Here is a 72089-nt window from a genome sequence, read left to right on the forward strand (position 1 = left end):
ATTACTTTTATTATGGTTTGGTATTCACTTACATTTAGTAACTGCTAATAAAATTTGACCAACTTATTAAAAGCAATGCTTAGCTTTAACCTCCATTGTTGATCAGCCTTACACATCACATGAACACCCACCTTTGGTGAGTTCTTGCACACTGGTTTCCCCACAACTTGTTGAGCTATGATCATGTGTGAGCTCACCCTTGCTGTCTCACACCCCCCACAGGAGAAGAACAGGTGGTTCAAGAGGAGCCACACAACGAGGAGTTTGATTTGATCTAGGTGGCGTCTCCCAGTTGGCTTTATGGCGCCAAGGATGATCCTTAGTTCGTTTTGTATTTACCTTTTATTTTGTAAGACTTCCGCTATGTAATAAATACTCTAATTATATTGTGACATTTATCTCTATACACTCTGTTATTATACATGTTGTCTATTTGGCGCATGTATGAGATGCACCCGGCTTTGTCCCTTAAATCCGAGTGTGACAGCCCATTTGCCCTTTTTGTCGTCGAGGAGCCTTTTCTTGATAGCGCTGAAGATCTTGTCGTTGGCGCGTTCGACGACACCGTTGGATTGTGGGTGGTATACGGAGGCGAACACTGACTTGGTGCCGATGGAACTGCAGAATTCCCGAAAATCCTGGTTGTCAAACTATTTACCGTTCTTGACTGTTAGCTCGGATGGGACTCCGAACCGGCAGACGATGTTTTGCCAGAAGAATTTTTGCGCGGTCTTTGTTGTTATCGTGGAGACTGCTCTGCCCTCGATCCATTTGGTAAAATATTCGACGACGACCAAGGTGAATTTTAGGATCCCTTGTGCCGTAGGCAGTGGCCCGACGATGTCCAACCCCCATCGCTGAAGTGGCCATGTGTGTGCGATGAGCTTGGTAAATTACGAAGTGGCGCCTGAGCGAGGAGTGAATTTTTAGCATGCTTCACATGACCTGGTGACTCGGTTGGCCGTGCATATTATCGCGAGCCAATAAAATCCCTGACGAATCACCTTGGCTACGAGGGCCCTGGGTCCTGAGTGTGACCCGCAGGTTCCGCCGTGGACTTCGCGGAGGATCTCTAGGCCTTCGATTTCGGTTATGCATTTCATCATAGGCTGGCTGATACCCTTTTTGTAAAGCTGGCCCTCAACCATTGTGAAGTCCCTGCTCCTGTGTTTCAGCCTTTTGGCCTCGTTGCGATCGGATGGATGGTAATGGCCCTCGAGGTATAGTGTTATTGGGGCCCGCCAATCTTCGGCCATTATGTGGTTGACGATTCGGTGGCTATCGGCATCTTGCGTTATCTGCAAGCCTTCGGGATTATGGACGGCTGGTGTGCCGATGACATGGTAGAACACGTCGAAGGGCAGTGCCTCTCCCTTGGCTGCTGCTTTGGCCAATGCATCAGCCTCTTCGTTCTTGTTTCGCTCGACGTGCTGTAGGGTGAAACCCTTGAATTGTTTTTTGAGGCCGTGAACAGCGGTGAGGTATTGCATCAGCACAAGCTCCTTTGCTGAGTACTCCTTTTCGATCTGACCAGCGACGACCTTGGAATCTGTTCTGATGATGCTTGTGGTAACGCCGAGGGCCCGTAGTTTGCGAAGACCCGGGATGACGGCTTCGTATTCTGCTATGTTGTTGGTGCACCTATCGGACTCTAGATCATAGCTGAGGCGCGCGGCGTATCTGTATTTGACCCCGGCGGGTGATGTGATAATCGTCGCGTCGCCTACCCCCGCATGGCACCATGCGCCATCGCAGTGGATAGTCCAAATTGTTTCTGAGTGTTCTTGCTACGGCCCCACGATAACTGTCCAGTCGACGATGAAGTCTACCAAAACTTGCGACTTGATCGTTGTTCTGGACTCAAAAACGATGTTGTACCCGGATAGTTCTGCTGCCCATTTTGCAATTCTAGCGGATGCCTCCGGGTTCCTGAATAATTCTCCCAGACCCCTGTCCAAAGTGACTCGTACTTTGGACGCCTCGAAGTAGTGTCGTAGCTTGCGCGAAGCCATGACCACTGCATATGAAATTTTCTCGAGCTCGGTCATGTTGCACTTGGAAGTTGTGAGGACTTCGGAGACGTAGTACACCGAGCATTGCTGGTTTTTGCCATCTCTGTCCTGCTCTTGGACTAATGCTACGCTGACTGCCCAGTGTTAGGCCGCGATGTAGAGAAGCAGTGTAAGCGAAGGGTCATGAATTGTCAGGGTTGCTAAGTCAGATAGGTGTCGTTTGAGTGACTCGAAGGTCGCTGCCTGCTCTGGGCCCCAAACGAAGTCTTTCGCCCCACGCAACGTTTTGAGGAAGGGCAGGCTTCGCTCGGCGGACTTGGAGATGAATATGTTCAGGGCCACCAATCTTCCTGTCAGTCACTGGACGTCTTTGGTGGACTGTGGAGGTGCCATGTTGATAATTGCTTGGATCTTGGTTGGGTTGGCTTCGATTCCTCGGTGCGATACCAAGTAACCAAGTATTTTCCCCTGGCGTACCCCGAAGACACACTTCTCTGGGTTGAGCCGGAGTCTCGCGTCGCGCATGTTGGCGAATGTCTCTGCGAAGTCGGTGAGGTGGTCCTCTTTGCTTTTGCTTGCGACGACAATGTCGTCTACATAAGTGAAGATGTTGCGGCCTACTTGGTTTTCAACGGTCTTCTTAGTGAGGTGAGAGAAGGTTGAGCCGGCGTTCTTGAGTCCCTCAGGCATCCGTACGAAACAGTACGTGCCGAAGGGTGTGATGAAGCTTGTACGTGCCTTGTCCTCCTCTTTCATGTAAATCTGGTGGTAGCCCAAGAAGCAATCTAGGAGGGACATGACTTCGCAGCCTACTGCGCTGTCGACAATTTTGTCGATTTGTGGCAGAGGGAAATTGTCCTTGGGGCATGCCTTATTAAGGCTCGTGAAGTCGATGCACATGCGTCATTTGCCGCTCTTCTTCTGTACCATGACAACGTTGGCGAGCCATGTCGGATAAGCGATTGGTTCGATGAATCTGGCTTCCAACAGGCGGTGCACTTCTGCCTTGGCTTCCTCCGTTTTCTCGTCGGACATTTTACACAGCCGCTGCTTTTTTGGGCGCACCGAGGAGTCGATGCCCAGACTGTGTTGGATGATGGAGCGGCTGACCCCGACTAGATCGAGGGTGGACCAGACGAAGACATTCTTGTCACGGGAGAGACAGGAAAGGAGTTTTTCCTCATCTCGCGATGTCAGGTCTTCACTGATTATGACTGTTTGCTTCAAGGTTGCTGGGTCGAGGGGTATTGCCTTCGTCCTGTCGTTACTTTGGAGCTGGGCATTGACTTTTTCGTCTTCGACTGGGCGCTTACTCTCGAAGCCTTCACGCTCTGACGTGAGGCAGTGTACGCTTCGTTGCCCTAGCACAAAGTCTCTTTCGATATTGTGCGCTGTCTGCTAGTCGCCGTAGACAGTGATCACGCCCTGTGGGCCTAGGATTTCATGCAGAGGTAGAGCCCATGAATGGCCGCCTCAAATTTGTTGATCGAGCCACGCCCCATTATGGCGTTGTATGGGTAGACCATGTCGACAATGTCGAATGTAACCTGCTCACTCCGCGTTTTGGGCGCTACACCAAATGATAGGGGAGCTCTATCTTGCTGACGGGGAAAGTGCCCTTGCCGTCGAATCCGTAGAGGGGATTATCTGTAGGCTTGAGGATGCTGTGGCTGATTCCCATACGATCGAAGGCGTGCAGAAAAATGATGTCAGCCTGACTGCCATTGTCGACCAGCACTTTGTGTAGATCCCAGCCCGCTACCCTGCAGTTGATCACCATGGTGTCTGCGTGTGGAGTGCTACGCAAGTCGACATCCCTGGCGTCGAAGGTGAGCGGTACATGGGACCACTTTGTTTGCACCACTTGGCCGGTGAGAGCGACATGGTTCACACTTTGATAGTGGTCCTTTTTCTACCGCTTTGTGTCGAAGTCCACGCTGGATCCCCTAGTGATCATGTGGATGACTCTGCGATATGGTGGCTAGCGAAGTCTTCTTGTTTGGGTGCTTGCGGTGGGTGGTTGTGTTGTGGAGGATTTGGGTGGTGCGGAGGCGATGGTGGTAGAACCTGCACCTCTTGATGGTGCTGGTAAGCATGATTGGGTTGATGTTGGATTTGCTCATTATGGTAGGGCTGTTGGTGGTGGTAAGTGTGTGCGACGACCCGCTGGTTGTCGGCTGGTTGAGCTCTGGACATTTTGTCCTTGGTTGCCTTAGTCTCCAGACAATCCCTTGTTGGATGTGCGCAGTCTTCGCCGTGAAACAAGCAATAGAATCTTTGCGGCTACTATGTCCGTCCTCGACCTCTTCCTCTTGTGCCGCTGCCGCGGCCTTGAGGGGGGTATTCCTGACGATGGGTGGGCTCTCCGACTGGGTGCTGATTGGCTATGGTGTGTACCTGTAGATGATTGCGATTGTCCCTACCGGAGTCTGACTGCGCCGGTCGGGTCCAAGTTCTGCTAGACTGCGGAGGGTCCTTGGGCTTCCTCTGAGATTCAACCTTGCGTTGATGGAGCTCCTCAGACCTAGCATACTTCTCAAACAGTTGGTATAACTCCTGTAGGTTCTTGGGCGGATCCTTGATGCAATGACTGTACAGGACGCCTGCCCGAAAACCACTAATGGCATAGTGGATCGCTATGTGATCGTCAACTGATGGCAATTGCGATTTGAGCGTCAGGAATTTTCTGTAATATTCGCGAAGGGTTTCCTTTTCCTGCTGCATGCAGAGGGATAACTCGGCTAGGGCGTCTGTGTCGGGTCGGTACCCATAGAAGTTGAGTAGGAATTTGTCGCGAAGCCCTTTCCAGGACTCGATGGACAGTGGCGGTAACCTAGTATACGGAGTCAAGGCCGGGCCTTCAAGTGCGATGATGAAGGACTTAGCCTTAGTGGCATCGTCCCCTCCGGACGATGCAACGGCGACTTGGTAGCTCATGATGTACTGAGCCGGGTCAGTGCTGCCGTTGTATTTGGGGTAGGTACCGGCCTTGAAGTTGGCGGGCCAGGGTGATGCTTGGAGCTGCGAAGCTAGAGGACTTCGCTCGTCGAGATAGTTGATCCCCTAGAAAGCGGCAGCTGGTGGAATGAAGGGTATGCGCTGTGATTGGAATGGGTCTCATGCTTGAGTGTGTTGCTAGAGAGGCACTAGCGGTGCGAGGGGTCCACGTTGCAGGTTGTATAGGCCTTCGCCTTGCATGAGCGTGATCTCTTATTCTAGCTCCCGAGCTCTCTGCTCCTCATCTTGTATCATCTGACGCACTTTGGCTTGCATGGTGACTCGTTGGCGCTTGGCTTCGAGGATTTCTTTCTGCTTCTGCAGCAGGTTGTTTTTTATGCGCAAAGCTCGTAGCTTTAGCTGGTCTTCGGTCGAGATGCCGATGACTTCTCCGTCCTCTATGGTCTCTTTGCCCTCTAGTGGAGCGAAGCCTGGTGGTGGTGCTTGTGGTGCGCCCTCGGAACTGTAGGTGCGCACAGTGCCATCGGGGGTGGGGTGATCCTGGCGTTGTCTCTTGCTGTTGACAGTGTCATCTTCGAAGGCCTCTTAGGGGGTGGTGTTCGCAAGGGCTTTGCCTTTCTTCTCCGCCAGGAGTGCTGCCTTCGCTGTGTCGTTAATGGATGTGGCAGCCTTTGAAGTTGCTCTCTTGGGGGCCATCGCGGGTTGTTTTTTCGTCGCACGAACGGTGGGCGCCAAATGTTGGAACCTGCCCTCCAAGACAAGTTGATCCAATAGGAAATTAGGGAGAGAGTTTGTGATGCTAACACGGGATGTCAAAAGCCACGTTAATCTCCCTGTGCTTGGGCACAGTACGAGGGTATTTATAGGTACTCGAGGGATTGCCTATCCCTATCAAAAACATTTAGACCCTCGAGTACCTGGTTTATTCCCAGAATATTTCAACGAGGGGAGGTTACAGACAGTCATTATGGTATACTTTATTACAGACACGGTATGCCCACACGGGGCCCAGCTTTGTAAGCCAAACCATACATGGGCCTCTCTTCATGGTGAGGGAGTGGGAGGTCCTGTGGTCTTCGGCGGGGCCTTCGTCTTGTCTCGTCGTAGCGAAGGGGGTCAAATAGGCCTTCGTCTGGTCAGCGCCCTGGTCTATCCAGCGGGTCTTGCGGATGCAGTCTTCATCTGTGCAACGCATGGTGAAAGTCGTCGAGCGAAGGGTGGCGTGTTCGCCTTCATCCCAACAATAGTACTATATTAGTATTAGAAAAGCTAATCCAACAAACATAGATTAATCCAATTAGTAACTTAATTATAGAAGTACGTGATATTGTATAATTAATGTTGCTATTGTGTAGTAAATATTACTACAAGGCTAAGGTGTAAGAGTTATGAATTTCTGAAGTTTTAAGTGGTACATACAAAACAAATCAAGCGCTTATATTTAACCATATGTTTCATACTAAAATAAGGTTACTAGATAATAAACAATATTATCATGAATTTATTGCAACTGAAATGGATCAAAAGGAAATTAAAATAAATTAAATATGAATTAAACAAGTCTTTGGATTTATTTTTATACTAAAAATCCCTTTTCTATATTAATTTTTGAATTTCCTAAGGATCCTAGATTGGGCACAAAATTTTCTAAGAGATCAGGGGCCCGACTGCTAAAAACAGGACTCAATTGTTTTATTCTTATAATACTATGGATGGGGGGTTAGTTATTAAATTCCGCGGGGTGTCTTTTGCAAATAAGCCTCGGCGAAGGGGTATCAGTGCATAAGGGCCGCAGGATCAAGATCCGATGCCCACGATTAAATCTCGAACCGATAAGCAACTGAGACCACACGATCCCAATCCTATGTTCAAGATTTTATGAAATGAGACCAAACCTAACCCGTCCGATTAGCAGATCAACGATCAAGATCTCGTCCGAAAGGGTACGCTAGAGATCAAATCAAGATCGTTAAATAACAATCCAACGGTTCCCACGCTCTCTTCCTCACCAGGACACACACCCGGCGGCGCCACGAAATCTGGCGGCCGGACCTCGCCGGTGAACAGCGATTTGGCGCACTGATAGAGTATTCCCCAGCCCAAATCATTCATGCAGACTAGTGCAGAATGTCACACAGACTAGTGCAGAACATGGCAGAGGACAAGGCAAAACTAGAGGAGTACTACTCACCTGCTATGGTGCAGTGGAGAACTCGGCCCACGGTAAACAGTGACAGTGCGGTGTATGGACGACTCCAGTGAGGAACCCCCGTCGTTCCGGTGACCTTCAATGCTCGAGAGGACCATGACCAGGTTCCTGGTGCCCTGACCATCATCCCCCACAAGATTTCGAGGTCGGGGCGGCGGTGTAACACCTCAAGTGTTACCATGACTAGGGCACACCTATGCACTAATGACTATGATCACATGTGGAAGAAACTTAAGGAGCAAAAGTGTAAGGGCCTTGGAAGCTAGGTTTTAACCAAGAGATGTGGATGACCAAAAGCATTACCCAAGTTGTGTGCACTTATCACTTTGGACAAGGGGGGAGTAAACCCTAAACCTCTCTTGAATCCTATCTTCTAAGCACCTTGGTTAAAGGGGAGAGTTTAAGCAAAGGTGCAAGTCATGACCAAACCTTTGGCACAAAGTTAAGTAACTTATTAACCTACAATTATCGAGAGGAAGAATTGCTAAAAGACCCCTTAAGAAACCCCAAATCCAATCCCTAAGTAGAGAGAGAGCTAGAGCTCTCTAATTCTCTCTAAGTCAAAAACTACACCTAAATTAAAGATCCACCGTGTTCACCTTGAAGATGGCACCAAAACCACCTAAGTTCTATACCAAAAATGTGGCATACCACCTAATGCACCCCTTGGAAAAAGTTGACACCGAGCCCTTGACGTTTGACATGCCTTGGCATCGTTTTTGTCGCGAGGTGGGCAGGGAGACATACCTGATTTGGCGTCTAAAGATCTCCCTACCTAGGGCATATCTGCCATGGCGACTCACGGATGAGAGACAACCCTAGGTGCCAGGAAAAGACTCGCGTCGGATTTTTGCCAAGATTCGCACGCTTGCGACTTGGGCGAGCTGTGGAACACGGGCAGAAGAAAACCTCCACGTGTTCGACGCGCTCTGCGCACGCCAGAGCACGCCCGCGCCCGACCCCGCGCCGCGCCGAGCCGCGCCAGTGTCCCCCGTGTGCGCCCGCGCCTATAAAGCCCACTCAGGCGTCGACCATACCCTTCCCCGCATGCTCAACCTCACCGGAGTTCAAACTCACCGGCGTTTGCCCGTGCACGGCGTGTTCGCGGCCACCCGAGCCCCTGCCACCGTAGACCGGCCAACCAAGCCCTTCCCAGCCCCGTCCGACCCTCGGAGAGGACTGAGCACACCTCGGTGAAGCTCCCCGAGCGAGGAATCGAAGTCTACTTCGCCGGAGAGGCTAGTCCACGGTCGCCGAACTCCCTCCGACCGCCGGCGAACGTAGACCGGGTAAGCTACTGTGCCATTTTTCGATTCAATGCACAGATAGCCTCTACATCACCTCGTGAAGCTCACCGTGCCATTGGATTGAACTAGATCGTCGTGTTTTGGCCGGCACACCCGCCGCCGACGAGGACACCCGCCTGCGCACGTGGACCGAGCGATTCCGGCCATCCTCGCCGTCGAGTCGTACATCGTTGTGACCGTCGGAGCCTCCCCGAGCCAACCCTGCCCCTCGCCGGACCTCTCTCGCCGCCGGTAAGCCGCGCCGCCCTTTTCTTTCCCGCGGGTACTGTTTACATTAGGGGAAGGACCTCGGGGAAGAAGAAGGAAAGGTCAGGGGGATTTCTGAACTGTCAGTGACTCAGGGGAATAGTGGCGCAGGGGTAGATTTGAGTGGGTTGATTTGGATTAAACCCAGGGTCCTCGGTGCAAAGTAGTTTTCCAGGAAACCTTTATTTAAATCTGATTTAAATTTTGACAGAACTTGAATAATCCATAACTTCTGTTTTATTCATCCAAATTTAGTCAAACCAATTTTGTCAGACTTTAAATAATGTAAACTACTTAGGAAAAATATAAAACCCTGATGTACTACAGAAAACTTTAGGGCTCTGATTTAATTATTGTTTTGGCCAAAAGCTAAATAATAGGAAGAAAAATAGTTGCACTATTTGACTAGGGTTAGAAAAATTTGGAGAAGTTTATGTCCACCTACTGACCTGTTTAAAAATGCTAAACTTCTCTGTCCACCCCATTAAGTTAGTTTTTGCCATTTATTTTACAATGTGCTTAAGGTTAAGAAAAATAGAAAAGGTGATTTAAATAATGAACCAGGGGGTACTCCTATTTTTGTTAAGGGTACTTAATTAAAGTAGTTCACTAGAAAAATCTATGATACCCTGGTTTAGTATAAAATAAATAGGATACCTTTTATTTTAAGAAAACAAGGAAAACTTAGAAAAACCCTACAAAAATAACCCCAAGGTGAAAACACCCCAGCCCTTGGGATAGTTAATGTTTTGTTATTAAGAACTTAGGAAAATATGAAATCTGTTGTTTGACATTTTTCAAATAACTATGTAGTAGAAAGTGCCTTTTTGGCATTAAACTTTAGAAAATCATAACTAAATAACCACCCCTTAGCTTTCTGTGATCTTTGGCACAGAAGCTTATTATTACTATTAGATACCAACAAAAATAACCTTTAGGACATAACCCACCCCTAATTAAGAGTTGTAGTGCAAAGTGGCCCATTTACACCACTCTTGTTATTTTTTGTCTAGAGCATAGCCTTTTTCAATTGAACCTCAAAGTCCTAGGATAAGCTATATTGACCAAAGGCAAGCCACTGTATTTTTTACAAAATTTTTGGAAAAAGTTAAATCAATGTTGTAGTTAAAACCTACACTAGAATTCATAAATAGAAAATAAAGAAAGAAAAATGAATAATGGGAAATGGTGTCATCCTAAAACCCTTGTAAATTGTTCACTAAATTATAATAAGGAAATACCAATCATATATGCTTATCCTTAACAAAAACCTAAACCTAGAGTGATAAGCCTAAACCACTAAAAGCCCCGTATGACCAAGAAAACCCCAAGTTACCCAGTAACTTAGTTTTTCTTCCTTTAGCATAATGTTATTAAATCCTGCATAATCATGACATACATATTCATTGCCTTTCGATAGACTGTAACCTCGCTGACGGAGAGTACGTCCTCGTGCCGGAGCAAGGAGCTGCTCAGGAGGTAGCCCCGGATCCAGCACCCGAGCCTGCACCAGAGGATCTGCCTCCCACAGCCTTGGAAGGCAAGCCCCGGTTTATGCATAACCTGTTATTTATGCTATTTTAATATACTTAATGATTGTAGGATTGATTGTGCACTTAGGTGTAGGAGTTGTTTGAAACCCTAGTTGCATGATCTCAGGAATCCTGTTGAGATGAATACTAGTATGCTAGGTCGAGTAGATGCTTTATTAATTAGGATCTCGGTAGAAGTCGAGTGATTTATCTAGCACTCGCGCGAGGTCAGGAAATTGGTTGTACCCACTTCCATATAATAATGATGCTAGTCTGGGGACAACAATCCATGGGGATTGGTTGTCTACGAGATGAAATGGGAATAAGGATTAACGTGCGGATACCTGTGTCAAGTGTTTGAATGTACTAAACACATACCGAGAAATATGGTAAATCGGTAAGCCTAGTACTTGAGTGAACCTGCCCGCAGACTTTACCCCTCACGTGACCTGAGACGTGGTCTCCCATTCCGGTTATGGTGGGTACAAGTGCGGTCACTGCACGACGGCAGTCGGGGTCAGTGAGGCATTGTACGCCAAGGCGGTGAGCCCTGATCTGTTGCCAGGGGATCGATGGGGATGGTTGATGTGTGTGGGGACGGAGTGCCTCGCCATGTCGTGTGTTTAGGTTTACCTTGCAAGGATAAAACTCGATTCGAATCGTCTGCTTCTCGCAGCTAATGAGACTGCTTGATCCATTGTACTGCATTGAGTAACAAGTGGAAATATGATGAGTTGATATAAGATGTTGATTGCTAAAAATGTTTGCTACTATGTATGAATAGATAGTACACATTTAGCCTTAAGAGAGTCACACTTAAATTGGCAAAGTTAAAACTTGACTTAGAAACTCAGCTAGTGCTTTTGGCAACCCAACCCCACAGCCAAACAGCTGCATGTCTAGAGGTAGAGGAGTAGACTCCTCACACCGGGTAAGTCTAGCTGAGTATTAGTATACTCAGCCTTTCTTGTGGCATAATTTTTACAGGTTCTCTGGAGGACATGGTTGCTGGAGTGACTTGGCCGTCCATCTTGCCACCGGGTTGGACTGTCGAGTGGGACCCTACCTCGGCTGAGGAGGAGCATGAGGAGTGATGGGACAGGCTTCCCCATCTCTCTGTTTATTTACCGTTAGTTTTATTCCGCTGCACTTCGAACAATGATGACTACTTTTGCAAAACTCCGATGGTGATGTAATAATTTAATACTCTTACATGCATGGTTTTATACTTTATTGTATTTGCTCTATGACTCACCATCGAGTGAGATTGTGGTACTTGATCCTGTCAGTGGCCTTGTCGGACTAGATCCGAGGGATTGACGGGTTATTCTCATTTAAGTGTGGTCTAGCCTCTAAGGCGGGACTTAGACACTTAAGTTGGAATAATTCGGGCAGTTCCGCCACAGGCGGCCCAAAGCGGCGGTCGATCATGGCATGGCGCGGATCGCTGGCGTCCGTATAGCACCGACGACGGACACGGGCGAGCCCAATGGTGTTCTTCGTCCGAGGAGCCCACGTGCGCAAACCCGCTCTCACGGCGACCCTCCCCGTTTGCTCCTAGGTCTCCAAAGGGTGTCGAAGTAGGGAGCGACGATGGCAGCTGCACTCTATTTCACGCGGCGATGGCTTTCTGCGCCATTTGCACGGACGTCGATTGGGATGGTCGAGAGGAAGGTCGCGGCTACCCTTTATACTCCCATTGAAGAATGCCCGAGCGGATGTAAACAGCCCACGATCCACCGCGATTCTGTTGCGCCACGAGCGCGTGGATCTCGGCGAGTCTGTTGCTGCGCGTGAGTCCGTTTCGGCGGAGAAGACATAGTTTACCAGAGGGGCCCACATGTAAGCGACACTAGAAGCCGCGCGCAGAGAAGTGCAGTCACTGCACGCAGGGACCCATCAGTCATTCCTAGAGTCTGTTATTTGTGCGCATGATTTGGCTGACGAGCGGGACCCACATGCAGCCCCACACGGGCAATATCCGCATCACGGTCAGGCTGGGCCACGCGAGCAAGCTTCCTTTTGGGCCGAGCAGAGGGAGAATTGGCCCAAGTACAAAGACGAGTTTCTCCCTTTCTTTTCTATTTTATTTTCAAATTCCAATTTTAAATGTTCAAGCCAAATTCAAATTTTTGTTTTGAATTTCAGATTTCCAATATCCAACATAATCCTAATATGAATATAAATACTACTATTTGCAATATTTTTATTTGTCTTCCTTCCTATTATTCAATTATGGGAGAAATAATGAATTTATTATCATTTCCTCTCTTTTTACTCATTTTATATTTTATATTTTCATTTATAATTTGAGATCAAATTTATGTGTTCAATAAAGTACCTCACAACAAAGTCATCAGCAAGAGATGCACTTTTCTTTATTTATTTATTAGTTACTTAACTAATTTAGTACCATTAATTGATTATGAAAAGAAAGAAACCAAATGAATTTCCAAGGGTTTCAACAATTCTCAAAACACTATCATAAATATAATTATTTATTTATTTATTTATTTTCCTTCTACTAAATTTGGGCTTTACATGCGCAAATAGGAGATATTTAATTTTCTCTTTTCCCATTCCTCGAATGTTGTGATTTCTTTGTTTTTGTGGAAACTTTATTCAGGACATGACATGTCGTCAAGATCACATCACCCCACCATTTCTTAGGTAGTCCCGAAGTTTCTAACATGGCGTTAACCAAATCAGTTAAAGTACGGTTATTTCTTTCAGCAACCCTATTGGATTGTGGTGAGTATGGCAGTGTCCTCTCATTAATAATACTATGTTCCACACAAAAATCTAAAAAAACACCTGAAAAATATTCTCCACCGCGATCAGACCTTAACCGTTCAATTTTCCTCTCGAGTTGATTTTCAGCTTCAGCTTTGTAGGTCTTAAAATAATACAAAGCTTCGTCTTTTGATTTTAAGAGATATACATAAAAAAATCTAGTAGAATCATCGATAAAAGTAATAAAATATTGTTTGCCTCCTTTAGTTAATATTCCGTTCATCTCACATAAATGGAAATGTATTAAGTCTAGTGGTGCCAAGTTCCTCGCCTTCGCAGCCTTATGAGGCTTACGAGGTTGCTTAGATGGCACGCACACCTGACACTTATAGCTTTTACTAAATCAAATTTCGGAATTAAATTTAAATTTGCTAATTGCGACACAACCAAAATTGATGTGACAAAGTTGTGAATGCTAAATATACGACTCGTTCGAAATCACATTGTTCACAGACTTATTACACATATCATGCAAAGATAAGCGGAACAAGCCTCCAGTGTCATAGCCTTTTCCAACAAATGTCCCATACTTTGATAGTATACATTTATTAGATTCGAACACAAGTTATAGCCATCTCGACATAAAAGTGAGACACTAACAAGATTCTTTTTGATGGAGGGGACATGCTGCACGTTCTTCAATAGCACCGTCTTTCCTGAAGTAAACTTCATAATGACTGTACCAACATAAAGAACACGTGCATGTGATCCGTTCCCCGTCAGCAAGGCTCCAGTCCCTTTGCACTGATAAGAAGAAAACAAAGAAATATCAGCACACACATGAATGTTAGCACCAGTGTCAGCCCACAACTCAAGGGATTGATACACTGAAAGAACAGTAGGTAAAAGATTACCATACCCCAATGTTCCTTCTGTGGTCTCGCTAACAAACATGTTTATTGTTTTCTTCTCTTGAGCCAGTTTTTTCTCTTGCTTAAATTTGCGGTCTAGACAAACGCTTGCCCAGTGATCAGTACTCCCGCAAACAAAGCAACCAGCTCCTTTGTTCTTCTTTTTAAACGAGGCTGCCTACTTGGGATTCGTGGCATTATGTTGCTTGTTCTTCCTTTTATTATTAAGTGACACATTGGAGTTCTTTTGTACCATATTGGAACTAGAAGTCTCAGCTCCTTTTCCATGAGTATCTTTTGCTCTCGCCCTCTCCTCCACATCAAGAGAACCAATAAGATTAGCCAAGCTAAACTATTGTCTCTTATGTTTTAGAGTGGTAGTAAAATCCGTCCAAGAAGGTGGCAGCTTAGCGATAATACCACCAGCCACAAACTTGTCAGGCAAAACACATGAGAACTATTCGAGTTCCTTAGCCAGTGCCTATATTTCATGAGCTTGTTCAACTACAGTACGGTTTTCCATCATCTTGTAGTCAAACAGCTGCTCCATGATGTACAACTCACTACCAGCATCAGAAACACCAAGCTTCTCATCTAATGCATCCCATAACTCTTTGTAGATGTGCACGTTAGATAAAAATCAACATACTTGTTAGCAAAAGCGCCATCCACGACGCCTCAAAACAGGTTATCGGCAACGTCGAACATTCTCTCCTCTTCAGGAGGGAACTATTCGGGTTTCCCCTATGCGGCGTGATAGCAGTCCATTGTAGTCAACAACAGTATCATCTCACTACGCCATCTGTTGTAAAATGTCCCATCAAAAGGTGCACTTGGTTTTAACGCAGCATCAAAACCATTAACAGAAAATGTCTAATATCAGGGTTTTGGATTGTTAGAGAAATAGACATTTTTAGTTTTAATTTAATCCAGAAAACCAGCGTGATGTATGTGACGATATGTATGTGCATGTGTGTATCACTACTCACATAAGCAGTAAACAACAGTAAAATATGCACACTTATTTAGAACAAAATGTACCCTGCGGAGGAACGATGCTCAAGACATTAGTGGCTCTATTCACACGAGACATCTTATATGTATGTTCGATGTAGTCGTACGCAGTCGATGCAGGCAGATGTACGCAGTGCAGTTCCTCGAACGGCGCCGACGACGAGGAACCTGATCAGCGTTGGTCGAGCGGACGAAGCGAGCAGTCGCAAATACGCTCCCCAAAAACCTAATCGCTCGCACACCCATGCAAGTGTAGCTCTGCGGACAGCGGTTTCGGAGGCCTGCTCTCCCACACTCTCTATGCTCACAGAAGGTGGGACGGGAATGTCTGTGTGCAACGCGTCTGAGAGTGTCCGTACGTGTTGTAACCAGGAGCAGCGTCACCTCCTCCGTATATATACACGGGGAGAGGGAGGCGAACGGACAGTAACGATCGCCAACAAAGCTACCGTTATAGCTAGCTAGAAACTGACGCCATCAGTGACATCCGTTACTAGCTGACAACCATTACAACCCGTCCGTTACTAGTCATAACATAGGAAACGACCAGTTACGGACGACAGTAATGGACGGTCATCACTCCAGACAAAATGTGCAACCGTTAAGAAGGAATATTCGAACCAAGGTCCGATCTATCACAGCCACGGCCCGACCAACAGCGCGCGTGACAGTCCTTCATCTTTTTCTCAACTTCTTAATACATGCACCAATGGTCCACCTATTTAAGTTGATTGATTTGTCGCTTGAACTTCCGGTATTATACTAAAGTACTAGTACACCGTAGTATTAAAGTGGACTTTATGATTGACTATTATTGAATATTAATTTAGGATAGACCCACATTAATTCAACACTTAATCCTCTTTTTGTCAAAACAATATGTTCCTAGTACTCGAGATGGGTCAACATATAGCAGCGAGACCCATAGCATACACTGGGTTACCATTCGGTAACTTGAATTTAATCCAATCCAGTATTGGTCAAAAGATCTAGGTCAAGAGTTAGCCCCTATCGCGAAGGCAATCAAACTCCAATCAAATTTGGCAGTAGTACAACTAAAAAGAGATTATTCACACTTTCCTATTTTGTGCAAAAAGCACAAGCAACATTTGCTTTCCAGCTTCTCGTTTGATTCTCGTTTGATTGTCAAGATGGCTTCCTGAAGGGTAAGCCACATAAAAATTTTGACCTTCAAGGGAATCTTAGCTTTCCAGATATTCTTGAAGCTTAATCCAAACTCATTCCTACATAGGTGTTTATAAGTTGATCTCATAGAGAAAACCACAGTTTGCTCCCAGTCCCATCTTGCTTTATCCTGAGTTTCAGTGATGCATTTCACAATATATTTTGCAACCTCCTCAGATGAGTTTGTAATTCCTCACACGAGCAACATTGTGTTGCACTGCTGCATCTAATTAGACTACTGACCAAGTCTGCATGGATTAAGTGCAACAGAGGACCCTGCAATGTGCCTTGGAGTTTTTAATATCCATTCCATATGTAGCCTAGCAAAACAGGCTACATATTGGTTCTGTGGAACTTAATTTCAAGCCACACATTATGTTTGTGGCATCTTTCACATCAGGAATAAAAAAGGTTTAAGGAAGCTCCATATGGCAAAACGTTGAGAAAGGGTACTTGGTGTTGAAGAAATTTAGCATGACATATCAATAATATTGATGCATTGGACTGCAGCAGACTCTCTGATTCTTGTTTCTTGACACTACTTGCTATTAATACTAACAGATTCCATACTGTTATGTATAGTATTTATTAAATTGGGCCCTTCTCTATGCATAAGAGAATGTGATGTTCTTTACTGTCAAGAGATTAAAGAGGAGTTACTATGATATTGCTATCAATCTAGGATCATGCCTCAAGTTCTAAAAATGGGTCAGCTAAGTCAATCCCTACTACTCCTTAAGAGCCTATTGTAGGCGTCCACAACGGTATATGGCGCACGGTTCTGCCTCGGCGATCAACGCCTGTGCGACCCCCGCCATCCTCCCCACCGCCCGCGTGACCCCCGCCATCCTCCCCACCGCCCGCGACCCCCGCCATCCTCCCCACCGCCCGCCCTTGCCCCCCGCCATCCTCGGATCCACCGCGCCCCCGCCCTGGCACCTCCGGCCTCCACCAGCGCAGTCGCGCCCCTGCGCCCCCAAATCTCACATCCCCACCCTCCTCCCCACGCCGTCAATGGCGCGCGACCCTCCTCCCCACGCCGTCGATGGCGCACACAGATCTAGGTGGCCGAGGATCCACCCCACCCTCCTCCCCCACCTTCTAGGCCCCTGCTGTGCCCTCACATGCGGGTATGTCCCGCATCGCGAGATTCCGGTCTCCATCGGCGCGATCCAGTCCCCCACCCATCCGCGCGATCCCCTCTCGTGTTGCGGCGCGGATCTCCTCCTCGGCGCGCAGATCAGCGCGATCCACTCCCATGTCGCGGTGTCCTCCTCGGCCTCTCCCCCGTGACCGATCTCTCTATGGAATACCGGGGTCGCCTCTCCCCCGCCGATCCAAAAACTCGGCGCGATCTCTCTATGGATTGAGCCAATGTCTCCTAAAGGATCTACAGCGGCGGCGAGGTAAGCTCTTTTGGTCTTTTTTTTCTGCAGCGCTGGCGAGATAAGCTCTCGGGTTGGCACAGCCGTACAGGTCCGTTTCTTGGTTGGATTTCCACCCCCTTTCTGCTAAATCGTGACTTAATTAGGTTTGGGAGATTTTCTCAAATCCGACAGGCTATTGGTCTCGGATTCATATATACAGTCTCCTAATTAAGCGAGGAGGACAAGAACTTTAGATACTTTTCATAAACCCTCATGCTCATTCACTACTACTCCTTAAGAGCCTATTGTAGGCGTCCACAACGGTATATGGCGCACGGTTCTGCCTCGGCGATCAACGCCTGTGCGACCCCCGCCATCCTCCCCACCGCCCGCATGACCCCCGCCATCGTCCCCACCGCCCGCGACCCCCGCCATCCTCCCCACCGCCCGCCCTTGCCCCCCGCCATCCTCGGATCCACCGCGCCCCCGCCCTGGCACCTCCGGCCTCCACCAGCGCAGTCGCGCCCCTGCGCCCCCAAATCTCACATCCCCACCCTCCTCCCCACGCCGTCAATGGCGCGCGACCCTCCTCCCCGCGCCGTCGATGGCGCACGCAGATCTAGGTGGCCGAGGATCCACCCCACCCTCCTCCCCCCACCTTCTAGGCCCCTGCTGTGCCCTCACATGCGGGTATGTCCCGCATCGCGAGATTCTGGTCTCCATCGGCGCGATCCAGTCCCCCACCCATCCGCGCGATCCCCTCTCGTGTTGCGGCGCGGATCTCCTCCTCGGCGCGCAGATCAGCGCGATCCACTCCCATGTCGCGGTGTCCTCCTCGGCCTCTCCCCCGTGACCGATCTCTCTATGGAATACCGGGGTCGCCTCTCCCCCGCCGATCCAAAAACTCGGCGCGATCTCTCTATGGATTGAGCCAATGTCTCCTAAAGGATCTACAGCGGCGGCGAGGTAAGCTCTTTTGGTCTTTTTTTTCTGCAGCGCTGGCTAGATAAGCTCTCGGGTTGGCACAACCGTACAGGTCCGTTTCTTGGTTGGATTTCCACCCCCTTTCTGCTAAATCGTGACTTAATTAGGTTTGGGAGATTTTCTCAAATCCGACAGGCTATTGGTCTCGGATTCATATATACAGTCTCCTAATTAAGCGAGGAGGACAAGAACTTTAGATACTTTTCATAAACCCTCATGCTCATTCAGATTGTTATGTTTGTCTGTACTGCACCATTCTTTTGTGTTGTTTGTACAACCCTATTTTACATTTTTCTTAACGGGGGTATATGTGAATATGGCATCTGATCTTTGTTGCTTGTGTGAGTAGTGCGTAGGGATTTGTTAGAGATGGCCAGATGGGAAACGAGTCAGAGAACGTGCTCTCAAGAAGAACGATGAAAGTTCAAAGTTGATCCTCTTGAAGGACTGAGGAAATATAAGGGAGGGTACAACATCACTGACAAGCACTACTAGAGTGTAAACTCCCTACATTATCTGAATTGTTAACATACTTTTTTCTCTGAACTCTGAACTGTAAAAATATCCATATGTTAGCGGTCTTCTTGAAGAAGAATGACATGTCCCAGTTTGCAAGCCTACATAGGTTTCCTTCAAGGCCTACTTCTTGTTTACCTTTCATGCATGTTACTTTCCAAAGTATCCTCCAGCATATCCATATAGTAATAGTATTGCCATATTCCCAAGCAATATGAAGTTGCACATGTTCTTTTTCTTGCAGAGGTCGTGTTGGCATCCCTTGAGTACGAGAAGACTACCTGCAAGCCAATGTCGTGTTAGCAACACAGGGAAGACAAATATGTTTCATACTCCATATGGTATTATGGGATGTCAGTATCTGCTATTTTGTTTGGAATGTCTTTTTGTGATATTTCAGTCTGTGGTCCAGACACCTTTACTTTTTGGAATGTCTTTTTGTGATATTTTAGTCTGTGGTCCAGACACCTTTGACATCGATTCAAGATGCTACTGGAGTGTTATTCGTGTGAGTGTTATTTAGTACATGATCCAACTGGTAACAAACTTCATGATACTAGCATATCACATAATAGATGAGATTACTAGAAATAGCCCATGTTATTGAATATAGAAATTTCAGTTCTGTTGTTTTTACACAAATTTGTTTGTGATGTTTCAAACCGCTAACGCATTTTTTAAAAAAAGTTGTGCAATGAGCATATCACATAATAAATGAGATTCTTAGGAATAAACCAATTTGCTAATGAGTAAAATTTTGGCTTTGCTTTTAAAAAAATATGGGTTCAAGTTGTTCCTGACAGATGCCACTGCACAAATGGACGTTGTAGTGATCACACTGTCACGAGAGCTGAGCAAACTACAACCTGCAAGAGCTACACATGGTAGCCTATACTCCTGCCATGCTATAATTTTCTTATTTTTCTTTTGTTAATGAGTGCAGTTTCTCTGGCTAATGGTAATAATAATCTGTTCTACAGGCATGCTTGACCACATCATGGTGGAGAATGCAAGTGTTAAAGTTGCATTGAATCGCATTGCCGTTGTTTCTATCCTGGATGCACATACCCTGTCAGTGATGTCTTATGAAGCTTGGAGGCTCATACATCCGTTTCTGTTGGCTCTCTCTAGCTATATGCATAGTGGAGCTGCTAATCTCTACTACTAATTATGTCACTACTGTAGGCGTCCACACCTCCATGGTGCACGTTATGTCGCGCCCCCGCATCCGCCTGCGGTCGCACGCCGCCCCGCATCCCGCCGGCAGCAACCATCTTTGCTGACTGATGGCTGCAAATATTTCTTCACGGTAGCTCTCTGCTCAGCAACCATCTCCCAGCAGAGCCGCCACGCCATCTCCCTGACCATCACCAGCTGTTCCCTCTCGGCATTTGCAAGGTATAAATTTTGCTAACCACATTGGCATCAGTCAACGAACTCTTTTCTGTTTAAGTAGCATCGATTTTGTTTCTTAAAAGGGTGCTAAGTTAGGCACATTTGGAGTATTCAATCACATTGCAATGATTGACTTGGTAGAAAGATTTTCATGCTGTCTTTGATAAAATGAAATGTTGAAAGTCTTTGTTGGGCAGTAGTCGGGAGAAGTTCCAAGGATCGCGATAATGTTGTGTCACACTTCCAATTCTGTAGTTGTCTGTAACCCTTGGTATCATGTTTGCCTATTTGCTCGACTTGTTTGTTCCTTGGAGGCTTCTTGCAGTAATAGGTAAAGTGGCTATACCCTGATACACTAATGGGACTGTTGTTGTTCTTACTGTTAGTTTGCACTTCAATTCTGATATTTCAGGTCGCATGATCAGAAACAGAAAATGCTTTGAGCAATATATTGAATAATTGAAATAAGGCAGACAAATATTTTTGTTCTGACCCTATTTGAAATAAGTTCTATCCTAAAGTGTGTGATGCCATACTTGCAGGAACCTTGCTCTGCATAGTGTTGATATCTGGCCTTTTCTTCATTCCGGAATCTCCAAGATGGCTGGTATATACATGCACAAGTGGGATAATGAACTTTGCATCACTGTGCCAAACTGAAATTTCCAATGGATGTTTCTTTCCCTTATATTTCTAGGCAAAGATGAATATAATGGATGATTGCGAGACTTCTCTACAAGTTCTGAGAGGATTCGATGCTGACATCACTTCAGAATTGAATGATATAAAGGTTAGCACTTCCCTTTGTTCTTAGACTGACTGAATATGATTTATGTGAGCAATCTTCCCTTTGGGTATCTTTATTTCTTTAACATTGAACACATGTTTATATGTAATTCATTTTTATGAAATCAGTGGGATTAACTCTTTAGGTTTGGTCCCCATTATGCAGAGAGCAGTAATGTTAGCAAACAAAAGGACTACAATTCGTTTCCAAGAGTTGAACCAAAAGAAATATCGAACGCCCCTAATTGTAACATTGTCCAAGAAGCAAGGCTGGCGAGGACCGCGTCTATATCTGTATTTTGTTTATTAGGTAAGTTTAACTAATGCTGTTTTTAAATGCATTTATGAGATATGACGCTAATTGTTTAAATAATGACATCATGTACAAACCGGTGAAGCTTATACACAACACTGCAACATGGTTGTATTAATTTGGACAATGTTCCTATTCATGCTTTTTCCTATGTGTAAGTGTCTTTATGAAAATAATGTAAGAAAATATGTTGCAAGTTGTACTGTGTAAATTCTTCCTCGCTCAGTCATGTCGTCCCCGTGCAGCCTCCCTCGCCGGCCGCCACCACCTGATTTTTGTTTCTTCCTCCCTCATCGTACCATATCCTCCAGTGGCGATGAGCTCCACCTGCTGCTGCTTATAATGTATGGTGCTTGTGAGACCTATCATGGTTGCTTGCTTTGCTTTGTTTAGAGATGCTCTCGTCGTGGCTGCCAGTTGCTCTGGAATTCAGACAACCTATGTTTGGTCCCTGCAATATAGTTTCTTCTTGAATTCAGGTAGGTGGAGATGGTCGAGAAATTGAGACACATGGTTTTGCTGTCCTGGGTAACTTCTGCGGCAAGTGCATTCGATGGTACAAAAGACATAATGGAAGCTCTTAGAAACAAACTTAGGTTTCTAACCAATGAGCTTGAGTTCAATAGCATATTATTATGTTCTCTAAAATCATGTTAAGCTTTACTTTATTTATTTTGCTACATTTTTATTTGGTTTTATTTTATGGTATTTGGCTAGGTGCTTGGTAATACTGATTTTGAAGGCTGATTTGTTTGTCTGTTTAGAAAAAACATAACAGAGTGGATAAGGAAAAAACATAACACTGGGAGCAACATATGGTATGACTTCATTATTTCTGCTTTACAGCTATCACTTTCTAGGATTATCGGATTGGATTGCTACACTGGGAGCAACATATGGTATGACTTCATTATTTCTCTGACTACCTGATTATGTTTAGTGGGAAAGAATGTCTTTAATTATCCAGTAAGCGGCACTTGGTTTGACGCCAAATTCTATTGGTTCCTTCTTCTCTGCATGCACGAACAGTGAAGCATGTCAAATTGTAAGATGTTTCAGAAGCAAGCAACTCAATGTTAAATGATTAGCTCAGCTAAAGTGTTTGCCTTGTGTGCAAGGAGGTGCTATTTTTAGTGACAGTCGACGGCAAGCTCGAGATGGAGACGCTGCTCAAGGCGTCGGCCTACATCCTCGGCGCCACGAGTTCGAGCATCGTGTACAAGGTCATGCTCGCCGATGGCACCGCGCTAGCGGTCCGGCGCATCGGCGAGAGCGGTGGCACCGAAAAGCTCAAGGACTTCGAGGCGCAGGTGTGCGCCGTTGCCCGGTTCTGCCACCCCAACATCCTCCGGCTGCGCGGCTTCTACTGGGGCGCCGACGAGAAGCTTCTCATCCATGACTACGCCCCCAATGGCAGCATTGCCAACATCGCATTCAGCAGTAAGCCATTCGTCGCCCACCTCGGCCACACACTGCTTTACCACATTCAGCACTAACTTTCATTCAGCACTAACTTTCATTCAGATACTAAAATTGCATCGAAAAGTTGCTTGATTTGACATCGACATCTTAACAGAATTAGTTATGCACCTCGAACTTTATAATCATTTGCGAAGTTGGAGTCTTTGGCTTCAACCTTCAACGGCCTGATGAGTCCTATGAAAAGATGGCACTTTACTGATTGTACATGCTGCAGCTTAAATGTGCATTAGTAGTACTGATTCATTTGATCTCTCTTAATCGTACAGGTCATATGTACTGATAGTGCAAAAAGATACTGAAAGAAGCTGTCATTGGCAGATTCAGTAGTTGCAAATCGTAATGCTCGCTCTGTCCAGAAAAACGGAATTCTAACAGAGTGTTATGTTTTAGTATCTTATACTTCTTCCCTCCTAATTTAAAATTCATTTTATACTTTCACTAGATTCATACAATAATTTTGATGCACATGTTTTGTATATGTGTCTATATTCATCACCATTCATTTAAATATAGACACATGTGGAATAATGGGTCACCAATGCACAAGTTTGCTGGTTGACGTCCTGTCCAAATCTACAGCATGGACTCCTTCCAGACCGCCAACAACCTCGTCCGCACCCAGGCATCAGCAAGACAACACAACAGTTGAATGGAATCTATGCACTCTTTGCAGTATTGAGGCTTGCTGTTGTTGATACAAAAGCAGGTTTTTCACTATTTCTTGTATCCACGTGCCTTTTTGTATGCTTGCTAGCACATTTTGCCTTAAATATGGTTTGATGAATATGCAGATGGTGCCATTCTGAAGGAGAAACTGTGGACATTGATTGCTCAAAATGAACCCTCGTTAATCTCTTTATAGTTGGTAATTCTGTTGTTCTGAATTTTCCACTAAGAATACTTTGTTATCCCACAAAAATAACACGAAAGTGCATGTATGGATGTACTTCAGCATCTCAGCACCTTTTTATTTATTATTTAGAGATCCTGATGAGCTACTTATGGAATATACATTTATGTAAATTGTGTTTGGAGAAATAATTCTTAGTGGTTACAAGAACTCTAAAGGGTGTAGTGTAATCATTCGTATTAAATCTTATAACTTTTAAGATCTTTGATGATACCTCAAAACTAAATCTCTTTGTATTAATGCTTTTGTAACACTGTTTTCTCCCGACAACTTCTCAAACTAGCAGATGACGATTGCTTAGCCATGCTGGATCTTCTTCAATCACTGCTTATAGATCATTACTTTAGGTCTAGCTCAAGCATATGAATTGGATTTTGTGTGTCAGACCGGCACCTTTCTTTTTTGCTCTCAACTTATTTTTTTCTCGAAAATGCGCAGGAGAACTGCGCCTCATTATATTAATAAGAAAAAGAAACCAAGGTCTAAAGGAAGACCTAATACAAAAGACCCCTTACGAGGCCAGAAACATGCATATAGGAAGAAATCCATCTAGGAAAACAAAGAAAAAAACCCACACACTGCCAGGGAAGTCCCTATGGCTCAGCTAAGGGGGCTGCCAGGTAAGAAATGCCTTTTGCCCCCGCTATTTCCCATCGATGCATCTCCTCAAGCAGGTATTTCTTATTCTAAATTGTTGAGTTGGAGAATATTTTCCAATCCAGTCATTGCTGCAGTTACATATATTTGGCTTGAATGCTCTAAATTGTTGACCTTGTTTTTCTTATTCTAAATTCTTTTAAAATATTGATGCACACAGTTAGCTTCTTACTACTGAAGAAATACTTATATGTCTATACTCTATAGCATGTATTGATTCATTGTCCTTTTGTACAACTGCTAATATATCTACTTTGCCATCCAAGCTCGGAGGTGAGAAGGTAGTTTATGATGCTACCAAGAAAATCTTCTCAAGCTCCAGTGGTCCAGCCGAAGATATTCTATTCTTATTCACAGATTGGTTGTCACTACTGGGAGAGATTGTCAATATTGAAACAATGGTACACACCTAATTCTTTGTATTCCTCTTGCAATCATCTACTTTCCTCTGGATTTGCTTGGGACTCATGTTGGGTACTTGTGTTTTAACTATAGCCTACCACAACTTGCTTGAGACTAAATTGCTTCGTTGTTGCTCAGTTGCTGTTGAATCCTCTGCTACTCTAAGCTTCTTTGATGTTGGGTGTAATGTTGTAACTGGCTATCGTTGTTGGCCGAACATTTGGCTAGCGTGGATGATATATATTGCAATGTGAATCCAATAAGCAGGAGAGTGATCAATGTATGTAATCGTTGTACACTAACATTTGTCGAATATTTTGTATATCGTTTCAAGGCATCTAAATATTTTCTAAAGATTTGTATAAGTTTGTAGTTTTTGTGATATATAGAAGTCCGTATAGTACAGTGTAGTGTCGAAATAGCTAGATTAAAATAACAATTTATATATGTCTGAATCATAAATGGATTACGAAACGTTTTCTTACAACACTATAACACACATTTGTACATACGTTATTTTGATATTATATGTTTCCGTTGCAACGCACGGGCATTCACCTAGTATGTCTTATAATTTGGAACGGAGGGAATATTCATAAAGCAAAAATCCAGTGATCTAATCTGAGGCCTTAGAACACAATGGAGATCATTATCAACAGAAAGTTTGCTTGATGACTCTTTGACAGCACATCGAACCTATATGATCTACAAGTAGGTTCAGCAATGGCACGGTGGATTAGGTTCAGTACATTGCCCATCTGCCAACCAATGTCTTTTAGATGAAAAAGCAAGGAAAAAACCTACATTGTATTACCTTTGCCCTTTTTCTTTTTTTTCCTTCTTTTTCTTGCTCCGTTGTTTGTCATCTTGATGGACCCTAGCCTTCTGACGATAGATACAAATAACTATGTGAGATACAACTCAATGAACCTTGCACAAAAAATAGATATATGTGATCAGCATTACATGAACGGAGACTAAAGTGCATTGTTAGGAAAGATTCTTTTACCATCCAACACTTTAGTTACAGTGAAATAAAAAATAGATCCTCAACATCTCCATCATAATGTTATTTGGTGGAAAGGTAGCACACATTATTGGTATAAATCGGTAATATCATAAAAAATACTATCTTATTATGTTAATGTTAGTAGTTACTGCATAAAATCGAATGTTACTCGCCAGAGCTGTGTCTAAACCAACCAGTTGTGCTACTGGCCAGTCTGAAAGCCACGGGAGCCGGCGTGAACCTCAAAGCTGCCTCGATGGTGTGTCGGTGTACCTGTTTGACCCCTAGTGGAACCCTAGGGTAGAGGAGCAGGCTATGGATAGAATGCACTAATGCAGCAGATAGGACATAAGAAAGAGGTGAAGGTGAGGATAAGGCTCACTGTGAAGGGCAGCACCGAGTAGGGTATTGATTAGGGCTGGACATTCGGGTTATATGGATTATTCGGTTCGGTCTATTCAGGTTTCAAAAAATTTGGGTTCCAAATAATGAGAACCGAACCCGAACCTAAATTTACAGGAACCGAACCCGAATAGACCAAAAAATTCGGGTTCGGTCAGTTCGGTTCTTCAAAAACCCGAACAAACAAACAGCCCCATTACTCCATGTTATTATAGCAAACAAACTGGTACAAAATCTAAAAACTGCACACACGTCCATACAATGTTCATGACAAATTAACTTAGAAATACCTGAAACAAGTACCCAATAAGCAATGAAGCAAACAACAAAATTTGTGACAAGTCTGCAAATTGGAACAAACAAACTGCAAGTCTGCAATAGAGAAGTAGACAACAACAGGCCATGGCCAAGCCACCGCCAAACAGCAAACAGGTAGGGCTGGCCAACTAGGCACCTTGCCAACCTCATACAGTTACACAACTTGGTCGCTTGGAGTAAACTACAAACTGCAACTTGTGAACAGACACAGCACCAGTCTAAGAGCATTGCACAGAGGCACACAACAAGCAAACTGCACCATCCATCGACCATCACCTTGTAGCACAACACCAGGAAGCTAGAGGCTTGGAGCAGTTGATGGGATGGGGCCTAGGAAGCTGGAGGCTTGGAGCAGTTGATGGGATGGGGCCTGGCGGGTGGCAGCTGGGCGGCAAGTGAGAGCTGGAGGCTTGGAGCAGTTGAGCTGAGCGCACGCTGGAGCCGGAAGCTGTAGTCGGCGGCAGGTGGCGGCGTTCCTACGGCTTGGAGCGGCGGGCTGCGGCTTGGGGGCGGCGGGCGGCTGACTTGGGACTTGGAAGACTTGTTCGACTAGGGTTGTGGTTAGCTCATCGTGAGGGCCTGAGGGACAGGGATACTGGGCTGTGGGCTGCGGCTATCGGCCATTTGGCTTGCGCGCCTGGCGTGGTTTCACTGTATTTCGGTTTTTTTGGGTCTATTCGGGTTAGGCAGGATATAAACCGAACCCTAACCCGATAACCGAATAGATACGATTTGTGGACCGAACCCGAAACCGGAAAACCAAAAACCGACCATTTCGGTCTATTCGAGTTCGGGTTCGGTTCGGGTTCGGTTAACGGGTTCAAAATGCCCAGCCCTAGTATTGATCCTGTAGGAGAGGAAGAAGCGACCGATCAATAGTGCATTCGAGAAGATGGGAGGCAAGGACTAAAAGGAGATGTGTGTCAAAGGGTTACGGATGATGTGGGCCTAGGTAAATAAGGATATAAGGGTGGTTGTTGTTGCTGTTGGTAGTAGTAGAATTGTTTTGGGGTTGGAAGTTATAGCTTGGACGACATAGTTCTATAAGAAATGTGAATGGCTTGATATATTGCATAGGGGTGGTTACATATAAATAGACTTAGGAACCCTAACCCTAATAGGTTGACGACTCAACAGTGGTGTCAGCCTACACACAATACACACTGTCTAACATCCCCTGCAATTGCAACGGGGCACTGCACATGATGAGACTGGAGTAGAAGCCGAAGGCAGGAGCCGACAGGTTGTAATCCCCCCACAGTCACAACGTCGTGAGAGTGCGAATGTTGTTGCTGGAGGTAGAAACCGGTTTGCGCTCAAAGAAGACAATAGCCCTTGGATGCCGAGGTAGTTGAAGTCGAGGTGGTCGTGGTTGGGACACACACAACGACAGCCTATCCTTTGGGAGGGGTCGACGTTCGAGCATCAACGATCGACGGGGCGACACAAAAGGGACAGCAGCAGCAGAACGTGGACCTTCTTGCTTCTTTCCATGTCCGGGTGGTCGAGGATCCCCACCATGGAGGCCGCACGACAGCGCACGTGTCTGCCGGTCAGGGTGGCCGCGCCCGCGATAGAATAGAAGTGGTATTTGTGGGTCCGGCCGGGAAAGCCATGGTAGTGACAGATCCCGCCATGAAGACGATGATCCGACCAAAGGGACGGCGGATCTAGTCGAGAAGGTCGCGGTAGCGATGGATACGACCGAGAAAGACGTGGCAGCGACGAATCCTGTTGTGGAGGCGACAAAGAAGGGTGGGCGACGGGTTGGGTCCAGCCGGGTAGGGGCCTGCGTCTGGCCTGGCAGGGGATGGTTGATGCTGATGACAGGAGAAGCGTGAAGGTAGGAGGCACTGCTGGGGCGTTAGCGCCGGTAGTTAGGAGGTGGCTAGCGCGATGATGAGGGACTGCACTAGCGGAGATGCTGGCGCAGAGGAGAGGCGCGCCCGCGAGGCCGAGAGGCATGCTGGGAGGGGCGCAGAGCTGGGGAGGCATCCATGAGAAGGTGCATCGCCCTGGGAGAGCAGGGAGATGGAGTTGCTGCTCCCTGCGCCTACTATCGTGGGAGAGGAGAGGAGGGAGAAGAGGAAGAACGACTGGGACGGGGGGCACCCTTGGATGAAAGGTTGAGCGTCCCAAGGGCAGCGACGACTAGAGGTGGGAGGCGACGCCGGGAGGCGGCCGTGGGGTGGGAGAGAAAACCCTAACCCTAACCTAGCCTGACACCATATAAGAAATGTGAATGGCTTGATATATTACATAGCCGCAGTGGCGGAGGACGCAGAGAATTTGAGGTATGGCAGATTTTGTACATAACTATATGTACAAATATATATATATATATATATATGTTCTAGTTCAAAAAAACAATTTAAAATAAAACAGTAATTTAAAGTATTTAACAGCAAAACAAATGTAAATAAGGGCATTGCAATAAAGTATTTAAAATAAAACAAGAGTAACTAAGAGATATACCTAGTTACGCCTAGGAGACTGAGGCAATTGCATTTGTCTATCTTTCTTCTTTTGAAAAGCCTTTTTAATTTTTTGAAGATCAAGTCCTTTGAATATGTCCCTCTCAATATAGCAAACCATTAAATCATTTAACCAACCATCAGACATCTTATTGAGCAACTCAGTCTTGATAACCTTCATCGCTGAGAAGGCCCTTTCAACCGTTGCCGTAGCCACCGGTAATAGCAATGCCAACTCAATAAGACGAAAGACCAATGGGAAAACAATATGTCTTTCAAGTCTAACCATTATTTTGGATAGACTTGCAAGATCATAACAAACTTTGAACTCCTCAAGTCTTCGCACATGAATAATGAAAGTGCGTAACTGATCCTTTATTATCTTGCGATCATCAAAAGAGAAGTCGTCACAATAGATATAATGAGCATGCGGGTTCTCATCTCGAATTATTTTTTGAAGACCATTAAATTCTCCTCTCATGTTAGAAGCACCATCGTACCCTTGCCCTCGAAGATTTGTGTTAGGGTTCGACTGGCACTCGTATTGATTGGTAGTAATGTAGCGGAATTACAGCAGAATTAACAGAGAGTAGCAGGAAGGGGAAGAAGGAGTTCTAAGGAACTACAATAGGAGAATCAGCTCTCTCTGTCATTTCCTGCCCTTCCCACGCGACGCTAGTGGAAGAAGTATCCTCTCCGAACGCTAGTCATGCCACCCACTCAGGCCCATGGACCCTTGTGCTCTTGACGCGTTGTCTCATACTGCGCCTCGGCCCAATCGCAGGATCAACAGGCGGCCCACTGCTTGTGTTTCCCTGATGCTGCTTCTGCAAGACGGCTGGTATATCGCTCTCTGTTGTAGCACTGCTGACAATTTGCAACACATAAACCATGGTCGCTTAATGCCTCAACCAGTGCTCTCTTCAATGCTTCCGATGTTGTGTCCTTGACATGTTTGAGACCTAGAAATTTTTCAATTACCTCACCTTTAGTATTCACAAATCTCACAACCAAGGCCATTTGTTCTTTAATTGATATATCACGAGATTCATCAACAAGAATAGTGAATAGACAATCCCCCATTTCTTCCTTTATTGCCTTTGTGATTGCTTCTGCACAACAACTTGCAAGTTCTTTCTGAATTGTTCCAGAGGTCATTTTAGCATTTTTGGTACATAACTCATCAAAAACACGCTTCACTTCATCATTCCTTTGCTTGTACCAATCAAGCAATTCTAAAAAATTGCCTCTATTCAAGGAAGTACTAGATTCATCATGCCCCCGAAATGGTTCCCCTTGCAATACAAGATAACTTACAATACCTAAAGAAGTTTCCAATCGGGTTTCATATTTGATCAATGCATCTTTGCTATAACTTGAAACCTTATGTTTTATGCTTGACCTTTGGTTATCAAAATCATGAAATGATGTTGATGCAACATTGTTTATGCTACTAGGCCCACCAACATGTTTTGGAAGTGCAAGATAAGCATTTTTCCATTGTGAGAACCCAGCTATTGTAAAGGCATCATAACCAAAATTGGCATCCATTCGATCATTCTTAAAAAGGTAGCAATAGAAGCAATATGCTTTATTCTTCTCCACACTATATTCCAACCAACTATATTGACTAAACCACTTTTTCTGAAAGCTCCTTTTATCACTTGATGGAGGAAATCTATGACCAGTTGGTTGGGTTGGACCTTTAGCTATAAAAGCTCTCCTAACTTCATATCTAATATTTGCATAAAATCTTTCAATTGGAATACGAAGTCCTGGATCAGAAATAATGTGATCTGGGTTGAAGTCAGTTATACCTTCTTGAACTTGTTCTTCTTCTTCATCATGTTCTACAGATGGCGAGACATTTTCTTCTAAAGGCACATCTACAATAGCAACTACGCCGCTGCCATGAGTACTTAGACTTGAGCCAGTGGAACCTTGGCTAAAATAGCTCTTCAAATCTGTAAAAAAAATCAATCATACATGTTTAGTACTTTACTAGCTTAACAAAGTAGCTTAAATATTTCTTCACAAATTACATAATATACCTTTTTTGTGAAGCCTTATTCTTTCCCTTCTTATTTCCAGCCATTGCTCAAATAATTAAATGACCAGATTAAATCTAGGCAACAGAAATACTTAATCAGTTCACTTCATACATTTGTAATTTATATTTTGACTACATCTAAGCTGAACAAAGGGGGTTCAGGGTTGTGCTTACCCAGTTATCCACAGCTGACAGCAGGCGGTCAGCAGCGTCTTCAGTCTCGAGCGGCACTGCGGTCTGACAGACTCGAGCGGCAGTGCGGCACTGCGGTCTGCGGCAAGCCAGCCGTGTGCAGGGGCGACGGGACGGGCGACTGGGCGCGCGAGGACGATCTGCTGTCTGCAGGCTGCAGCGGGCCAGCGGCTGGTTGAGGACGGACGGTGGCTTCCGGCTTCTTGCCGCAGACCAGCGAGCGAGCAGGAGCAGACCAGCGAGCGAGCATGAGCAGGGAAGAGCGGCTGCGTGTTACCGTGTAAAGCGGCGGCCGGTGCCAGAGAGTTGGTATTGCTAATTGGGCTGGGGCGTTGGGCCAAGGCATGGCTTGGGCCATACCTTGCCACATAGAGTCCTCCGCCGAGTGGTTATATATAAATAGACTCACGAACTCTAACTGAACCAACAGTCTAACAGTGATATCAGCTCACACACACAGTACACATTGTCTAACACCATGAACCATGAAAGGCTTTTTGAAGTGTGCTGCCTAGCCAGGAGAGCATCTGATGGTATTAGAGGATAGCTGCCTTGTATTTCAGTTTACTTATTGTAGGCATAGGTAGGGCTGGAAGAAAACGAAATCGAGACATGCGAGTGAGTTTAAATCTTTACTACATATTAAGGCTGTAAGGGGTAGGCTGCCTCCCCTGGTTCTGCCTTCGGTGAATCTAAGTCGTTCTTTGCCTTCGGTGAATCTAAGCCATTCTTTCACGCACGATCCAACCGCACTCCGCCCCTGACCCCAACCCGCTCGTTCCCCTCCCCTCCTCTCTTTCTCCCTCGCGCTTGACTCCCCCGCCGCCTCTTCCCGTCCCCACCCCCACCCTGACGCCGACCGCACTCCACTCCCCGTCCACCATCCCAGCACGATGGCTGGGAGGACCGCGCCCACCTCCCTCCCCTCCTTCTCCCTCATGCCCGACGACGAGTCCCTGCTCGGCTGCTCCCCTCCCCTCTCGATTCTTCCGGCCGCATGGCGGTGGCGGTTGTTGACCCACGTGGCACGGCGGCGGTGTGGTGCGTGTGCAGGGGCTCGGCCAGCGGCGGCGAACGCGACGACCCCGACCCCCACCACCGGGTGCGCGGCGTCCAGCGTGAGCGTGACGGTGTCACAGTCCAACACGGGCGACAGGGCCGGGTACGACCCGGTGTTCAAGGTGATGGTGCGGAACGCTTGCCGCTGCGCCGTCCGCGCTGTGCGCCTCCGCTTCGAGGGCTTCGCCAGCTCGGTGCCCGTGGACCCGCGCTGATCTACTCAGCTCCGTCCGAGATGATAGCCCAGGGTTCGTTTCTTTCTTCCTACGAACTCTTCCACACCCGTGCGCCCTCATGGAGCCCTGGCAGAGCCCGCTCGTGATGCCCATCCCGCCGAGGACGAGGACGACGCCGAGGCGGGCCCGTTCGCGCAGCGCCGCCTTCCCCCGACAGCCTCGGTGCGCCCCGCCCGCACGGCGTCCCCGGCCGCAGGAGCGCTCCACCGCCTCACGCCCGCCAGGGAGCGGATCAAGAGCTCGCCGGCACCTACCGGCGCTGCTGTGTCGGCGCCTAAGCCTTCCAACTTCCAATCCCATGCTGGGGAGTACACACCAGAGCGCCTCCGGGAGCTCCAGAAGAATGCGCGCCCGCTCCCTGGGAGCCTCTTGCGTGCCCAACCACGGACTCCTGCGACTGAGCCCCGGTCGCAGAAGTTGTCTGGTACCCCTGCAAGTTCCACTCCAGCTACCACCACCGCAGCTGCAACAGAAATGGTGCTTGTTCTTAAAGGTCTGGTGAAACCTATGTCTGAGGCCAGCATTGGGCTAAGGATACCGAAGCACGACAAGGAGGAAGATAAATCTGAAGAAGAGGGGAAAGGAGATGAAGAGGATGAAGGACCAGTGATACCTGACTGTGCAACTATTGAAGCCATCAGGGCGAAGCGATAGCAGCCAAGGCATGCGGCGCCAGATTATATCTCTCTTGATGTTGGTGGTGTGCTGAGCAGCCAGAATGCTGCTGGTGAGTCGAGTGATGAGGATGACAATGAGATAACGGATCAGATTGCAATGTACACTGACAAGCCAAGTGATGGACCGAGGAGCACAAAAGGTGTATTCAGTGGGATAAGTAACAGGGGTCCTGCCACCAGTTTGGGGGCTTTCAGTGATGGCAGCAGGAAGGTTGTGGATGATAGAGATGATGATGATGACGAAGAAGAAGAGAGGAAATGGGAGGAAGAGCAGTTCAGGAAGGGGATTGGTAGGAGGATGGACGATGCTTCTACTCAGAGGTCAGCAAATGGGGTACCAGCTGCTATGCAGGTCCAGCCACAACCATTTGGATACCCAGTGAGTTCCCATTACCAGCCCTCCCTTAGCGGTGTTGTGCCAACGGCATCAGTTTTTGCATCTGGAACTGCAGAGTTCTTGTCCATCGCTCAGCAAGCGGATGTTGCAAATAAAGCCTTGCAAGACAACATCCAAAAACTTAGGGAGACTCACAAGACAATAGTCAGTGCTTTAGTTAAGACCGACACACATCTTAATGAAGCTCTTTCAGAGATATCAAGCCTCGAGAGTGGTTTGCATGATTCTGAAAAGAGGTTTGTTTATATGCAGGAGCTACGTGATTATATTTCTGTGATGTGTGACTTCTTGAATGACAAGGCATTTTTAATGGAGTTAGAGGAAAACATACAACAATTGCATGAAAAACGAGCTTTGGCTATTTCTGAGAGGCGTGCGGCTGACCTAGCTGATGAATCAGGTGTAATCGAAGCTGCTGTAAGTGCTGCAGTATCTATCCTTAGCAAAGGATCAAGCTCAACTTGCCTATCTGCTGCATCAAATGCTGCCCAAGCAGCAGCTGCTGCTGCTAGGGGAAGTTCCAACCTCCAACCTGAGTTGGATGAGTTTGGCAGAGATATCAACATGCAGAAGCGTATGGATCTTAAGCGCAGGGAAGAGGGCAGAAGACAAAGGAAAACTCAGTCAGAGACCAAGAGATTGGCATCTGCAGCGAAGAATAAGGACATCAAGAAGATCGAAGGAGAGCTAAGCACTGATGAAAGCGACAGTGAGAGCACTGCTTATGTTTCTAGCCGGGATGAGTTTCTTAAGGCTGCTGACCATGTGTTCATTGATGCTAAAGAGGAATACTCGAGCCTTAGGATTGTCAAGAACAAGTTTGAAGGTTGGAAAGCTCAGTACCCTTCTGCATACCGAGATGCCCATGTAGCTCTGAGTGCACCATCTGTGTTCAGCCCTTATGTGAGACTAGAGCTCTTGAAGTGGGATCCCCTCCACGAAACGACCGATTTCTTTGACATGGATTGGCACAAGGTTCTCTTTGACTATGGCGTGCAAGATGACGAGAGCCCCTCAGGTTCGAATGATATTAGTTATTTAAGTTTTGTTAGTATGTACTATAGTCTCATCCTTGTTAGGTGCCTTTTGTGTCTGCATCTGGGTTTTTTATTGCGACACTGAACAATAAACCAAATGCATTCATTTGTTTCTTCTCTAATGTGTCTGCAATTCTGCATCTATGGTTTTAGTCACTTCCATAGACTGTAGTGAATGTTCTAGATCGCCTAAAGCCCTAGATGATTTTTAACTCCAAATGAATGTTTGTCGTTTTGTCTAAGCACTTGTCCCAGTTCGCTAAAGCCCCAGATGACTTTTAAATCTAGATGATTTGTTGTTATTTTGTCTCATCTCTAGATCTACAGTCTATTATGCAAAAAAGATGAATCTACGTACAAGCTAGAAGAGGTAATAAAACAGCAACACCCTCTGTTCATCTCACATACCAACCAAAAGAATTTTGGTAAGCCCAACTAACGTGAAAAAATGGCTTCACAACTTCATCGTGAACATGCATTTTTCTTGACAAGAATTTATGTTTTGCCAAATGCTACCAGCTCGGATGGTATTCTTGTTTACTCCTAACACACTTTATTCTTCATGATTTTTTGGTGCTATATTATATATGAAATCAGAACTTTTTAAATTCAAAGCAGTTTGTGTGGTTGTTAGTCTTGCCTGTAAGTTGTAACTCCTGTGAACACAGAAATACTCAAGAATTTGTGATGTTTTCACTGCCCCTTTTGATAATCAAGTCATGGATTAGTTTAGCACATCACTTATTTTTTCTGCTTTGTTTGAAATTGTTTGGGTTCTTCCTCCCCAACTTTTCAGAATTACCTATTTCTATTGTATGTTTGATAATTTGCACTTCCACTCCATCCACAATTTTGGTTAATTCAGTTAATATGAGTTTATAACTGGGAATGTCATTCAGTAGTATAATTTACAAAATGAAGAACTATTTATCAAGATGAGCGGTAACATGTGTAATTGAAGGTCAAATGCTCTGCAACACAAATGCCTGGGGAGCTGCTGGTTGGTTCCAGGGCACAATAAATGTAGTTAGAAAATTTATCTAGGTACTTGAGGTAACAATCATGTGTAGTGGCAAGTTTTCTAGAAAATTTATTTAGTGCAGGTTTTCATAATTTCTTACCTTTATATCTACATTTTAGATTTCCTCCCTTTTGACACTATTTATTATTGTTGTTGTCTTTCCCAATGAAAAGGAAATAATGTTGCGGCCATGGGCCTGTGTTGTTCCACCTCTCATTTCTCTGGAACAAGTGAGAAAGATTATAGAGGAATGCATGAAGAATGCAAAGAAAAAATGTTATAGGTTTGTGTTGTTCCACCTCTCGTTTACCTGAAACAAGTGAGAAGGATTATAGAGGATTGGATGAAGAATGTAAAGCAAAAATGCTACAGGCCTGTGTTGTTCCACCTCTTGTTTTCCCTGTTCTTCTTTTTCCAGTCTTTAAGGTTTACCTAATGTCCTCTACATAGAACTAGAGACGGTTGTTTTCCCTTTTTTTGCTACCGACTTAGAAGAGATCCAGATGCTCTGTTATTCACAGAGGTAACTGCATGCCTGAGTAACTAATATTGGCTTTTATTTATCATTTTGTACCACACTTCGTTAGCTATTTCTGGTTTCATTTTAGCCGGTGATATGGGGTAATAAGATGATCAGAACCCTCCCTCTGTTTTCCATTATAATACTTTCATATAATGCATAGTACTACTTGTTTTCTTTGACCTTCATTTGATTACTATCCATTGTGTTATACAGCTACTTCTAAATTGTATGCAAAATTACAAGTTATGACCGTTCATTCGAAGATAATCAGTACTTTTCAATTTTGATGTATCCAGCACAAGCCTACTTGACGACGACGGGCGGCGGGCCATGGATATGTACGAGAAGCTAGAAAAAGTTGGGTGTATGTCTAATGTTAATTTTAGTTTGAACCTTACAAATTGTTGGAACCTAGAGGACTGTATTTTGTGTCATATTTAAGTCGTTTTCATGTCGCCGTGTCAGCACATTCTCATTCATTACATTTATTTTAAGAGTCATTGTAGGTTCATTCTATAGTCGCTTGTTTAATGTTGCTTTAGTTGCTTCATTCTTTGGAAATTGCAGATATGTTTTTTAGAGCGCAAATTTATTTCCTATCTGAGCATACAAAAGACAAATAGTTGCACAAATATTTTGAAGTTCACATATTTCTACTTGCACTTTAGATGCAGTCTGTGTTTTCATCAAATTTCTTTACTCTGCACGATATGGTTGGTATTTAGTATCCTCTAAAGATCGGATTTTGGCCCAAACAGTTTGCAGCGATTGAAGCTAGAGACTACATATTTTCTTCCGTACCATGCAAGTAGTGCTATCTCTTCCTTAACTTCACCACTTAATGTCTGTCTAAATGTAGTCATTCCATATCCCTCATTTGAAACTTTTCATCTGTGAAGACCGTCAATAAATGAATTCTTATATTCACCAATGAAGAAGTTCCTTTTGGTACTATTACAGGAGCAGTGAAAACTAAAAACTGATATGATTAGGACAACATATCAACGTGCAAAGGCAGTTCTTCTATTTAAAACTGCATGCTGCCATCACATCTCAAAATGTTTCTTGTCCTTTGTTTACCCTAACAATACTCTCTTCTCCAGGATGCACAAGATCTTGGCCTGTCTATTGAACTTCTTCCACTGAGCCACCCCGATGAGCAGTTCGACATGTCCCCATTTTATGCGGTAAGTCTCCATAATTATTTTTTATCTTCTCTATGTTCTCTGCTAAATTGGTCCAATTGCACATGATTTGATTGGTCTGGATGGGGATGAGATAATCGAGTATTTTGCCAAGAAGAAAAACCAAACTACCATGTACTGATGCAGTCTCAGTGTCAACACTCAAGTACAGTTCACTAATATATATGATAAAAATATGAAGAACTCATGTACAACTTCATCCATCCAGCTTAGTTGTGAGGCCCAATAGAATCACCTTTCTGTATGTGGTCTTCTCGGTCCTTAAGGTATGTCCTTGACCAGTGGACTTTTGTCTTGTATGTATTTTCAAATCTTGCTATAGTCAATTGTTTTAGTACTTTCGGTGCACTTTCTATTTGTGAAACATCTAAAACAGGCTGGTAACCTGTATTTTGTGTGGATTTCAAACAATCCATTCATGTATCTAAAGTTGTCTATTGAAGTAGTTTAACCCATCTGTTGTAGCATAATATGTGGATTTCAGGCAATAGTAGTCTCCCGGCTCCGTCTTTGAAGAAATAAACCTGCATGACCACACACTTCTGGCAGTAGTGCAACACATGCCAGATCTGCAGTTGCCAACTTGACTCAGAGGTGGCAGGCAATCCTGCTCGACCTTGCCCTAAGAACCCTTGAGTAGAAGGTGGGGGAGCAGACAATGAAAAGGCATGGTGCGGGGTGGCAGTGAGGGTTGGTGCACGATAGAGATGGGTGTCGCAGGCAATAGAGAAGGGCAAGTAGAGAGGGCTCAGTCAATGCATGAATGCAGAGTGAATAAATGGGAGTAGGTATTCTGTTTCGTGAGTTCATTCCAAATATGGTGAATCAATACATGGGTGGAGATTGAGCAGCCAATTTAGTGCTCTTTTTGGTTGCTTGATGTGCCTGTAGTTTGTGTGGATTTGAAACAATTCCTTCACTGACTGTTGAACTGATGCAAAAATATGAGAGCCCTATTGCTCTTTGATTTTGTGGATCTTCCATGGTAAATAATTTTGCAAAGGTTAAACTAAATTTATAGCTTGCAAACTTAAGTACAACTCTGATTTATGCAAGTATGTGTGTCTGTGTTGTTCCTGTTGTCTGGTGTTTAATGCAACTGAAATGAATTGGCAACTATGTTCTGTCCAAAAAAAGGAGTACACATATGTAGAAATCCTCAAGTTGACATTTTGATTTACAAAAGCTACAGTTCTGTATGATATGTGGACTTTAGTCAGAGAATATTGTGTTGTTTCAATTGGAATTATCTGAAATTTGACGTGATAATTGCTGCAATGAGGAACCTATTTGAGAGATAAGAGTCATGTAAGGATTGATATTATTTGAATTTGGGTCTAATTGGGTTGTAAAGTGCATCCTTCATCAGTAATTATATTGTGAATTATGCAAATGAGAAGAAATTGTAGTTCAAGATGACATAAATTGTTCTTTTCTTCTCTGTTTTTACAACACAGTCAAGCACACTGTCAAAAGTACATGGAAACAGAACAACTTGGAACAGAGATATTACTATTCTAAGACACACGGAAGCAGATAACATGTTATATACTAAATTCTCGAATGGTTTATCCCAATTGTCAGCTTGGCAATCCTTCTCACTAAAATTGTGAATACGAGAAAAAAGAGATGTCTGGAGCCTGAACATAAATAGCTAGTTTGTTTCACTTTTGCAATGCTTCTGACTAAGCTCCCCTGATGATACATGGCATATGCATTTGTCTGTTGCATCAGCATCATACATATTACTCCTTGCCAAAATCTACACTGTAATGTACACTCGATTCCATTTTTTAGCATTTAGCTTCCTCGGCCTGAAATAGAAGTTGCAGAGATTTTGAGTGTCAATGTTTAACTACCACCTTCATGAATTGTTGATTGGATTGGTGAACTGAGTGCAAATGGTGTCAATTCATCGATGTGTGCCGTCGCAACGCACGGGCACTATACTAGTAGAAGAGATATGCTTTAAAGAACTGTCCAATTGTTGCTTCAGTTGCTGAAGATCTTTTATGGTCAGTGATGCCAAATATTCTCCTAATAGTAGACTTCCATTGAGAGTAGACATATATAATAAGTGATAAGTAAACATTATCATAACCACAATAAGAGTCCTCTTGAGCAACCCTGTGGTACCTTTAACTCCTCCGGAGTGCATCAAGTTTGGATTTTAACCAACAAACATATTCATCCCCCCAATCTGCCTGGTATAAAATGGACCACATATCAGTGCTCATTTTGATGCAACAATAATAGTTCTTTGATAATTATAGTAGATATTCCGTAACTATACATGGTCATGGTCTTCAATAGTTGGATAAAGTACTACTCTTTCTTCAAATGAGTAACGCTGGTAACGCTATGCCTTCCATGCTGCAAAAGAAGTATCATATAGCGATGTCATCTTCCTGCAAAAAAAATTGTGGTGTTAACCCTTAACTAAGGCAAACAGTCAGGTGTAATTTTCTTTTTTCTTGTACTTTTTATATTACTAAGAGAAGAGTCAAGACATTAAGATTTAATTTCTCCCTATTTAAGAAATGCAAGATATATAGAAGTGTATTTTCCTGATTGCAGAGTTGCAGAAAACATTGGACAGTTAACCTTGAATCACATGCATAGCTAGATGCAAGAATGGTTGTAAAACAACATGTGTCATCACATGTACAAATAAGTGGGTTGTTAAAGAATGAACGGATGGTGATTCATATATATCCATACATGAACTCAGAACGGTGTTTTAGATTAATAAAACAAGTCAAGACTACATCTCAGTTATATTTTGTATTGTAGCTGACAGTTCCTTTTCACATTACTTGTAAATCAAATAATCTAGCTAAACATCCCAGTTATATTATGTAGCATTTTTGTCTTGCGTCGGCAGAAGTAGCAAGCCATGAAAGTTCATTGCCTACATTATTTTTATGACTAGTCCATACACTACCATCTGGCTCTTTGCGGAGGGCTCGGCACTTTGTCGAGTGCTTTTTGTCGGAGACTCGGCAAAGAATTCTTTACCGAGTGTCGCGCTCGACAAAGTTACACTCTCGGTAACGACCACCTTTATCGAGAGTAGCACACTCGGCAAAGACTTCTTTGTCGAGTGTCAAACACTCGGTGAACGATGACGCTCGGCAAAGGACCGTCAGCAGCCGTCTATATCTAACAGTCGTTATCTTTGCCGAGCGCCAGACGTTGATACTCGACAAAGAAGGTACTTTGACGAGTGTCGGTGCTCGCGACACTCGGTAAAGCATACTTTGTCGAGTGCCTTACTTGGACACTCGGCTAAGTATATTTTCATTTTTTTTCTTTTTCCAACTAAACTTTTTGTAGTTTGTTCCTACACTATGTAGAATTACATGTTCTATTTTTGGTATAATTATAAAAGTGTTTGCTATAACTATTAGATTTTGTTTGTTTAATTGAATTTGGTCGGATAATTCAAATTTGAACTGCAAGTCACTCGAAAAATGGAAAACCGTGAATGCAAAAATGATATTCATGTTATTTAGCACAAGTTACGGCCGATTTCAGGAGCAGATCGAAATTTTCGAGCACCATGCTCATGAAACATGACTGTGAACTTGTCATCCAGTTGTTTAAAAATTGTATAAAACACAAACAAAGTCATAAAATTATGAAACTTGTTCATATGTCATGACATCATATGTAGAGCCTATGATAAAAGTTGAGAATGTTTTGAGTAAGTTATCATGCACTATGTGTATAAACCTAGCCGAGCTACACATGAAATCTAGAACTTCAATGTAGGCCGGCTAGGTTTCAACACATAGTGCATGACAACTTTCTCGAAACACTCTCAAATTTTTATCAGAGTCTCTACATATGATATCATGACATCTTGGCAAGTTTCATGATTTTTGGAATTTGTTAGTGTTTTATACAAATTTAAAACCACTAAATCACTAGTTTGCGGTCTTGTTTCGTGAGCATGGTGCTCGAAAATTCCGGTCTTTTCCTGAAATAGGACGTAACTTGTGATAAATAACATGAATATCATTTTTGCATTCGCCGCTTTCCATTTTTCGAGTGACTTGCAGTTCAAATCTGAATTAACCGAAGAAATTCAATTAATCGAACAAAATCTAATAGGTATGGCAAACACTTTGATAATTATGCCAAATTTGAACATGTAGGCATATATACTGTAGAAAGATAGTGGAAAAGTTTGGAAGAAAAAAAATAAAAATCTACTTTGTCGAGTGTGTGATAGTGACACTCGGTAAAGATAGTCTATGTCGAGTGCCTGACAGAGGACACTCGACAAAGTTAGTTTTTAAATAAAAAATAACTTTGTCGAGTGCCCCAGATCTGGCACTCGGCAAAGCATATTTTTTAATTAAAAAAATCTTTGCTGAGTCCCAGATCATGAACACTCGGTAAAGAAGATAAACTTACCATCACCGTGCGCCATGGGCCCATTCATTTAACAAAACACGCCACGCCACGCTGCCTACACCACCGCCCATGCAACCGCCACACGTCGTCGCCCACACACACCCACACCCCCACGCCACTGTCGGCCATGCCCGCCCCCGACACCGGCCATCAGCGCCGCCCGGCCCACGCCCGCGGTCTTCCCCGGGCGCCAGAGCCACGCCAGGCGGCCACCATCCGCGCCCATCCCCGACACCGCCAACTTCGCCCCCGACGATCTGCACGGTAAACATCACTCCATTCTTCTATGAATCACACACCACTACAATCTTGTGTAGATCACCGATAATATTCAATAGATGTTTATACACATGTATACCTTATTAATTATATTCAATATAGAGTAAGCAAAATAAAATGTATACAAGCTAATGTGTGAATGGATAGAGTACATGATTAGTGTTTCAGATGTTAGGTTAGAGTCTCGTTGGGTTGTATCATACTCATTAATTATGTGTGAATGAAAATATATTTGTGATCGATGGCCATCGTGATGTTACTTTTATTTGCAGGTTTTGGAAACCTCCCTGTGTAGGGGAGGTGCTGCTGAAATTTTTTAGTGATAGGATTGTTTATTTTTTGCAGAGGTCTTCCTAGCCGTTGCGGGTCTACCTGCACCACTTCGCGTCGCCACTGCACCGACCCACCACAACCCCGGTATCCTGACTCCACCGCCACCCTAGGTACAACCTCTATTTCCACATCATGGTCGTAGATCACGTAAACGAGTTAGGCGTCTCCCATTCGAAAGAGATATGATGTAGATATGCAGATCTTTGCATAACCACAAATGTATCTGTTTCGGATTGTCCACGTTTTTGGGACAGTCCGCAGTTGCGTAGATGGTGTTAGTTTCCATGCTCTACTCCGGTTCGAGACAGAGTTTCAACGTCACCTCCCTGTTGTTCTCCAGACAGTACACTCTCCCTACCAGGACGTGTATCTGGAGAACAGCGGGGAGGTGCTGCCAAAACTCTGTCTCGGATCAGAGTAGAGCATGCAAACTAACAACATCTACGCAACCGCGGGTGAGATTAGGACCTATTCTCACCTATTAGAAGGTAGGAATGTAGTATACATGCATTACATGTTTATATTAAACTATACTCGGTTATATATGTTAGAGTATGGAGGCCAGTGAGTGGATCTACACGGGCCGTGTAGGAAGGAATGATGTCACCTCTAAATGGATTAGAAAGACCGATGCTTTCATGTAATGGGTATTTGGCAAAGCTGCTGAAGGAGCGAGTCTAGTCCCATGCCCATGCAGCAAATGTGCCAACTGGAAAAGAAAATCAAAGAAGACCATGGTAGAACATATTTGGAAGAATGGATTTACGCCGGACAATACTCGATGGATCTTCCATGGTGAAGCGCATCGTACGAGAGAGGAGGTGGTGAGACAATGTTTTACGCCTCAAGGATTATGATACTGATGCCTGAGTAGCGGATATGTTGAACGACTATCATGAGGCATAGTTCGCCAGAGGATGTACAGAGGACGAGCCAGAGCCGACCGTAAAGGCGTTCTACGACATGTTTGACGCGGCATAGAAGCCCCTTCACGGCCAGACAAAGGTTTCTCAACTGGATGCCATTGGGCGTGTAATGGTGTTCAAGTCACAGTATAGCATGAGTCGAGACACATTCGATGGCTTGTTGACAGTTATTGGCAGCCTGCTTCTAGAGGATCACGTTCTGCCAAAAAGCATGTACGAGGCACAGAAACTCCTCCGTGCACTCAAGATGACGTATGAGCAGATACATGCTTGTCCGAAGGGCTATGTGATATTTAGGAAAGAATACTCGGAGGCAAAGTATTGTTTGAAGTGTAAATCATCTAGGTTCATGGAGGTAGACTCTAGTGATGGACAAAAGAGGCAGCTCGACATCCTCGTGAGAATCCTACGCCACCTTCCGTTCATAAAGAGGATCTAGCGTCTATACATGACTGAGGAATATATCCACGAAACAGATGACATGGCACAAAAATGGCAAACAATACAATCATGACAAGTTGGTGCACACATCCGATGGTGAAGCATGGAAACACTTTGATGCCATTCACTGTGAGAAAGCCAAAGAGGCTCGTAATGTACATGTTGCACTGGCCATAGATGGGTTCAATCTCTATGAAATGAGCGCTACCCTGTACACATATTGGCATGTGTTTGTTATCCCCATCAATCTCCCCTCGGTGTATGCTTTCAAAGACAAAACATATTCGTGTCGTTGATAATTCTCGGACACCCGGGGAATAAAATGGGCGTGTACATGGAGCCTTTGATTGATAAATAGGTCCGTGCTTGGGAGGAAGGGGTATGGACATATGACCGAGCTACGAAGACAAACTTCAAAATGCATGTTTGGTACCAATACTCCATGCATGACTTACCGGTGTATGGCTATTCTGCGCCTGGTGTGTTCATGATAAGTTCCCATGCCTAGTTTGCAAAGAAGCTCTTAGGTTCATTTGGTTGAAGAAGGGTGGCAAATATTCGTCATTCAATAAACATCGTCAATTTCTCCCTCTTGACCATCCATTTCGTCTAGACATCAAGAACTTTATGAAAGGTGTCATAGTGATAGACTGCCCACCTGCAATGATGACTGATGCCAAAATTTGTCAATAGATAGATGGACTCGTGTTCAATCCAGAAGGTGGTTTTGTGGGATATGGTGAGTAGCATATGTGGACACATAAGTCGGGCTTGACTCGGCTCCCCTATTATGACGACATGCTCCTTCCACACAACATTGACATGATGCACACTGAAAAAATGTCGTCGAGGCACTTTGGGCAACAATTATGCACATTCCTGATAAGTTAAAGGATAATGTAAATGCAAGAGTGGATCTAGTAGCCTTATGTGATAGACCAAACCAAGAGATGAAGCCGCCTAGTGGTGGAAAGACATGGAGAAGGCCTAATCCCAATTTTGTCCTAAGCATGGCCCAGAGGAAGGAAGTATTGCAATGGATCAAGATGTTGATGTTCCCTGATGGGTATGCAACAACCTGAGTAGGGGGGTGAACTTATCTACTCTACGAGTGTTAGGGATGAAGAGTCATGACTTCCACATATGGATTGAACGGATTTTTCCGGCGATGGTTCGAGGCTATGTCCCAGAGCATGTCTGGCTAGCTCTTACAGAGTTGAGCTATTTCTTCTGCCAACTTTGTGCAAAAGAGTTATCTCAATCCGTGATTGCTGACCTAGAAAGATTGACACCCGTGTTACTGTGCAAGCTTGAAAAGATATTTCCACCCTGATTCTTCAATCCAATGCAGCATTTGATTCTTCATCTTGCATATGAGGCACGAATGGGGTGCCCGTGTAGGGACGTTGGGGCTATCCAATCGAGAGATGTCTAAACACTATTCGAAAGAAATGTAGAAATAAATGCAAAATCGAGGCTTCCATTGCTGAGGCATACATTCTAGAGGAGGTGTCAAACTTCACAACAACTTACTATGGCGACAAACTGCCGAGCGTGCATAATCCACCCCCTCGTTACAATGATGGCAGCAATGAATCAAACTCAGCATTTTCGAGGACAACTCGAAAGCGCAAGTGGTTCGACCACCAAGACCCTTAGACATGAAGAGTGGTGTCATATCATGCTATATGTATTGACCAACCTTGAAGAGGTGACGCCATACATGGAACAATTTCTTCATGAATTCTGGCATCGATCAAGGCACCCAACTCCACAAGAATATGATACCCATCTTAGAAAGGGTGCGGGAAATGGATTGCTCGATTTCATTTCCGGGTTCAAACATAAGGTACATGCTTAGTTTGTCAAAGAGATCCATCTATGAACTCAATTTAGCGTCTTTGAACTTGCGAATATTTGCAGGGCCAAAGAGATCTGTCTATGAGTGCCGATCTGAGACAAGTAGCCAATGGCTTTGCTTATAGGGTCATGAAATATTCTGGGTATGACATCAATGGATACCATTTTCGCACAACAAGCTACGACCAAAGTCGGCCCAATCGAAAACAACGTGTTCTGGAGTCTTTACGCCCGTCCTTGACGAGGTCGAGTATTTTGGACGAATCGAAGAAATATATGAACTCAATTTTCATGGTTCTAAACCTCTTACTCCAGTGATATTCAAATGACATTAGTTTGACCCTGAAGTGACGAGACAGACACATTCTAATCTTGGGATAGTCAAAATTGGACAGGATTCAACCTTACCAGGAGACGATGTATATATCATGGTCCAACAGACCACACAAGTGTATTACCTCCCATATGTGTGCCAAACGAAAGAACATCTTAAGGGTTGGGATGTTTTGTATGAGGTATCACCGCACAGTAAATTAGTTGTTCCAAACGATGCAGATTATAACTTAGGCCCGGACACATATGACAGAGAGTTCTTCCAAGAAGATGGGCTAGAAGGGTGATTTGAAATAGACTTAACCGAAGCTATCGAAATGGAAGTAGATATGTTGATGAGGAGGATGATGAGGTGCAAAATGATAATGACTTAGAATTACTTGAAGGCAATGACATTAATGACGAACTTTTGCCTTTAGATAGTGTTGACTATGAAATGGTTGATAGTGATGATGAGACCTATGATCCGGCTAACCCTGACACATATGAAGATTATTTTTAATCGGTGTAATGCTATATTTTTTTATTTCGCACCTATTTCTAAATAAATATATTTTATATGTGCTTATTTGCTTACTCTTATATTAATTACAGGTTGTTGGACAAAGATGGTGGGCGACGGGATGAGGAAAAGGAGGGGGAGTGTAACACCCCACGTGTTACTTGGGGTTTTACTCTCAGTACCCCCACCTGTGACCTATTATCACATGTGTTTTGGACTGAGAAAAAGGCACCAAGATTCAGGAGCCAAGCCCTAAACAGATCCCATCACCCTAATAAAACATACATTAACCATGTCAAGCCTAAGAAAGAAGGTGAAGTGCCAAAACCCTCGAAATCCCCTCTCTAGAACATTAGAGCACCAAAGGGAAACTCAGTAAAAAGACTAAGTAAATCACATTGTCATGATTTGGGCCAATTATAAAAGTTTTAATATACTTAATAGCCTACAAAATATAGTCAGAAAGTTGGCTAAAAAAGATTTTGCAAAATCTCCAAACAAGCCACTCAAGTCGAGAGCCCCAAGAAAAATCAGGATTCCCTAACTCAAATTTCAGCCCCTCTTGCAAAGATCACCCGTGTTCATGAAAAATTTGGATTCAAACCATGGGCTCCCATTGACAAAGTTGTACTAAAATAACCTCTCTACAACATATCTGGAGATGGCATCAAAATTTGGAGTTTTGACACGACTAAACATGAGATTTGCCTCGGGTTTGGGTTGTGAGACAGATCCCACTTGAGTGCACCATATCTCTAGTTGCAGTCAGCAAAATCCTCTGACCACCACACAAAAACGACAGAGGGTAGTCAGGTGCTGAGATCTTACAAAATGATCATGCCCAAATTCGTGGAGATTTGGAGCCAATAGACGATTGAAAATGACCACAACGTGTCCCGCCACGTGCTCGACGACGTGCTAGAGAGGCCGAGCGCGCACTGGCCCTCTCCGCGCGCGGCCCGAGTGCCTGTCAGGCTAACCGCGTGACCTCGTCTGTGCTCGCGACTATAAATCCCTCCTCGAGTGTGCAACAACCCACTCTACACCCTGCCTCACTCCCCCGAGCAAGCCATCAACTCCGGCGAGCTCTACACCGCTCGCCAGAGCCGTCCGAGCACTAGCCACCGTGGCTAGCTCGCCCCAGCCATCCCTCACCCAAGCCAACTGCTCGGTCGACCTCCTTAGAGTCCCGTGAAGCTTCCCGAACCCTCCGACCGAGCGCTACCTCACCGGAGACGCCAAATTGCCCTCGCCGAAATCCTTCCACCCGCCGGAGCACGTGACCCGGGTAAGCCGCTACGCCATTGCCAAATTCCTTGTGCGCACAGCTTCTACATCATCTGGTGAACCTCCCCGAGCCATCCAATTGAACTAGATCGCCTTGTACAGGCCAAGCTCCTCGCCGCCCACGAGCTCATCAGCCCCTGCGCGTGACCAGGACGCCTCCGACCACCACCGACCGCCATCCGACCATCAACGGGTTCGCTAGGACCTCCCCAATCTCCAAAACCCCTTCGCCGGAGCTAGACCACCGCCGGTAAGCCCCGTCGTCGTTTTCTCTACCGCAGCTACTGTTCCGATGAGGTTAGGAGCGCGGTTGGATAGTTCACAAGCTTAGGGGTTTTCGCAAGGTCAGTGACTCGTACGAATAGTAGCTCAAGGACTCGTTTGTAAGGACGTAGGGAAAAGAAGCCAGGGACCCAAGCGCAAGAATGACTTTCTTTTCCATTTTGAAATTCTAATTCATTTTTAATACATAGCAGACTTAGAAAAAGCATAACTTGAATAATATTCATCCAAATTTGGTCAAACCAATTTTGCTAGACTGTGCATAATATAATCTACCAAGAAAAAATAGTAGACCTCAAAACTATTATATTAGTTTTTAAGGTTTTGATTTAAATAAGAAAACTACTTAAACCTTAAAAACAGGGAAAATGGTAGGAAAACTTTTAGACTGAGGTTGGGAAAATTTATGGAGATACTTGACCAGTAGTTACAATATTTAAAAATGTTAAGCACCCCAATACACAAGATTAAGCAAATTTTATCCCCTAAAACTTGTTTTTAGTCAAACTTGGAAAAAATAAAAAAGGGCACTAAAATTAGAAACCAGAGAGCAATATTATTTTTCCTAGCATACCTAAGTGATAAAATTTGGGGGGAAAATATATGGAACCCTAGCCCAGTACTATTCTGGAATATGTGATTTAATTTAGGTATTGAGTATTTAAGTATGATAATGATTAAAATTAATAGGACTTATGCAATAATGTTAAGAAAAAATTAGTAGACCCTTGACCACTATTGTACCACTACAAAAATAATAACCAACCTACAATATCAAAGTAAGTGGGTTAAACAAATAAAATTAGGATTCTGCCAATACCTCTAGAAAATAAAAAGAGGGACCAAAGTAGAAAACAATAAGCAACCTTATTTTTTCCTAAGCACTTGAGATATGTGCTATAAGGGAAAAATATAAAAATGAGGTAGTTACACAGTAGAATATACCCCACTCCCCTGCCCCATGAGAAAGTTTATAGACTTTAAGAAATCATACAAACCATCCCCTATAAGTAAAAATAACCAACTTCAGGAATGATTGCTCTTGTGCAAAAAAGAAATTAGAAAAATTGGGAAATTTGTTGTCTGACATTTTTCAAGTAGAGTGATAGTAGAAAGCACCCACTAAGCCCTCAAACTTTAGAAAATCACCAATAAATAACCATTAGGAATATTTGTTTACAATTTTGCATAGAAGCATAATATTACCCATAATCATCAGCAAAAATAAGCTATAGGGTAGAAGCCACTTCTACAGAAGGGTTGTAGTTTAAAGTACCCTCTCTACCCTAGACCTTGCCATTTTTGGACAAGAATAACCACTTCCACTTTACACCCCAAATACTGAGAAAAGCTTAAGTAAGTCAACAAGAAGCCACTGTAATTTTTATAGGATTTTTAGAAATTTCTAGAATAGAAGCACAGTTCAACCTACCCCATAAAGCCCTTAGAAATAAAAGGTGAGAGAAATCCTTGAATCTTAGTATGCACCATGGATAGGTACAACTATATATATATATGAATATGTTGCATTCATACTCATGCATTTGCATTCATTAGATTGCAATCTCGTGGACGGAGAGTACGTCTTGATCCAAGAGCAAGAGACACAACAGGAAGAAGCGCGGGAACCAGCTCCCAAGCTCGTCGCCGAAGAACCTCCCGCCGCACCCGCAATTGAAGGCAAACCTTGGTTTATGCATAACCGTTATATATGCTATTTTACTGCACTTAATGTGTGTAGGCTTGTATCGTGCACTTAAGTGTAGGAATTGCTTCTAACCCTAGTTGCATGAATTCAGGATTCCTTTGAGATGGATACTAGTATGCTAGGTCGAGTAGCTGCTATGCTAATTAAGGATCTCAGTAGAAGTCGAGTGATTTTTCTAGCACTCGCACGAGGTTAGGAATTGATTGTATTCATCTTGATAACGCGATCTATGATGGTCTATGGACTCGGATCTAGGGTGGATGCCTTGTCTATAAGACGGGAATGGACTTAAGGATTAATGTGCAGATACCTGAGTCAAGCGTTTGAACGTACTAGACACATGTCGGGAAATATGGTAACCGATAAGCCTAGTACCTTATTGAACATGCCCGCAGACTTTACTCCTCACTGGACTTGACACGGAGTCTCCCATACTAGCTATGGTGGGTACAAGTGTGGTCGTTGCACGCCGGCAGTCGGGGTCAATTGGAGCATTGTACGCCAAGGCCGTGAGCCCTGATCTGTTGCTAGGGAATTGATGGGGACAACTGATATGTGTGGGGATGGAGTGCCCCTACATGTCGTGTGTTTAGGTTTACCTTGCAAGGTTAAAACTCGATTCGAATTGTCTGCTTCTCGCAGCTAATGAGTTTGCTTGACCCCTTGTACTACATCGAGTAAGAAGTGAAATGAGGTTTCTTGAGATAATATGTTGATTGCACTAAATGATTGTTACCATATATGCTTAGAAAGGGCAAACCTAGTGTAAAATGGTTATGATAGAACTTGAAAAACTAAAACTAGTTTTAGACTCAGCTAGTGCTTTTAGCAAACCAAACCCCCTCAGCCAAACATCTTCATGGTCTAGAGGTAGAGGAGTAGAATCCTCACACCGGGTAAGTCTAGCTGAGTATTGGTATACTTAGCCTTGCTTGTGGCATCATTTTTATAGGTTCGCTGCAAGACATGGTTGATGGTGTCACTAGGCCAGCCACCCTGCCACCGGGTTGGACGGTCGAGTGGGATGCTGCCTCGGCAGAAGAGGACCAGGAGGAGTAGTGGGCTAGGCCTCACCCTATTCCTCATTATCGACGTTATCTATTATCTGCTGCAATATTAATAACATTGTTATCTTTTGTCAAACTTCGTTTTATGTAATAACTTAAGTACCTTAACTTGTGTTTTCATGATTATTGCATTCTCTCTAAGTCTCACCATCGTGTGAGCTAATGGTACTCGATCCTTGGTAAGTGGCTCTATCGGACTAGATCCGAAGAACTGACAGGTTATTCCGATTAAAGTGTGTTGTTGCCTTCAAGGCGTGACTCGGGCACTTAAGCTGGAATAATCTGGGTGGTTCTGCCACAGTTGGTATCAGAGCGAATACCATTACAGAGAAGTCAATAAGTCATGAGCACCAATGTTTCAAAAATAAAACTTCCTTAGAAACCAGTATTGGATCGTCAGGACTAGAACGCTAGACCTAGGACGAAAAGCTTTATGAGTAGTGGGCTAGATAGGTGGCTATATATGTAGGCCATATAGGCCAACACTATGATAGAAGGGATGCCCTAGGAGCACCCCTATGATTGATGAGAGGACGTTCATTCAAGCATGCATGCATTGTAGTAAATCAGCACTAAAAGGGGAAATTGACTAATTAAAAGTTGAAGGGAATATATTAACTCATGGCCCCTAAAAACATTAGTTAAGAATGGGTATTAGGAAGGTGAGTTAAAAAGGATTAATCCGAATTATCCATCCTCCTTTAACTTAAGCACCTTATCTCCTTACTGCTACCTTAGCACTTACACTTACCCCTCTTTCATAGATGGCTTCACCCACCCCCACCGATGGAGGAGACACCCGCTTCAGCTTTGACTACCTTTCCCGAGAGGGCTTTCCTTCTATCTTGTGGGAGGTACTCTGCGCCGCTGGGTACCCCACACTCCCTCTGTACATGGTGCAGATGTACGAGGAACATCGGGTGCCACGCTATAGGGTTTGGCTAACCCTGGAGTCTCACCCTCTACAGCCTGGGTGGCGTTCACTTGATTCTGAAACATTCGGATTCAGGGCGGACGACCTTCTGTAGATACCGCTCGCTAGAGATGATGATGCACCCACTTGGCCTCTTCCCCGCTGAGAAGAGGGATGACCCGATGTGGTGCAACAGTGTGAGCCACATCAAAGATGTGTGGGCCATGCATCCCGACCAGGTTGGGAGAATCACCGTCCAGTGCATGAGTGCACTGTACTGTCTGTAGGCCCTGCAAAGCGATGCCATGACGCACCTGACTGGGCTCACCCAAACTACAAAGACCACCCTCGACGATAGGGAGGACTTCGTGGTCGACCTATCTTCAATGTTGGTGGAGAAGGATCTACAGGTGGAACAGATGAGCAACCGCATCCAAGAGTTGGAGCAGCAGGTGGAAATCTGGGACAACACCTTTGAGGTCCTGGAAAATCAGCTCCATGATGTGCAAGAGGAGCTAGCTGAGGCCAACGCTCACATAGAAATGCATCACCAAGACATGAATGCAATGGAGGCTGGCAGTGAAGAGGAGGAGGATCCCGAGGAGATTGAACCAGCTTCCAGTCTAGACATGGCCTACTCCGGAGTGCCCCCTACACCTAGGGCCAGTGCTGCCTCTGCTACTCATGGTTAGATGGGTTAAAATTAAACATGTTAGGAGAATGGAAATACCACATAAGCTTAGCTTTTGGCACCAACTTTTGAACTAGGCTGTAGGATGGATCTCCTAGTATGTTGTAACCCGGAAAAACCTGTATGAGCAATGCAATGAATGAATGATTATCTTTGTTCGGTTCGGTATAATTTTGTGTCGTTATTCTCCTCATGATATGAAGTCACCACTTGACATCTTGGGTCGAAGTAACAATGACAGAATTTCTATTTTCAGATGGCAGCTAGACCTTGTCGCGGACAAAACGAGCAAGTTCCCCCACTACCTCCCCCGGCTCCAATGATGCAAGAATTAATGGCTCAACAAAATGAAATCATGTGGCAGCTGGTGCAACGCCAGCCCTACCCTCAGCAGTTTGGTGGATGGCAGCAGCAACGCCCACCAGCTACAGTTACCTATCAAGAGTTCCTGAGCACTCAACCGCCGCTGCTCACCAAGATAGAAGACCCACTGGTCGGCGGACGCTAATGTGTGGCTTAGGGTCATGGAATCTAAGTTTCCCCTTCTCATAGGAGCTTGCCCTAACATCGCAAAGACTGCTTCGCCATGTAGCAGCTCTGTGGACCTGCAAGGACATGGTGGGACCATTTCCTCGCCATGCTGCCCGCCGACCACATAGTGACGTGGGAGGAATTCAAGACTTCTTTCAGGGACATCACATTCCTGCAGGAATATTGGATCGCAACCTTAATGAGTTTCTGGCACTGACTCAGGGGACTCGCACGGTGCTGCAATACGCTCAAGCTTTCAACGACTTGTGCCAATATGCGGGTTACCATGCAGTCTCTAATGAGAAGAAGAGGGACCGCTTCCAGAGAGGGCTCAACACCAAACTCCATGAGTGCCTTAATACTGTTCGGGCCGACAGCTACAACGAACTGGTCAACCTGGCCATTTCACAAGAAGACTGCATCTTAGCCCACAAGGCAGAGAAAAAGAGGAAAGCGCCGATGGCAGGGTCCTTGGCCTCACCTCAGAGGTTCAGGATTGTCTCCAACAACCAAAGAAGGGGATCCCAACAACAGGCAGGAAGATGGGTGATCAGGCCGCCTCAGCAGCAGCAAGCACCCAATTGTTTCCCTGCCCTCGCTCCAAGAAATAATTAGCCCCTGCACAGCAACAGCAGCAGCAGTTTCGACAAGGAAACGAGAATAGAGGCTTCACGTGTGGTAACACCGACCACTACGCCAAGGATTGCCCATGGAACCAACCAAGATAGGTGCCAGCTGCTAACCAAGAGAAGGGAAAGAAGCAAAAGGTGCAAATCAAGCAAGTGAGGCTCAAATTCACTACTCTGGAGGAGCACCCGTCATGACCGGTACCTTTTCAGTTTTTAATCAACCAGCTTTAATTCTTTTTGATTCCAGTGCATCAAATAGCTTCATTAGTCAAAAATTCAGTGTCAAATGCCAAATGCCCTTCTACCATACCCAAGGGGCTGTTACAATAACAACACCGGGAGGCAAAATCGCAACCAATCAATTAAATCTAAATGGACCTATCCAATTGGGAAGCAAAACCTTCAAAACCACACTCCTAATTCTAGGGCTGGAGAACATAGATATCATCTTGGGGACCAATTGGATGACCCAACATCAGGTATTACTAGACGTAGCAGCACGAGCCCTGGAAGTCCATTCCCCAGTATGTGGAAAAATCACCTTATATTTACCCAACTAGGGGAACACCCGGTCATGTGCCTTTTCCATGATAGAGCTACCCTTGGAAAAGATTCCTGTAGTATGTGAGTATACAGACGTCTTCCCAGACGAGTTGCCAGGAATGCCCCTAGATCGGGATATTAAGTTCGCCATAGAACTACATCCGGGAACTGCACCTATCTCCAAGAGGCCCTACCGGATGCCACCAGCCGAGCTTGTAGAACTGAAGAAATAATTACAAGAATTGTTGGACAAGGGATTTATCCGCCCAAGTACTTCACCTTGGGGATGTCTAGCCTTGTTCGTGAAGAAGAAGGACGAGAGGTTAAGAATGTGCATAGATTACCGCCCACTTAACACGGTGACTATCAAAAACAAGTATCCTTTGCCTCGTATTGATGTTCTTTTTGACCAATTGGTTGGAGCTAAGGTGTTTTCCAAAATAGATCTTCGCTCCGACTATCACCAAATTAAGATACAGGCAAGTTGTCACACCCGGTTTTGGAAGGTAAACCGAATGCGAACCATGTACGTGCCAGGATCAGAACTCACGTACATAGCGATTACATAAATGACTCATCATAGCACCATGCTTCGAATAACAATAAAGAGTAAGTGATAATATTAAATACTAGAGTCATTTACATAATATGAATCAAAGTGCACAAAATAGAAACGTAGCCAACATAGATAAACCCACCACAGGCAGCTGACTGGGGGAGGTCGCTAGCCTAATCCTCGAACTCGTCGAAGTCCTGGAACTCCTGGAGATCCGCCTCGACGCCTTCTTCTTTACCTGAGCATAGATTGCACCAAAGGCAACCTGGTGTTTTATGAAAGCCAGGGTGAGTACACATCAACTTACTCAGCAAATGTCCCGTTTGGTTGAGGTGGACTAGCTTTATGTGGGGTTAAGCTCAAGCAATTGCTTTTAGTTGGTCAGGTATTTATTATTATTGGAAGCCAAGTTTTATCATATAACCAACCCGTGAACCATTTCCTCATCGAGGAAACATCATTATCATCATCGAACCAAAACCATCAATATAATCATTGTATCTCAGATCATCTGTATCTCTAATCAAAGAGGATCCCAAGGCCGCTCATAACCGTGAGCACGACTGATATATCAGTTTCTAACCCTCTGCAGAGATCGCACACTTTACCCACGAGTCATGATTCCCTTTCTGCCTGGGGATAGCTAATCCCCATTTACCATTACCTAGGTGGCTTGACAGGGTATCACTATGTAGCCTTTACAAAGACTCCCCTGGTGCATAGCTGCTCGTTAGGTTTCGCCAATCGTACAAACGCAGTACACCTCCCCAAGGTGGGTGACTAAAAAAAACCAAATCGAATGAACCTCTGCACCCCCCTTGGCAGAGCGAGCACTACGCCCCGGTCCCCATTGACGGCCCTCCGGTAAAGCCAACTATACCCCAAGGTTCATTTAATTAATCAGCTAAGGTCGTCCCATTCCACCCTCATGGCTGCACTGTTATCCCGGGTGGTCACTCCACGAACAGGTCCTTACGGAGAGGTACTCAGGAAAAAGGCTTAAGCCCCCTAAAGTATCACAATATCATCATCGAGGTAACATCATCGTATCATAAATGTTCACATCATGTTCATTGATTAAGTTAAAGCAATAGCATGAAGCTAACCATAATAACCCAAAAGGTAATCAAGGACAAGGTAAATAGAAAGCTAGTCAATCCTTAGGTTTCAATTAAGTAATGCGGGACAATGAATTATAAGTGAATGGGCCATAATGGGTTAGAGGACACTTGCCTTCACCAAACAGATGCTCAGGGCCTTTAACCTTGTAGGACTCGAAGAGTTTGATCTCTTGGTCGCCGGAGCTTGACCGTCATTTCCTCGAAGCTCGGAATGGATCGCAATCTATTTCGTCGCACAGCGAATACAAACAGGCACAAACATATGTATATGCATAAGAACATTACACCATTCAAATAAAGACGTCATAGAAACATGCAAGACGAAAAAGAACGCGTTACTACGATCACGTGAGGGAAAGAAACGTCGAACTCGAAGCTAGGTTGAGAAGTTAGCGCGTTAACGTTAAACAAGTATTAACTATAACTTTTAGCTCAACATTATAAAATATAAATAATCTCTACCATTTAGTTTCGATTAATCTGCTACACTAACATCTATCAGTTAAATAAGTAATTTAAATAACATCAGTGACTCTAAGCGGGACGAATTAGCAGAGCGAGACAAAATACGTAACGCGTGAAACAGCACGCCCGCACGCGACCTAGCGCGCGCGACACGCGCGGCACACACAGACAACGTGACGACGGTGAACCCAACACGACAGCATGCAAACGACGCGCTGACACGCACGACATAGCACGCTGACGACACACGAAACAGCACGCGCGACCAGCGCGAACAAGCACGCCAGCAGGTGCGGAACAACACGCGCGACAGACGAGAACATGCTAAAAAGAGGACATATTTACACTAAACAAATATTGAATAATTAAAAAGTATTTAAGTTAACATTAACCATGGTAACGTTTATTATCCAAGCGCGAGTTAAAAATTATACATAATCAAATTGGAATATTAATCTAATCAACTTTAGTCGAGCAAACATTAAATAAGTTATTTAAAATATGTGACCCGACAAATTAACGTTATCAACTCATAAACGAAAACAATTTATATCACGTGACACTGTACAAAACAGCGCGCGCGAACAACGCGAATGACTCGCGAATCAGCACGCGACTAGGAGAACATCACGCACGAACAGCATGCAGACACTGCGACGACGCATTATAATCGCTAACAAATAACGCGATTACACTAAACAAGTATTGGTTAGAACATTGGTTCGGCATAATTATATTGATTGATATTTATCAAATGTAAATTATAACTACTACTTAGTTTTGACTAAATTTCTATTTTAATAGTGAGCGATTAAACTAATAATTAGTTCACTGACCTGAGTGATTATGAGCCAACGATTTAATATCTCGCACGAACAATGCGCAATACGCGAAAACAGCGTGCGCGTCAGACACACGTGAACGACGCGAACAACACGACGTCACACGTAAACAATACGAACGACACGCAAGAACGCGCACGCAACACATGTGAACCAGCATGTGTGACACGCGCGAGCAACGCGTGACAACGCACGCGACACTGATGAGTGACACGCGACGACGCGCACGACTCACGAGAGTCGCTAACAGACATCGTGTTTATACTAAACAAGTATGAGTTCAGAAACATTTAAGCTGATATTAATCACGCTAATATTTATTTATAAAAGTATAAATTAAAGCTATGGATTAGTTTTTTTAATTAACATACCATCTTAATAACCATAAGACTAACAAAAAATTAGTTAATTAATTAAAACATGCTTACGACAAAATAACACTACTGACAGGCAGGGTAGACAAACGGGTTCGGGGGTAGACGGGCGTCGTCTACGGGTAGACAAACGTCGTCTAGGTGTAGACGGATGTCGTCGGGACCCCGACGACGCGCTTACACGGATGCAGATTCCTACTGCGAGATTGCGGGTTTGAGATTTTCGTGTGCCAGTTGGTGAATGTGTCGCGCGGGAAGCCCAACGCATGGCAAACTCGGCCGAGGGCGCGACAGCACGACCACGAACCGGTGTTGCGCAACACACAAGGGCACGAGAGGCTGCGCCGGGGGCGCGCGAGCGAGTCGTGGGCACGAGCCACATCGAGCCAGGCTCTGGCTGTGCGTTGGACCGCCACACACCCACGCCAGGCCAGCTGGCTGCGCTGGGCTACGCGCACCACGCCGGGCACCGTGTGCCGCGCTGGGAAAAAGGAGAAAGGGGAAGGGGAGAAGGGAGGATGGGCACGAGCTCACCGCGGGAACTCTCTGGGGCGTAGGGGCAGGAGATCGAGGTGTCGTCGGCTGGGCGCAGCCGCGCAGTGAGCGTCGAGGTGAGTAGAACTTGACGGTGAGCACAGACGATGCGAACGTAGCAGCGCCCGGCGACGTCGAGGCTCTGGGCGAGGTGAGCAGGGTGTTGTCGCGGCGTGCGATGGTGAGACGCGCGATAGAGAGGCTTTGTGAGGGGAAGAGAGGAGGAGGTGGGCGAGTCTGGCGTCCGAGAGAGGAAATGGGGAAGTTGCCGAACTGCTCGCGCGGCGTGTGCGCAGGTGACGGCGCGGGCGAGCGCGCTAGGCATGGCTGGGCGAGCGGCTAGGGGAGGACGCGCTTGCGCGCTGCGGGAGTGTGGCTACTGGGCCTGGGCGAGCACGTGCCCACGCGCGATCGCGCGCGACGTGCGGCGTGGAAGGCAGCGCGGCTGGGCGGGCGTGCAGGCGCGAGCGGCGGCGGCTGGGAGCGCGCGCTAGGGCGCGACTGCGCGCGGGAGCGGGCCGGCTGGGCTGGCGCAGCTGCTGGGCTGCATGCGCGTGCGGGCGAGCGGCTGTGCGGGTACTACATGCACGTTGCTGGGATGCATGCATGTGGGCTCCACATGCAATTCTCCACACACACACACACACAAAAACGGTTCCTGCTTTCTCTTTTCCTTTTCTATTTATTCCTTTTATTTAGATATAGATATATATTTATATACATATGAATGTATTTGTTTATTTTAGATCGTGTCCAACTAGCATAAATGTGGTAGCAGACAAAAATTGTGCTTTGGCATGAAATGCAACAACCAAAGTTTTCTCCAGGATTTTATTTTACTACGCTAAAACTTATACATATATAAAATAACTCTTCTCCATTCAAAATAAAGAAAAGAAAAGCAAGAAAAAGAGAGGGTAACATCTGAATTTGGTGAATATTAGAAAAGAAATTTTATACCCCCAAATTCAGGGTGTTACAGATCTAACCCCCTTAACAGGAATCTCGCCCTCGAGATTCAAGAAGAGGCTAGCAAGAGAACAAGAGTGCTTCATTGGTTGTCCATGGTTTTTCTTGAGTTGACCTCTCTACAAGATTAACTTGTGGACTGGTTGCTTTGGTCTTCAGATACTTGAGACCAATTGATGCAATTCTTGAGGATCTCTTGGACCTGTGGGTTAGGACCCACACACGCTTTCGTTGCGCCACTTTGACCTTGTTGGTTGATGTTGATCGCATTGTCTTCACTGGGGTTAGCGGCTAACCCCCTTAACAAGAGCATTGATACACAATTGGTGAAGATGATGTCGACTCTGATGTTGATTGATTAAGGGAAGTTGGAGAATGCCCACCGGACAAGTGCAAGAGGGAAGGGTATAGATAGAAAAGGTAAGCATAGATGGATTAAAGAGAGAAAAGGGAGAGCACCCAGCTACCTAACTATATAACACTCACTTAGTGAACTGGTGTTATTGCGGACCAGGGGCCACAACACATCGACACTCATTACAAAGAAGCAAATTAGTCATAACACAAAGACAAACAACACAAGCATACAACAACAAACATCTCGTTGCTATACGTTCCTTTTAATTAAATGGTGGTCTTCCTTGAAAAGGGAATAACTACTCTCTATGGTTTGTTGAAGGACAAGGAAAAGAACAAGACATGTAGGATGGGGACACGAGCACAATAAGGGGTGGAGTTAAAGCAAGGATTGTAACCGACAGGGAGAGAATGCAACCAAGGTCAGGATAGGTAGAACACCATTCTCAAATCGAGATTGAAAAGATGATATTTCAAAAGGTAGGCATAGGATAAGCATCATGGAAAGATCTAGATATTAGGAGGGTAAGGGTGATATCGAGCAAAAGCCAAGACCTGCAATGCGTTAGAGGAAAAGGGAACGAACAAGAGCGGGATGGGTAAGACATCACTCTTGAAATGAAATGGGAGAGGCCGCTTTAAAGCGTAAGTTCAAAATGAGCTTGAAGGTCAGGGTATAGATATTGCAAGGGTTAAAGGTGACAAGGGACAAGAACGTAAGAGAGGAGGTAAATGGACATAAGAGCAAAGGATATAAGTACCATAAAGGATGGAGTTAAGACAGGACTCGCAAATGGAAAAGGAGAGGGTACGTCCAAGGTCCAGATAGGTAAATTGCCACTCCCAAATTTAGGTGGAAAAGTGGGGATTTTTAAAGAGCCAAAATAAAGATGAGTATCAAGGCAAGATCGATGGATGACGAGGAGATGGTGATAGCAAATAAAACACACAACAAAGGATGGAATTAAGACAAAACCTGTAAGGCGACAAGGAGTGAAAAGAAATCAAGGTAGAGATAGGTAACTCACAGCCTCAAACTGGGTTGAAGGAAAGGTGAGGCTTTTAAAGGATAAGTTCAAGGTGAGCATTTAGGTATAAGGCCTCAATATCATAAGCATCAAAGGCGACAACAAACAAGGGTATGAGAGAAAAGTTGAAGGCATTGGAGAGCCAGTGGTATGGGTACAACAAAAAATGGAGTTGCGCCCAAGCTTACACGCGGTAAAGAAGAGGATATAGCCAAGGGTAAGGTAAGTAAAACACAACTCTCACATTGAGATAGGAAATTGGAAATTTTAGGTAACGAACATGGTGTAATTACCAAGGTAAGATCGAGAGATGAGAAAGCTAAAGGTAATACCCAACCGGAGCACAACAAGGGTGGAGTTAAAAACTCGCAAATGACAAGGAAGAGGATACGACCAAGTTTAAAATAGGTAAAGTGTATCACTCAGATTGAGATGAAAAGAGGAGATTTAAAAGTGCCGGTATAAGATAAACATCAAGGTAAGATATATAGGTGATAAGGATGAAGGTGATAATGATGAAAAGCATAGTCCATGGACAGAGTTAAGGCAAGACTCGCGAAGTGGAGAAAATAATCAAGGGTAAGATAGATATGGTTCCAACAGATGTGTTGAAGTAAAAATTCATTACCCAAGGAAGTTACAAGAAAACAACGAGATCACCAAGGATGTGCAAAATAAAATGACTGCTCATGGATCATTAAGAAACAAGGGTGGTCAAAGACATGTAAACTGAAATGTTTTAAATAGACAGTAGAAATTTAGGGGCAAGTAATTGAAACAAGAGTATGGAAGGGATACGAGCATGTCAATACCAAAGGACTAGAGTTCGCCAGATGGTAGCAACTAAATGACAAAAGAGGAAAGGATCCCAAGAAGACAAGAAGGTTATGGTCAGGGGGCATCTACAAAGGTGTCGCAAGCACAAGACTGAGATCAGATCTAATAGATTGAGAGAAGTATAGACCATACTAGAATAAAATACTTTTGGCAAGGGGGCATATAGGAGCATAACATAGAATTAGTCGAGGTGACTAATATTTTGAAGCAGAACCAAGGATGAGGTGAAGTAATAATCAATAAGTCCTTAGAACAGCCAATGCTACTCTAGGTCAGTGGTCCTACAGTCAGCAAGGGCTTTGATACCACTTATGTCACACTCGGTTTTGGAAGGTAAACCGAATGCGAACCATGTACGTGCCAGGATCAGAACTCACATACATAGCGATTACATAAATGACTCATCATAGCACCATGCTTCGAATAACAATAAAGAGTAAGTGATAATATTAAAGACTAGAGTCATTTACATAATATGAATCAAAGTGCACAAAACCCACCACAGGCAGGTGACTGGGGGAGGTCGCTAGACTAATCCTCAAACTCGTTGAAGTCCTGGAACTCCTGGAGATCCGCCTCGACTCCTTCTTCTTTACCTGAGCATAGATTGTACCAAAGGCAACCTGGTGTTTTGTGAAAGCAAGGGTGAGTACATTTCAACGTACTCAGCAAATGTCACATTTGGCTGAGGTGGACTAGCTTTATGTGGGGTTAAGCTCAAGCAATTGCTTTTAGTTGGTCAGGTATTTATTATTAGTGGAAGCCAAGTTTTATCATATAACCAACCCGTGAACCATTTCCTCATCGAGGAAACATCATTATCATCATCGAACCAAAACCATCAATATAATCATTGTATCTCAGATCATCTGTATCTCTAATCAAAGAGGATCCCAAGGCCGCTCGTAACCGTGAGCACGACTGATATATCAGTTTCTAACCCTCTGCAGAGGTCACACACTTTACCCACGAGTCATGATTCCCTTTCTGCCCGGGGAGAGCTAATCCCCATTGACCACTACCTAGGTGGCCTGGCAGGGTATCACTACGTAGCCTTTACAAAGACTCCCCTGGTGCATAGCTGTTCATTAGGTTTCGCCAGTAGTACAAACGCAGTACACCTCCCCAAGGTGGGTGACTAACAAAACCAAATCGAATGAACCTCTACACCCCTCTTGGCAGAGCGAGCACTACGCCCCAGCCCCCATTGACGGCCCTCTGGCAAAGCCAACTATACCCCCAGGTTCATCTAATTAATCAGCTAAGGGCGTCCCATTCCACCCTCATGGCTGCACTTTTATCTCGGGTGGTCACTCCACGAACAGGTCCTTATGGAGAGATACTCATGAAAAAGGCCCGAGCCCCCTAAAGTTTCACAATATCATCATTAGGATAACATCATCATATCATAAATGTTCACATCATGTTCATTGATTGAGTTAAAGCAATAGCATGAAGCTAACCATAATAACCCAAAAGGTAATCAAGGACAAGGTAAATAGAAAGCTAGTCAATCCTTAGGTTTCAATTAAGTAATGCGGGACAGTGAATTATAAGTGAATGGGACATAATGGGTCAGAGGACACTTGCCTTCACCAAATAGATGCTCAGGGTCTTCAACCTTGTAGGACTCGAAGAGTTTGATCTCTTGGTCGTTGGAGCTTGACCGTCATTTCCTCGAAGCTCGGAATGGATCGCAATCTATTTCGTCGCACATCGAATACAAATAGGCACAAACATATGTATATGCATAAGAACATTACACCATTCAAATAAAGACGTCATAGAAACATGGAAGACGAAAAAGAACGCGTTACTACGATCACATGAGGGAAAGAAATGTCGAACTCGAAGCTATGGTTGAGAAGTTAGCGCGTTAGCGTTAAACAAGTATAAACTATAACTTTTAGCTCAACATTATAAAATATAAATAATCTCTACCATTTAGTTTCGATTAATCTGCTACACTTACATCTATCAGCGACTCTAAGCGGGACGAATTAGCGGAGCGAGACAAAATACGTAACGCGTGAAACAGCACGCCCGCACGCGACCTAGCGCGCGCGACATGCGCGGCACACGCAGACAACGTGACGACGGTGAACCCAACACGACAACATGCAAATGACGCGCACACACGCATGACATAGCACGCCGATGACACACAAAACAGCACACGCGACCAGCGCGAACGAGCACGCCACCACGTATGGAACAACACGCGCGAAAGGCGAGAACATGCTAAATAGAGGACATGTTTACACTAAACAAATATTGAATAAATAAAAAGTATTTAAGTTAACATTAACCATGGTAATGTTTATTATCCAAGCGCGAGTTAAAATTATACATAATCAAATTGGAATATTAATCTAATCAACTTTAGTCGAGCAAACATTAAATAAGTTATTTAAAATATGTGACTCGACAAATTAACGTTATCAACTCATAAACGAAAACAATTTATATCACGCGACACTGTACAAAACAGCGCGCACGAACAACCGAATGACGCGCGAATCATCACGCGACTACGAGCACATCACGCACGAACAGCGTGCAGACAGTGCGACGACGCGTGATAATCACTAACAAATAACGCGATTACACTAAACAAGTATTGATTGATATTTATCAAATGTAAATTATAACTACTACTTAGTTTTGACTAAATTACTATTTTAATAGTGAACGATTAAATTAATAATTAGTTAACTGACCTGAGTGATTACGAGCGAACGATTTAATATCTCGCACGGACAATGCGCGATACGCGAAAACAGCGTGCGTGTCAGACACACGTGAACAACGCGAACAACACAACGTCACGCGTGAACAATACGCACGACACGCAAGAACGCGCACGCAACGCATGTGAACCGGCATGTGTGACACGCACGAGCGACGCGTGACAACACACGCGACACTGATGAGTGACACGCGACGACGCGCACGACTCACGAGAGTCGCTAACAGACATCGTGTTTATACTAAACAAGTATGAGTTCAGAAACATTTGAGCTGATATTAATCACTCTAATATTTATTTATAAAAGTATAAATTAAAGCTATGGATTAGTTTTTTTAATTAACATACCATCTTAATAACCATCACACTAACAAATAATTAGTTAATTAATTAAAACATGCTTATGACAAAATAACACTACTGACACGCAGGGTAGACAAACGGGTTCGGGGGTAGACGGGCGTCGTCTATGGGTAGACGAACGTCGTCTAGGGGTAGACAGATGTCGTCGGGACCCCAATGACGCGCTGACACGGATGCGGATGCCTACTACGAGATTGCGGGTTTGAGATTTTCGTGTGCCGGTTGGTGAACGTGTCGCGCGGGAAGCCCAACGCATGGCAAACTCGGCCGAGGGCGCGACAGCACGACCACGAACCGGTGTTGCGCAACACGCAAGGGCATGAGAGGCTGCGCCGGGGGCGCGCGAGCGAGTTGCAGGCACGAGCCACATCGAGCCGGGCTCTGGCCACGCGTTGGACCGCCACGCACCCACGCCAGGCCTGCTGGCCGCGCTGGGCTGCGCGCACCACGCCGGGCAACGCGTGCTGCGCCGGGGAAAAAGGAGAAAGGGGAAGGGGAGAAGGGAGGATGGGCGCGAGCTCACCGCGGGAACTCGCCGGGGCGCAGGGGCAGGAGATCGAGGTGTTGTCGAGCTGAGCGCAGCCGCGCAGTGGGCGTCGAGGTGAGTAGAACTTGACGGTGAGCACAGACGATGCGAACGTAGCAGCGCCCGGCGACGTCGAGGCTCTAGGCGAGGTGAGCAGGGTGCTGTCGCGGCGTGCGATGGTGAGACGCGCGACAGAGGCTTTGTGAGGGGAAGAGAGGAGGAGGTGGGCGAGTCTGGCGTCCGAGGGAGAGAGGAAATGGGGAAGTTGCCGAACTGCTCGTGCGGCGTGTGCGCAGGTGACGACGCGGGCGAGCACGCTAGGCGCGTCTGGGCGAGCGGCTAGGGGAGAGCACGCTCGTGCGCTGCGGGAGTGCGACTGCTGGGCCTGGGCGAGCGTGTGCCCACGCACGATCGTGCGCGACGTGCGGCGTGGAAGGCAGCGCGGTTGGGTGGGCGTGCAGGCACGAGCGGTGGTGGCTGCGCGCGAGAGCGGGCCGGCTGGGCTGGCGCTGCTGCTGGGCTGCATGCGTGGGTGGGTGAGCGGCTTTGCGGGTACTACATGCACGTTGCTGGGATGCATGCACGTGGGCTCCACATGCAATTCTCCACACGCACACACAAAAACGGTTCCTGCTTTCTCTTTTCCTTTTCTATTTATTCCTTTTATTTAGATATAGATATATATTTATATACATATGAATGTATTTGTTTATTTTAGATCGTGTCCAACTAGCATAAATGTGGTAGGAGACAAAATTGTACTTCGGCATGAAATGCAACAACCAAAGTTTTCTCCAGGATTTTATTTTACTACGCTAAAAATTTATACATATATAAAATAACTCTTCTCCATTCAGAATAAAGAAAATAAAAGCAAGAAAAAGAGAGGGTAACACATGAATTTGGTGAATATTAGAAAAGAAATTTTATACCCCCAAATTAAGGGTGTTACAAAGTGATATTCCAAAGACGACCTTCTCAACCAGATATGGATTGTATGAGTACCTGGTAATGTCGTTGGGGTTAACAAATGCGCCCGCATACTTCATGTACCTGATGAATTCAGTCTTCATGCCCGAACTGGACAAGTTCATGGTGGTCTTCATTGACGATATCTTGGTATACTCGAAGAACGAAGCAGAGCACGGCAAACATTTGCACACAGTACTCCAACATCTGAGAGAGCACCGCCTTTATGCCAAATTGTCTAAATGTGATTTTTGGCTAAAGGAAATAAAATTCATGGGTCACACCATCTCGCAAGAAGGGATAGCAGTTGATCTAAATAAAGTGCAAGAGGTGATGGATTGGAAGCCACCCACCACTGTCCGTTAGATTCGGAATTTTTTTTGGGATTAGTGGGATATTATTGACGATTCATTCTGGATTTCTCCCGAATTGCTAAACCCATGAGAGAACTATTGAAGAAGGGAGCAAAGTTTGAGTGGGGTCAGAAATGTGAAGATACCTTTCACACCTTGAGGCAGCATCTGACAACAGCACCCGTGTTAGCGCAACCTGAGAACAACAAGTCATTTGATGTGTATTGTGATGCCTCTGGCACTGGACTAGGTTGTGTTCTAATGAAAGACAACCGAGTCATTTCCTACACATCAAGAGCACTCAGGCCTCATGAACAGAATTATCCTACTCATGATTTAGAGTTGGCAGTCGTCGTCCACGCCTTGAAAATTTGGAGACATTACTTGATGGGAGCTCGCTGCAATATCTATACAGATCACAAGAGCCTCAAGTACATCTTCACTCAGGCCGACTGTTGGGGACTTGTTCTCAACTGCTATGAATTAAGAACAAGGCAGCACAAGATGTTAAAGGTTAAGGCCCTTCGTCCTTTAAAGCATTATTTCCCTTAGGATATAATGATCTTCAAACGAAGGTCATGAAGGACATACCTTCATCATCGCAATATACATTAATGAAAGGAGAAGTATGTGAAACATAAGAAACAACATGAATGATTATGTAACATTATTAACTCATCTTATATTATATTATCATGAATAAACAGAAATAAGGCACAATTACATTTGTACCTTCGGCTTGACAGAAGGAAATAGTATAAGCGCGATACACGAGCGAGTACAAATCAGCGTGAACAGTACAGGGGTACTGTTCATCTATTTATAGGCACAGGGCACAACCTGTGTGGAATTACATTTTTACCCTTTACAATCGATTACAATCATGACACAAACTATTCTGGATCAATCTGTCTTTTCATCTTTAAGTTGGTGCAACCCTTCGTCTTAGACATGTAATTATGCCAAAGTTCCCTAGAAGTTAGCTTCAGCATTATTTTCGTGCTGATCTTCCGAAGGTGTTTCTTCTGAAAGGACCTTCGGCTACGAAGCAGACCCCCAACAGTATCCCCTTCATCGTGCTAGATCATTTTTCGTAATGAGCTTGATCCATGAAAAATTGTCCTGGGCTTCGAAATGACGAAGGTCCAAAAAACACCTTCCCTGAGCTCGTTGTCGAGAAACGATTAAAATAATCTGAGCATGAGGTGGCTCCACCATGCAGCGGGTACGCGTGATCTGGCGATTCATCTCTTACACACCGTGGTCCACCGTTCAGTGGATGCGAGTGACTGTTGAGCGGGTACGGGCGACTTGACGATTCACCTTCACACCTGCAGCACTATATAAACAGATGGGTAGGTGTGAAGTTACCACAACATTCATTGCCATTGCACTATTATGCTGCTAAAAAATTTAACCATAACCAAAACTTTCTCATCGCATTTTTCAAACAAAGCATCATTTTGATCTAGCTTCGTCATAAGAAGGAGCTTCGTCAGAGCTACAAAAATCATTATCATTCGTAGAAACTACAAGAAATTCAACATCTGATGGCCAGAATTCGTTCAACTACTAGGGTGACCTGTGATGGAGAGGAGGCTGAAGCCACAGAGACTGCCCCGATCTCTGAAGTGATGAAACAATCTGGAATGGTTGTAACAGAGGGAGCTGCTGACGAAGGTGCATCTGCTGCCGAAGTTGAATATGCTGATATCGAAGAATATGTTGCTGATGAAGAAGAGGAAGACTATACTATCATGCCATCCAAACCCAGCCACTTGGATTTTGGAAAATCTACCGTTTCTGAGGCTGATATGCCCATGATGATAAAGCTAGGCTACTTCGGAGAAACTGAGAAGAAGCTGATTCGCTTTGGCGGGGATGAAACCACTTCGACACCGGAAAATGATGAGGTGGTTGTTTTTAGGAGTTTCTTTAGAGCGGGATTGAGGTTTCCTTTGAATGAAATGATTGGAGAAGTTTTGAAAGATTTCGAAATCTATCTTCATCAGCTGACTCCTAACGCTATCGTTAGGCTCAACGTCTTCATCTGGGCACTCCGAAGCCAAGGAATAGACCCGAATGCTGAAGCTTTCTGCCGAGTGCACGAGCTTCACTATCAGACGAAGGCCAGAGAAGATGGTCTTCATGAGAACTTTGGTTGTTACAACTTCGCTTACCGTAAAGACATGAAGACTCCGGTAGTTAGCTATCGCACCAAATGGCCAACTAGTTGGAAAAATGAGTGGTTTTATGTGAAGGCCGATGAGAAGAAGAGGGAGAAGCTCAAGACGCTAGTACTGAGCCCTCTAAGCTTAAGCTTCGGGTTGACTAGGCCTCTTTGCGACATGCTGCCTGGGTCACCATGCCGACAAGCTGTGGGAGAATTCAGAGTAGTAGCTGAGCAGATCAGCACCAGAGATCTGGTTCAAGAATATCTGGCCTATAAAGTGTTCCCTACGCTAAGCGAATGGAACATGCCGAAGCTAAAGGGGACAAGGGAGAAGAATGAACTTGTACGACTTCCTTGTAGGTTCAAATTCGAGAAACAGTTCAAAAAACCATGCCAAGAATGGCTAGAGATGATAGAAACCATGTGCAATGAAATTTTGGGGAATTTCACTAAAAAGGAAGATCAGTTGATGACTGCGGCCTTTGGCACCCGGCTAAAACGAAGGTTGAATCGGGTGATGGATGCCATTCTGAAGAGGAGAAAATCGAGCCCTGAGCCGAATGTGGATGTTCCGAAGAAGAGGAAAGCTGTGGCTCCGAAGCCAAAAACAACTGAGATTGATGAAAAGACTCCTACAACACCTTCTGCTGCTGACGTAGAAGAAATTCTTAAGGTAATGACTGAATCCTTGCCTATCAAGCTAAGTCCACTGGGGCCACATCTGACGAAGCTTTTACAGAAGGAGGAGCCTTCGTCAGCCAAGAAGTCTGCTAGGCCAAAAAGGCGGAGGATTATTACTGTGATTGAAGCTATTGAAGAAACACTACTGCCGGCCTCGGCGTCAAAAACACCAGCTGCCCGAAGACGCTACAACTACTGAAGCTGCCCCCGCCGAAGCTGCAACTGCTGAAGCTACAACGGCCGAAGATACAAGCCTGGAAGGCACATTTTCTGATATTGATAATATGCTTTTGAATATGGCCACGGAAGAAGCTGCTACAGCTGCCGAAGAGACCCTGGCCACAGTGTCTGGGAAAGAGAAGGAGATCACCGAAGATACTTCGGAGGAAAAGGATTTCAACTTTCAAAACATAATTGGTCAAAAGTTATCTAAGGCTGAGAAAGAAGAGTTGAGAGATTATGCAATATCATGCGGCTATCAGCCAGGAGCATTGCTTTTCGGTGGTATTGACGATGAAAGCTTAGGATGCCTCCGAGACCGAACTGGAGCGAAGGTTATCAGTACTTTATCAAAGAGTATTGGTTTCCCGAAGCTTGAGGCTGACATCAGCTGCTACCGATGATAGCATATCGTCGGTAGTTTATTCTATTCTAACTTCAAGGTAAAAAAATTCTTCAGCTTTTCATTGTTTTAACGACGAAGATTGTTTTGCACAGAGTATGCTATTAAGTAAAGCCTTAAGGATGCAACAGGACCTTGAAGATAAAAGACATGAGGTTATAATTGAAGGCTTAGAGAGTAAAATAAAAGATCACGAAGCTGCTCTTGAGAAGAAGGATTTTGAACTTCAATCAATGGAAGGCTTACTGGTGGAAGCCCAAGCTAAAATTGCCAGTTTGAATAGTGAACTCCTCGGAAAGACAGAGAGCTTCGAACAAGAAAAGCAGAAATTCGATGCGAAGTTTGAGGCTGAAGTTGAAAAAAGTTCGAATTTACAGAAATCATTGAAAGAGCTTCAAGATAAATGCTCAGACTTTGGCAACCGATGCGTGCAACGGCTGAAGCAGGTCTTCAACTCAGTTGGGGCCAGTTGTGATACCCAGTTTGCAAAGAAGAGAAGTTGGAGTTTATTCTTTCCTTGTTTCTTTTTTCCTTCTTTCTTTCGGGTGGTACGCTTTTGGGGTTGGGAATTTTTGGGGAAGCATTCACCAGTAAAATAGTAGAATTTTGGTTAGACTCATGCGCTAGGGGGGGTCGGGGGTTGACGTGTGAACGAGTTGGGCCGTGGTTCTTGATCCGGCCCACTAGTTCCCCTAACCCTAGCCGCCCCTCCTTTAATCCCTTGGGGTTTTTTCAGCCACCCCCCTCCCCTTTCTCTTGTGCAGCAGCCCCCCTCTCTCTAGGTTTGGAGGACGCCCCTCTCACTCCTCCACCCATTTGCAGCCGCCACCCCACCTCCCCCATCAAACCCTAGCCACCCCCTCCTCAAGCCCTTCTCTCCAAGGTGCCATTCCTTTCCCGCTCGGATCTATGTCGCGTTGGTGCATGTCTCCAATTGGATTTTGGTGGAGAGAAGAAGAAGGGAGGAAAGGGGGAGGATTCAAGGTGATTTTGAGATTTGTATCTTGTTTAATTGTGTTGTAATCCAATTGATTATATGTTTACCTATCCGAATCGGTAGAGGTGCTGTCCTGAAATTTTGTGTGTGGGCGAACAGCAGTAGTTCTAGGGATTTCTGGGAATTTTTCGTGGGTAATTAGTGGGGATCAGTGGGTGAATCATGTAGAGCTTTGTCATACCTTTCCAACGGGTACTTATGCGCTTGATTCGGAGTTATAATTTAGGAGATATCGTTGTTTGAATCCGGTTATGTTGCTGTCCAAAAAAACAGATTTTCAGGTGGGTGAACAGCAGTAGTATTAGCAGTTTCTGGGCATTTTTCGTGGGTAATTAGTGTTAACCAGTATGATAATAATGTAGGGCTTTGTCTTATCTTTCCAATGAGTACTTATGCGCTTGATTTGGAATTATATTTTAAAAGATATCGCTGTTTGAATCCGGGTATGTCGCTGTCCAAAAGACAAAAAAAACAGATTACAGGGTTCATCTTGTGGACTGTTTTGGGCTAATTAGATCTTGGAATTTAATTATAAATTATGTACAAAACTTGTGGGGAATTTTATGTAGATGCCTCTGGAGTTTTTGTTTGTTACCACGGCTGTCATAATTTTAAAGTTATGAAATTATTAAGCAGTCCCGCTGCAGTTTGGTGGGTGTGGGGAGAGATGTAACCCGCGGCGGGGTTTGAGTTTGCGCGTAGGTGCGGCGTCGCTTATGAGCCTGATTATGTGAAATTGGTGCACTAAGTTGTGTGTCAAAAACAGGTGGTGGACTTCCGGATCGTACTTAGGGATTTGCCCGAACTTCCGGTAAAGGCAAGTAAATACAGTGGTGGTTGCTACAGTTTGGTTTGCATCCTATTCCCTGTCATTGAGTATGCATAAGATTTAATTATGTTAATCATTGAATTCTATGATGAAGTTTATTTGTTTGGAAGTATTAATTCTCAATTGTCTAATATTGTGGATGATCATAATTTGTTAATGATATATGAGGTTGATTCCCATCTTGGATGAAGTTGAAGTATTTTTTTGAATCACGTTATATGAAGTGTTGTAGGCATGACATGCACATCGCATCATCCATCTTGCATTTTGAAGTTATGTCGTGATCTTATGGTCCGACCGTACCGGTACATTTTTAGCATCGTACGTTGCCCGAGGAGGGGTACGATGCGGCTTCATATCCTTAGAGGTATGAAGGCAGAAGTCATCCTTGCATTTGCAGACATTTGCACTCATGAGGTATATATATATGAAGTGTGACATTACTATGTTACTATTGTGGTTTCTACCTGCAAGGTGT

General features: G+C 44.8%; 1 protein-coding gene, 3 long non-coding RNA genes and 1 pseudogene across 5 annotated transcripts in view; 4 read left to right on the top strand and 1 right to left on the bottom strand.

Annotated features, from left to right (window-relative positions):
• LOC100277296 (uncharacterized) overlaps positions 1-416 on the top strand; it is a 2682-nt gene extending 2266 nt beyond the window's left edge. Inside the window, exon 3 of the mRNA NM_001150901.2 lies at positions 223-416. Within this exon, the coding sequence (NP_001144373.1) occupies positions 223-278 (56 nt within the window). The 3' untranslated portion in view covers positions 279-416. The remainder of the gene's footprint in view (positions 1-222) is intronic.
• A 20263-nt stretch (positions 417-20679) lies between these two features.
• On the top strand, positions 20680-21422 carry LOC103638341 (uncharacterized). Its single transcript, XR_002264817.2, has 3 exons — positions 20680-20976; positions 21067-21159; positions 21322-21422. It is a non-coding gene; the product is annotated as an uncharacterized lncRNA (long non-coding RNA).
• A 1179-nt stretch (positions 21423-22601) lies between these two features.
• Positions 22602-25256, top strand: LOC118473312 (uncharacterized). Its single transcript, XR_004852617.1, has 2 exons — positions 22602-23656; positions 23742-25256. It is a non-coding gene; the product is annotated as an uncharacterized lncRNA (long non-coding RNA).
• A 292-nt stretch (positions 25257-25548) lies between these two features.
• Positions 25549-31732, bottom strand: LOC103638343 (uncharacterized). 2 transcript variants are annotated; one of them, XR_002749274.2, is made up of 5 exons: positions 31347-31732; positions 31174-31247; positions 30940-31086; positions 29124-30084; positions 25549-25804 (listed from the first exon to the last, which is right to left on the bottom strand). It is a non-coding gene; the product is annotated as an uncharacterized lncRNA (long non-coding RNA). The 2 variants fall into 2 exon arrangements; XR_558707.4 differs by having other exon boundaries at positions 29124-31086.
• Positions 31733-32658: 926 nt separating this feature from the next.
• LOC103639931 (transcriptional repressor ILP1-like) lies at positions 32659-52564 on the top strand (annotated as a pseudogene).
• Positions 52565-72089: the final 19525 nt, after the last annotated feature.

The sequence above is a fragment of the Zea mays genome, chromosome 9 (assembly GCF_902167145.1).
Source record: "Zea mays cultivar B73 chromosome 9, Zm-B73-REFERENCE-NAM-5.0, whole genome shotgun sequence".
Lineage (NCBI taxonomy): Eukaryota > Viridiplantae > Streptophyta > Magnoliopsida > Poales > Poaceae > Zea > Zea mays.